Genomic DNA, 72,089 nt, shown 5'->3' with positions numbered 1-72,089 from the left:
TTGGGCTATTAAGACCCTCGATATGGACTACATATTTGTTGGAGGTAAGAGAATCTTGGATCAGTATGAGTTGGAAGAGATTAGGCTGGATGCTTATGAAAATGCCCTAACCTAAAAAGAACGCACCAAGAAGTGGCATGATAGGCGTATTACCATAAGGGGTTTCAATAAGGGAGAGCTAGTACTACTTTTTAATTCTAGATTGAGACTATTTATGGGAATACTTCGCTCCAGATGGTCTGGACCATTTGAGGTGACTAAAGTGATGCAATCTGGCGTAGTGGAGGTTTTGAGTAAATCAACTAAGTTTGTCATAATGATTGGGAAGAGGCTTAAACACTATCATTCCATAGAGGTTATGGGAAAATATGTTAATTTCTCCTTAGAGGTACCCTCTAAGGGTTGAGTTTCAAGAGTCGGGCTAACTAAATGAACGGAAGCATTGCGTGGGAGGAAACCCACAAGGTTTTAGTTTAAGTTTTGAGTTTTGTTTAGGTTTAGTCAATAAGAAGGGATAAATCATTGTTTTACGGGATAAATCATTGTATTAAGTTTTGATGAAGAGAAATTATCAACACCAAATGCATAATCAAAGAAGGAAAATTTTCATAGTTTAAAAGGAATCTCTAGTGACAAGACTTGGTACTCAAGCAATCTTTCAAAGTACAAGCCTTGGACAATCTTCATGAGAATAAGGTACAAGTTACAATTGAGATTTGTATACTACCATAGTACTCGGAACAAACCTACATTTTTCATCACTAAGCATACAAACATGTTTTAAAATGAAAGGTTAAATATATGATACCCCCTACAATGCTAGCGAAACTCGGTTTACCCCTGTAAAAGAATTGGATCCCCCCTTGAACTATTAAAATTTTGTGTATTTTTCCCCCTAAGTACAAAAGTTACTCCCCTAGAATATTTTTTTTTGCTTACCGTCCCAGATTCAGCGTTCAAATTGTACGCTTAGGGGTGGAATAAAAAAACTATTATAGGGGGGGGGGGGAATCCAAAAAAATAAATATTACAGGGGGGTAAAGGAAAACTCTCCTATATTGCAGGGGGTGTCGTATATTTAACCCATTAATTTGATAACATGTGATTACTAGCTGATTTTGGGTTTTTCAAACAGCTGTAACCAGTTACACTCTAAATGTAACCGGTTATAGGAATGCAAAATTCAGTATTTTTGGAAAATGTTACAACTGTAACCGATTAATAAAACCCTTTAATCGGTTACAGCCACAAATGTTTGAAAAATATTTTCTCAACTACAGCTGTAACCGATTACACTAATGTGTTAACCAGTTACCACTGAACCAATGACACTTTTTCATATTCATTATGATTCCAACTATTTCCGAACTTTGTCTATCAATATCATGGGGATGATTCAAGATATTATACTCTTTCCAAAAGGTATAATTCAAGTCTAAATAGATGGGGATTCAAAATTTCAAATTTTACCTCTTCCTAACAATTCAAATACATGTCTTTCTCAAGTTTCAACTATATGCCTTAAGCCAAAAACTTAGTGAAAATTTCCACATAAACTTTTACAGGATCATTAAAGTTTCATTCTCAAGTTCAGAGCACTTAAGTATATATATTGTAAATTGTTTACTTGGAAGAGAAGATCAATTCTCATAATTGATACAAGTACAAAATTTTCTTCATTATTTATTCAAATTCTATTTTGTTCACTAAATGTTAGTGATCATGGTATTAAAGTGAACATGGTGTGCTTTCTCTTATATGTTGTAAAATCAAAAGGTGGTGTACCTTTGTGATTCTGTTAGATAGTTAAGAGAGTCAAGTTGATCGACTGTAGTGTATATGACATAGTAAAACCTCTCATAGGGTGTGAGGGGGCAGGAGTACCCTTGTTTGGAAAGGGGAACCATGTTGTATCTTGGTGTTCTTTATTTGCTACATTTATTTTCAGCACCTTAACTTTATATTAGTTCTAAAAGAATAAGAACATCATCGCTAACAATCATAATTGAGAAAAATTCAATAATACCAGTTAATCTAATTCACCACCCCTCTTAGATTATATTTCATACTTACAGCTGCACTTAATAATTTGTTGAGCTAAAAGTGGAAAATCAAGGCGAGAGAAGTATGACAACCGTCATCCAAATGACAGGTGGGTATTTTTGAGCAAAAAGAAGTCGTGACGGCCGTCTTGAGCACCTAAGAAAGAATCTGGCCCCTGAAAGGCTGACAGTCAGACCGTCATCCCAAATGATAGGCGTCAGCCTAGATGACGACCGTCAAAGCATTAAAGGAGCTTTTTCCTTAGTACAAAGTCGTTCAATAACTTCCCCCCTCAATCAATCAACACCAAAGCACTTTATTGGGAAAAATTAGTTTCTCTCTCTCACCACTCCCAAATCAAAAACCTTGAAAACCAACCTTCCTCTCCACTTTGCACAAATATTCTTCTACGCCTTCTACTCCATTAAAACCTCAAACCTCCATTAAAGCTCACTACCTGATTCCTCCATTTCTCACCCAAACGTAAAACCAAAACGACCATAATCACTCCTGCACTTCCAAAAATGCAAACTCTATATCAAAAATACAACTTCCACTATTTCCCCCAAAAACCCAAACTCGATTTTCATCACCATTTCCACACCCAAAATTGGTTTTCATCATCACCATCCCTCAGAGATTAGTGAAATATGACTACATGAATATAGAGTTCAGAGATGAGGGGCAAAGAAAGCGGTTCGAAAGATTAGCTCAGCAGGAAAACACACCAACGAGGTATTTCAATTATTCCCGCTTTACAATCCAAGGATTATTTGGTTTTGTTCATTTGTTGTTTGATAGGATGGAACGGATTTCCCTAGTTCTTTCGAATATAACGTTATGCAACATTATAATCGGGGTAGGGGAGGCACTACTTTTAGGAGATTCAATAGGGAACTTAAACTTAGCCATCATCATATTGGGGAATTATTTGAATCCCCGACTGACTTTACCATTGCTGAAGAGGTTCCTACAAATAGGTCATGGCATGTTGACTTTTGAAGATTATGGCAACGTCTGACCGTCGATTACACTACTAATATGGAAGGGAAGAAATCTTATCGAATCCAAAACTCGACCATCTAATAGTTTTAGAAAATCCTGGAACACACTATTTTTGGTCGTGGCGATAGCACACGTAACGTGAACTTGAAAGAGCTCAACATCATTAGCTGCACATTTCAGTCCCACCTCGTCCATATTGCAACATTCATGCTCGCCCATATGGATAAATGATCAAAATATAAGAAGGAAGGGTTATTATTGGAGGATATACCACGTCCCTCACTTTGGATTTAGGATTAGGCATCAAGGTAGCCACTCTACACCCCCTGAAGGGTTCTACTTCCCTAGACCTTAATTCGTGTATAGTGCGGAAATTAATAAAAATTAAGGGCCCGAACGAATATTACTTGATGATTAGGAATAATGTCGTAAACCATATTGTACAACCAAATTTGGCATGCATAGATGTATTGAATGAGCGGAACTTGTTATGCCCCCTAGATGCTCATGCGAGTACTAATGCCCATGCTGCCACTAAAGATGGCATTGCGATACTGATGTAGAGATGTATCAAAGAAAGTAACTATCTCCATCCAACTATATATGACATCTCGCCCCATACCCTAATCAACATTGCATACCACCACCCTATCCCCCACATATGCATGCATATTCTTCTCCTATAGGTAACCTCTACGGTTTCATCAACATCATTGAGTATGAACTTAATGTCTTGCGCCAAGAGGTTGTTGCTTTGCCACTCGAGGTGAAAGCTCATAATCATAACCTGCATAATGATATGATTAAGGATATGTGGTTTTTGATGCAGGAGCATCGCATGTACCCAGTGGACAACTCTTAGTAGGATTGATCCCCAGGTTCTACCTTTCCTTTCTCGCACTTTTGTTGTTACATTGCGGATAATGTAAGATTTAAGTATGGGGGAGGATTTTTCCTACTTTTCTTAAGATAGATTTATATTATTTTTAGTTAGATTTACCTCTTTGTAATTAAGATTTCCAACCTTTCTAGTTTAGGATTTTATTCCTGATGTTTAATGTAGTTGTTATCAAGTCCTTGCATGTGTTGTTGAGTCTTTATGCATGTGATTCTTCTTATGTTGAAACTTTTTCCATTTCTTGAACCATCCAATTTTTTTTGAAAAAACTTGTGATTAGTAGCTCTCTAAGAAAGTATATCGGTTTCAAAGGAGGAAAAGCTAAGGTTAAGGACACTTGAGAAATTGTTAACAAAATTGGTATCTTCCCAACACCTAAAGCCTCCCGAATATAGATATCAATTTAAATACATGTTGTTCCATAGTCTCCAAATTTTGAAGCATAAATAAATAAAGTCAATTGCATCTACTAAATTGGGTAATCCTTAGCCCAACAATGACTGAACCTCAAAAATAAAAAAGAAAGCATGTGCATCTTTGATCAAAATTCTAAGTGAAAAAACATGAATAAAAATGCTAACTAGTTTTCCTACCATGCGTCTGATGATTACGTAGATACCTAAGTGTATTAATGTGATTGTGTTGAATGAAAGAGGATGCAATAATTAGATAGTGAGACTAAGATACAACAATATGATTTATATTGGAATGCTAGGAGGGAGACTTTTTCCCGCAAGTGTGGTTTGTGTTTTTACAGTATTCTTGGTGTTAGAATTAGTTATTATGAATTAACTTCTAGCTGATTCGAATTTGGAACCACATATGAGTACTAGCGTTGTTGTTAGTCACAAGTTGTTTTCGTGTTATGTCGTTGCGTTTACCTTTTATGTATGCAAGCTAAGTTGCTTGGGAACAAGAAATGATTCAAGTGTGGAGGAATTTGTTAACAGGCAGTTTTACCGCTTATTCCACTTGATTTTCACATGTTTTTAGTGTCATTTGCATCGCTTTTTCCTTGTTATGTCGATATTATTTGTTGTATTCATGGTGGTTATTCGTTAGACGACATTGCGCTGAAAAAAGAAGAAAAACAATGAAAACACAGAAAAAGTAAAATGTTTAAACTGATATGACGATCCCAGCAGGTCATTTCGCACATCATGGTCCATCAAGCCAAGACTTTCACCTAGGAACTATGAAAAACAAGGAGCACATGTTCAAGTTCCATGAAGGGCACGCCACCAACCAAGATGACGCCCTTCATAGGCCCACAATTCAAAGTTTGTTTGGAGAGGTCATGATGGGCAGGTCGTCAACCGAGCTGACGCCCGTCATGACGTCCTGAAGCTGAAAAATTGTTCACAATCCAAAAAATATATTTTCCCACTTCCAACATTATCTCCACTTCCCCTGCATGAACTTAGAGCTTTTTGAGTGAAGTTTATACTACAAATAGGACATTTGTTCATTATTTTTGGCATCCAGGCTTACATTTAACGCTAAAATCACTTGTAAAAGCATAACTATCTCACATTGAGGTGTTTTTGCAACTTTATTTTCTGCATTATTTTGAGTTTATGTTGCTGCAAGTACAACTTCAAGTAGTTGTTATTTAATTCATGCAAGTTCAATTTGTTGTTGTTTTCTATTTCCATTGTTGTACCAGATAAAAGTCTCCCTTAGGAGCAAATTATTATATGCAATTTCTAGCTTTTTTCTTAATTTCAGATTCTTTTACTTGCTTGATTTTAACATGTATGCCTCATTTTCATGCTTTTTTTAATTGATGACTTTACCATGTCTGAGTAAATTGATTGAGTCCGGAACATGAGGACCACCATACCAACTAAACTCTGTAAATTATGTGCATAATAAATTTATAACTAGAATATTATTTTAGTTCCAAAATTTTTGTTTTTAAAATTAAAATTTACTACGAAAATAGAAATATAGAAACATTGATTTGAGCTCGAAAGAGCAAAAACGGTATTTGACTAAGAAAAAATTAGATATTAAATTTTTGAAATAGTGAAAGAGTTTTATAAAGTAAATAAGAAACTATTGATTTTCAAAAGGGATTTTTAACTTGTAAATTATTTCACACAAAAGAGGGCGTGTATGTGTCCAAAATCCGGTAACGAACCCACAAAAGTGGATGATACCTTTAACTTCTATTTTTTCTTCTAAAAATATTTTCTTGTTACAATAAAGTGTTATTATTTTATAAGAGTAACAATGGTAGATGCAAATCATATTTCGGCCTCTCATTAATAAATTTGAATTAAACCGATATTTTTCAATTTCGCGCAAACAAACAAATTGCGTAGCATTAGATAAACATCGTAGTAACAAAGAACGGTAATTTGTGACTGGTCTCTGTGGGACGGATACAAACTTTTATACTAAAACCTATAAAGTCGTGCACTTGTAGTAAATCAATACTAATAATGTTCCTTATGTATATGCAATTGGTAGTTTGATGTATGTCATGCTATGCACAAGACTAAATATTGCTCACGTTATTGATGTTATTAGTCGGTTTCTCTCCAATTCCGGTAAAGATCATGGGCAAGCAATGAAGTGGATTCTCATATATCTTAGAGGTACTTCCAGAGTGTGTTTATGCTTTGTGTGTGGTTATCATGTGTTAGATGGCTACACAAATGCAGATATGGCTAGTGATATTGATTTCAAAAAAATTATTTTTGCGTACATGCATGACTTTTGTAGAGGGAGTTGTGTATTTGTAGTCAAGGTTGAGTATATTGTAGCAACTGAAACATCTAAAGAACTTTTGTGGATGAAGAAATTCCTATTCAAGAATTCGGGTTGAGTAAGAGAAGTTCATGTTGTTCTGTGATAGTCAAAGTGCAATTCATCTTGGTAAGCACCCAACATTTCATTCGCGATCAAAGCATCGAGGTGCGGTATCATTGGATACGGGATGCATTGGAGACAAAGTTCTTTTCACTTGAGAAGATCCATACGGACGATAATGGTTCAAATATGATAACAAAAAGTTTGTCTATGACAAAGATGATTAGCTACAGAAAGAAGGGGGTCACGGTGGAACGGTTCCTTCTCAGTTAAGTCGAAGGGGGGTTTTGCAGGGTGAAATCACTCTTAAGTTGGGTCCCACTATTTATTTAGGAAAAGAAAAAAATAGTTTTTCTGTGAATGCTTTTATTTGGAGCAAGCCCACTTGACATGTATTTAAAAGAAATTTTTTAATCCCTAACATAACACATCAAATAAGCGATTATATAAGAGTTTTAGAGAATTGTAGAAATAAATAAGAGGAAAAGACACAAATGATAAATTGGTGTAACAAATTTTATCAGTTTTACCTACAAATTCAGAAAATTGTTCCTATTACTTAGTTAGATTTATTTATTTATTTTTGAGTAGTTTTTCATTATGTTATAATTGTTGTGATAGACTTATATTTTATAGAGGAGTTGTTTAAAGTATGATTCTCACCTTTATTGTTTATCGATGAAGATTATTATCCTTTAGTATTACTATGAAGACTTTTATATATCTAATATTTATATAGTGGAAAATTTTAAAGTTTTACTGAAATAGGTTCGTGGTTTTTTTCTCTTATTTTGAAAGAAGTTTTACACATTAAAAATTTAATGATTCTGTTATTTTATCCTTATGTTATTATTACTGTGGTCTGGAATCGGCTACGTAGATTAGACAATCATTTACTTTATACATATGTATAATTTGTAAACAATATCTTAGCAGTTTATTAAAGATCAACTAAATTTCTATAAAATAAATTATACATTTATTTAAGATAAATATTCATCAGCTCTCTAAAACAAACATTGTATCTCAGAAAGATTAGCCTCTAATTTTGGTGCATGCAATAAAAAACCATCCATATCAATGCAAAATCTATAGTACATTGGAGAAAAACTATGCACTAGTACATATTTGTTAGAATAAACGGCAGATGAAAACAATCCAAAGAAAATGCATTCATTATTGCAATTTTGGTCAGCATTGTCATTATTATTATTGATCTGTTTATGTCAGCGTGAGTGGGGGATATGATATTTATTAATTTAGTCAATTTTGTTGTTAAATACTAGTATATGTCTAAACTCATCCAACCTTTTAAAAAAAGAAATTTGATGAGAGGTGCAAACTAACAAATTCTCACACACATACATAGCATAACAACTTTTCTCTCCCACCAATCGACCACCAATTTCTTGGCTCACATGTCACATTAACATTTATATGGTTGTATGTCACTCATACATAATATTTTCAACTTATATTTCCTTTGCCACCACGTTCCTTTGTTGCCTTTCTGTCATTGCCATAATTCATGCCTTCACTTATTTTGGCACATATCCCAATTTCAAATCCTTTTCCCACTCCATATTATTATTATTACTATTATTATTATTACTTCACCTACCTTATCAGACAAATCACAATACCAACTATTGGTAATTGATTAATTTCATTAATAAACAAACCTTTTCTAACCATAATTAGTCAATAGGTTCATGGGGAGTGTTTTCAAAATTATGACTAGCTTTTTCCTTAATTAATGTATGTACATATTGTATACGTAATTTACCAACCTTTCATTCACGAGCACATGGTGGAACTTTTGATATTTAGTTTAAATATCTATAATAAAGTTTTCAAAGTTTAACCATAGGAAAGTGACATTGCTCAATTACTATTAGGACCATATTAGGTGCACTTGTAATAGACACATTTATAAGTATAACCCTATAATTAATTGGATCCAATTGTCTTTCCCATCCAAATTTGTTAGGGACCCAAACCTGTCTAACTTTCATGCATTTGTAGGATATCCTTTTCACTTTTTAGTCATAATACAATGGGTGACAATTGATATCAAACACATCATGTGATCTAAGACAGATGAATGGGAAAAAACAAGTTTGAATTGATCTAATCTTTGTCCCCCATAGTTTGGTTTTAGCCCAGCTTACTACTTGCTTGTATTTTTCAAAAGTTTTAAAATCTAAATCTTCCTAAGGCTCCCTTATGTTACTAAGAAAAACTTGGAACCGTTTTAATGTTGTTTATGGTGCAAAGATGTCTTCTTGTTGTTAATAGTCTATATCTTAGATTGTTATGGATTAACCAACACAAATTGATGGGGTGGTTAATAGTTATCTTTGATCAAAAGACTTGCATCTCATATTCTTTTTGTGAATGTTTATTTATTTATTTATGTGCTATCAAAAATTGATTTTAACTAAAAACCATTTAGCTACTAAACTAGTAGATGAAGGTGAGAAAAAAATGGAGGATTTGAATTGTGTGATTTAATTTTTTTCTCGATATTCTCAATCGCATAGAATATTGTATAATAGAATAATAAAGAAAATAAGGATAGGAGATTATATACACAAAAGTTATATTGGTTCATCTAATTAGTTGTCGCATCGCGAAAAATATGACCTACGAGCATTTGCATGCTCGAAGAATGATTGAACACGGTCGTCATCGAACTTTTTTTATTATAAAGAAGGAAAGGAAAAATTTCGATAAAATCATTAAGAGTAAAAGAAGATGATTGTCGCAACCAAATTCAGATTCAGGAGTCGATTATGCGAGGGAAAAGTATTAACACCTCTCACATCCGTTGTACTTAACGGAAACCATTTAGTTAGATTTGCGATTGAAATTTTAGCTTATGTGATTGTTTTTTATCGAGTCATATAAGATTAATGGGAAAAGAAAGGGGTCGCAAGAAAGTTTTTATTAGGGTGCTTGACGAGCTTGCAGGTCTCACTTCAATGTATCCTCAGGTACAATGAGGAATCAAAGCTACGTAGTTCATCGTGGAAAAATACGTATTTGTTGATTAATTTTTTTGAACGACAGGTTAGATCATGCTTTAGCGGTTAATCGTTGCTTGTGCTCGCGATTGGAGGCTTAAGCGTTTGTTTGCATCGCGGTAGAACGAACTTAAACTGCTTTCTTTTGTGAAATGGTTTTCGATAGCGCGGGGGCGAGAAAATAGTTTGATGTGTTAGAATATTTTGGATGATTGACAAATATTCGAACGGTAGGCTAGTTACGACCATCACACGAATATTTGAGGTTACAATGGACAGATACGTTCAACCCAATCTTTTTAAATCTAATTATTATTGAAATTTGTGCGGCGAATTAAGTCATATTTCTTTTTTGAAAATTGACTTGACGTTGGATCAAATATTTTAATTATTTTTTGAAATGGTAGATTTTAATATAATAAAATTGAATTAAACTAATTAATTATGTTAATTAAAAACATCACAAAAAAAATAATATGAAAAGAAAATAAAATAAAAAGAAGAAAAAGCAAAAAAAAAAACTAAAAAAGAAAATAGAAAAAAAAAACAAGGGGCCAATAGTAAATCAAATTATAAAAGAAAGTCCAAAAAATAAATAAAAGGAAGAGGGTTCCAAAAGCTAGAGCTTGGGGGCGGGAAGAAGTGGGTGAAGGCCCAAAGGCCAAATCAGTCCACCCTGGACTCAAATTAGTTGAGTCAAAAAACAAGCGTTGGATCAACATACTATCTGTTCAAATGAGATCTACAAGGTTGAAAGACACGCTCACAAGGCTTAAAGTGGGGATTCCCCCTTGGAATCACTTGGTTCACTCAGTCACTCCTAGATCAGAGGGTTGTCAAGATGCCACTTTGGATGATTAGGCTAAGAGATGAGGGAGTACCAAAATATGTAATCCTCATACTCAATCTCATTTGTTATTTTTTATCTCTTTCCTCATCTTCTAACTCCCTCTGCTTTCTCTCATTCTCCCTCACCCACCATCCTTAGCCACCAGAACTCCGCCCTAATAACCTGTCAGTTGGGATTTTCAACAAGGGCAAAAATCTAAGTACAATTGGAAGACTTGGAACAAGTTGAGGTCAACTAGATGTTTGTCTACGTGTTGTGGTACAAAAGTTGAAGTTTCAAGAGGAGAAGTACAAATGGGACTTAGTATTTTTCAGGAAAAATGAATATTTCCTCTAACATTTCGATGACATGGTGGCTTGAGTTTTCAACGTCAACAAGGTACTTCGATCAGCCGTTTTTTGGATGAGAAGAAGCGTTTTGTTCAAAGTGAAGAACTATCCCTCAGTCTTATCCTAAGGAACACGTGAAGAACATTCAGAAGCGAGAGGCATGCAAGGATTTACGTGACAAAAGATGAGGAAATTAATGTTAGAAAATAGTTATTGTACACCTTTATAAATAGGAGTTCTAGTGTTAGGATTCGGTGTGTTTATTTGGTTTCACTACAGAAAAAACTCAAAAAGACTCAAAGTATTTAGCGTTAGAGAGAAACGATTTTCACTAAGAAAATGTATCAATCTTGAAACACCATTTTCATTCAAATGTAAAGATTTTTTATTTAATTTTATGTTCTTTGCCAATTTAATTTCATTTCTCTTTTAACTTCATTATCACTTTACACTTACTTTAAAATTTTCTAGCCTTTTTTAACATTGTCGAAATTACCTTTCACACTGTTTCTCTAGAGAATTCTGACCAAGTCGAATTCCTTTACTTTTCTACACAAACTATAAACAAAATCTTTTAGCATTATGTCATAGGATTCTCTAATTGATCCTTTAAGTAACCTTTAATAAGAGACTAATGGTTGTTTACAAAATTTCATACTAAACAAATTGACACGCATGGTGGGACATGTGCTAAACTCTTTGTGGATTATAGATATTCATAATTTTTTATCATAAAATTATTCTGCATACATGAATTATTCTGATTAGTTTGTGAGCGTTTAAGAAGTGGGAAGTCTTACCAAAAATAACGTGCACTCCTATAGATAACACCAACTCACATAGCAATCTCCAAAATGTAGTAGAGCAACCAGTCGGATCGATGATTGCAGAGGCGATTATTTTAACACCTGCTAGAATAACTTCCCCAGTTGTATCGTCAATGCCAGTTGTAGCGATACCATCACATGGAATAACACCCCCACCACATCTAGGGAATATCCTATTTAACCTTGTAGTCACAAGACCTTTGTTTGGGTTCTAAATTCAAATGAATAATAGGGAATACTGTAACACCCTAAATCCCACACATACAATTATCATAGAATTTGCTTAAACATACAACAACCACTTAGAGTGTCACACACATCAAACATATCCCTCTCCATAACACGGGTAAATTTAATTCACATAAACCATATCATCGCACGCTTGCCTTCACTTAGGGTATCATCGCAGCTGTAGTGGTAAATTCAAGATCATCAAGCTATGGATAAGCTAGATATCAAATAACAAGAGTCGCCACCGCGCTTTTATTGTTTTCAAGGGAAAAGGGAAAAATACGAACAAACCCCAAAAGTAAAAAGTTTTTAAGTCAAAACTAATAAAATGTCAGAGATTACAGGTAAGGGGGTTGGTTACACAGAGGGAAGGTGTTAGCACCCTAAGTGTCGTAGGTACTCCTAGGGAGCCCTTTCTTGTGTGCATATGTATTTTGTATAAAGTGATGTTTACAATCAAATAGAATGGGGGGATGAGAAAAGAATTCATTAATTATATTTTTGTGTTTGACAAGACCTTCAGACTTGTGCCTACGTACTAACATTAGAATGGGGGATCAAAACCTCGTAGTTCGTGATAAGAATTTCAAAGTGTATGCATTATTTTTAAAAAAAAATTAAGTTTGAAAGATACAAAGCCCTAAAAAAATGGTTTGAATGAGTTAGTTCTTTTTGACTTTTTTGTTTAAAGTGTAGGTCAAGTATAATTAAGTTTATTTACAAGTTTGGTTAAGAAAAGGAGTTTGAGAATGCAATGGCATAAGGCCAAAGTTTCTAGTTTGCAAAGTGGTCAAAGTTTAGAACAAAACTAGTTCGAGCAAAGAAGAATTTTCAAAAGGAGGGAGAGATTTAAAATTAAAGAAATAGGGAGGAGATAAAGAGACTAATCCTATGCACAAAATTAAAAGTTAAGAGTGGAAAAGGTCTGACCAATGGGTAGCAATCCAGTAGACAAGAATGTCTTGTAGAAACCCCAAATTCCCTTGGACATTAGAATCAAGCCACAAACAAATGCATACAATATTATCTTGAAGAGCAAGGCATCAAATAAAGATAGCCCCATCCAAGCCTTAGCCACTTCATGATCTCTTTCAAATTAGCCCATGTAGCAGATGAATTCCACAAGTCACATGTTCAAAATAACAACTTCATAATGATCATGTTGTAGATGAACTCAAAGGGATCTTCAATGATGTATCAGATGAAATTCCAAATTGCAAGCACTTGGTTACATGAAAGTTGGCATTGGCCAAATCCTTTAGCATAGGGAGGTTGCCTAGATTCTAAGTCCAATTGTCCAAGATCAAGCCAATCGTCCACACAAAAGTTTTTTTAGGGTTTTTGTTATTATTATGTACATTAATGGTCCAAGACCATACAATCAAACAAAATATACACAAGCAAGATATATCACACAATATGGTCCAAATGGACAAAGGGAAAATGACATTTAACATAAACAATTAGAATGATATGAATAATGGCAAATGAATAGAGCTTAAAAATTAAAGTGCATTAAAATAAAGGACTTAAAATTAAATGTTAGTTGTTAATAAGTTAGAAGTTAGTATTGTTTTGCTTTTTTGTTTTAAGTCATTCTTTGGAGATCACTCAACCCACTTATCATAAGCATGGATCCTTGAACCAAGACATCTTCCAAAGGAAGGAAAAAAGGCCAAGTTTCCACACAATACCATGAAAGAGGGGAGACTTACAATCTCACTAACTAGAATGCTATGCCTTTTTGTGTCAAAAATTTAGCCCTATGTTAAGCAATCGTAATTGGACTTATGTAGAAGTCACAACTATTTGAGGTTGGACAATAGAATTTTGGTGTTAATGCATGTTAGAGACATAATATAATGGACTATGCTCATGAAACATACCACACACAAAAAGAATATTCAAAAGAGGTGGCCTAATCTCATCCATACTGTAACACCTCAAATTTGCACCTATCATTGTACATACATTCTCATATTAGGTCATAACATAACATGGTCCACTGCATAGCATTGCATTGTCCCTTTGCCTCAAGTGCAAGATCATAAGAGGAATTAGGTCAAACTGGTCAGGAGATCAGTCAATCAAGCAAGCAAGTACATTTCTCATTGAGCCAAGGCCCTAGGGTTGGTCCAACATGTTCACATGACTTGGGGATCCATTTGAAGTGTTTTGGTCAAGGGTTGGATGTTCAGAAGTCATCAGTCAATGCACAGTCAGTCAGAAACCCTAAAAAGTCAAACTTGGTCAACTGGGCCTGATTTTTATGGTTTTGATGGATGGATTTGGTTTGAGAGAGCTTATTCATGCCCAGATAGGCCTCATATATCATGGCAAACATCATCATTGAAGAATTTGAAGCCAAATCAGAAATTTCCAAAAATAGAAACTGGACCTGTAATTTTAACTGCCAAAAATGGAAACTTCTTGATCCCAAACTTACATCATGATACAAGCTTCAAATGAATTTTTGCCCAACATGAAAGTTGAAGATCTTGTTCTCCCATTTCCAAAAAGTCCAAGAACTCTCAATTCCCATGTATGGTTGGCAAGATATGATCAATTCATTTTCAAAAATTCTTGAACTTCAAAAGGCCATATCTCTCAAACCATTTGGCCAAATTTGGTGAGGTTTTTTCCAACAAGTCATATTTAACCTCCTCTTTCCAAAAATGTGACCTTCATGTACCAAAACCTTATGGATCAAAATGGCATTTTTTCACTTACATGTTTTAATTTCAAGTGTGGTGCAAAAGTGAAATTGTGAAATAAACATTTTTAATCAGAATGACCAATTGGGATTGACTTAAAATGTTATTTGTGACTTGTGGAAGGCCCAAATTTCGTGCACTAACCATCACACCTCACCATTTGGACCAAAGTGCTCATTTTAGCAAAATGCTTCATTAAGTTAAATGGTGCTTAGCTCTCACTAATCCAACCTTAAACAACATACAAATACTCATTTTCTGACCATTGTGCAACCCTAGCTGCCTCTCATTTTACACAGAATTCCATTTCTCTCCAAGAACCTCGTTTCTTCCTTTTTGGAATTTCTGCCAAAAACTCCAAAGAACTCGAGCTATCCATTGTTGCTTCATCATCTAAACAGCATTGTGAGCCCATTCCAACCTCCATTCTCCATCTGTAACAGCTGTGGCTCGACTGTTTTTCCAAAGCATCATCAATGGCAAAGTTTGGTTAAAGCTATTTCAAGTTGTTTCAAGCCAAACCATCTTCACCAACCATCATTTGGAGGGGTATAGAGCATCTGTTTGAGCTTATATCACCAAAACAGCAACTGTTCCATAAATTTATTCATAACCAAGTAAGAATTCGATTTTCTTTTTTCTCTAATCCATGCTATACGCTTTATAGATCTCCTTGCCCTGATCACACTGAGCTTTGAATGATTGAAAATGGTTGATTATTTCTGAAGATATGCTGTTTTTAAGTTTGAAGATGAAATGTATTTTTGCTCGATTCAGGACTTGTAGTGAGTTTTAGTGAAAATTGATGTTGGATTATGTATGTATGTAGCTTGCTGATCATTTTGGTATCCTTAACTTTGATTTCTGGAAAAAAATTTTGTTCATCGAATTGGGGAAGATGAATGTCATGCTACTGTACATAAACCCTAGATTTATTCATGCCTTGCCCAGAAAATGGAGATTCACGTGTTGCATGCCACTGTACAGCCATGACAACCAATCACAATATTTCCTTCGTTGTGCCAAAACGACCGAGTTTTGATAAGTGGCTCACCTATTTACAAGTTTGCCATTCGTGGCACATGACTTATTAGATTATGTTGTATTTTTCATTTTTAATTTCATTTTTGATCACAAACTTTGAAAAATCATAACTCCACCATGCTTGATCCAATTTGAATGGGATTTTTTGCATTCTTTTCATCATGATCTCTACTTAATTGTCATATTTTTTCCAGATTTTTGTGATGAATGGATTTTATTTGGCATATTGGTTTGTAATATGTATCCACATTTTGCACATTCCACCAAATCATTTGTGAAATAGTCATACTTTAACCTTTGACCTTGAAATTTTTTGTGCACAAACTAGACACATCCCTGGTGATTTTGGTATAAAGATCATGAATTTATCTTATCTGGATTTTGAGTTGTGATTTTTTGAAGTAAGGTGTGACAATTTGTGTCACACCATTGATGTGCAACTTGTTGATTTTCTTAGCCATGCCTATTGACCTCAAAATGGATTAAATTTTTGCATGATTGAGCTTGTGTATGTCTAGTTTACATGTGATTTTTTGTGGAATTGTTTATGGCATTTTCCATTTAATTGATATTTTTGTCCCCTGTTTGGTCTTATGTTGACCTTTTGTGACACTTGTGCCCATTTGTTTTGTGAAATGCTCATACTTTATTAGATGGACATGAAATTTTACATGAGATTACTAGACATCTTAAGCTTTGCCATGGTTTTAGTCCCATTCATTTATCATATGCCATCTCTGATTTATGAATTTTTCAAGTTGATGCATGATTGGTTGACTTCTTTGAGCATGTTCAAAATTGCTTTGACTTTCTGATTTTCATAGACTGCCTTCCACTAGTCCAAATGAGATGAAATTTGACATTCTTACCATGCTGTGGGTTGTGATTGACCATGATTTATTTGGTGATTTTTGGAAATGTTTGAGTTTGCTTTTAATTCAAGTCTTGCTGTTGACTCCTATGAACTTCTGTTTGCTATACTTTGACCTAATTTGTTCATGAAATGATGATGATGTTTGATATGAATGTGAACCCAATTGGGATTGTTTCTTGATTGTTTGAACATGATTTTGGATGCTTGCCACTTGCTGTTTGAACTTTTTCATTCCCTTTTGACCCTAGGCTTGCCCTAGTGGTCCTATTACTCACAGTTGAGTTCATTTTTTCAGGTTGATCAACAAATGACCAATGAGACCAATTCTTTTTGATTGAACTTGCTTGAATACCATGACTAACATGTTTTGTTTTGTAGGTTGCTTGGCTCACATGCCTTGAGCTTTGTGCCCTGCACATTCACTTGCTTATGATTAACTGTTGATGTCTGTTTCCTTTTGCTTTGTTTTGAAGTTGTATACTAATGTCTGCCTGACTATTTCAGGTACTTTTAGTTGCTCAGTTCCTTTGTGAACTTTTGCTTTGCTTTGCTTATTAAGCAATTTGCATTGAGGTATATTTCTGATCTTCATGTAGTCTGGAAGACCTGGCCTGTTACTTGGCCAGGCAACTGTCTGAAGTCCTCCTTAAGAGGCAATGCTTGTGTATGTTTAATTTTGTCCTTGTACATAGTCAAAGACCTCCTAAGTGAAGAGGAAATTGGCAGAACTCAAGGGATAAGCAATCTATCCCCTGCTATTCTGTGTGTCATCTTCTTTGCTCACACCACTGTGTTGATGCATTGCAGATACAAACCCAAGATCTTGTACAATTGTACAGTTGAGTCAATATCAAATGTGTAGAAGGGTTCCTACCTTCTGAACCCACACATTCTTGTCTTAAGCTCTCCCAGGCCAGGGATAAGAGCTGTGAAGTCTTATCTTCACTCACCTTTCATCTTCTTCACCTTAGCCCCTCAATGGCAAGGTTAAGAGCTAACACTACCCAGTTCCAGTGGTTTGTTTGTTGAGGTTGATATGACCCCTCGACTAAAACCTAGCCTTGATGTTTGAGCCCCTTGTTGGTGTGTTTATTTCATGCTGTATGTGCTTGTGTGGTGTGATTGTATCCCCTAGGTTTGCTAGACTCCGCGTAGTCTCGTTTGCATGTCAATTAAGGTAGCACGGTTCCTTCGTATAGGACTTCCTTTCTTGCTTGAGCTTTCCTAAAACACAAACAAACATTATCCCCTCTTAAGGATACGTTAACTCCTTCTACTACAGGTGAGTAAGTCTCCAAAGGTCGAGCATCAGGTAGATTGCGCAGTGACGTTGTCCACTTAAAAAACACAAACCAACGGGAATAGTTTAGCCGAACTACGGCAACTCTGATTCTCATGTCCAGATGAGATACGTAGGCACGAGATGCGATGTCTTATCGAGTTTGACTAACAACTAACACTAATTCTCTTCTCTCGCCCTCGTTGCGATTGAGACCTCCCCTTTCTTTTGCCCTAGTTGCAATCGAGACCCTTCTTCTTCCTGTGCAAGTTAGCTAGAAACCTTAACTTAGGGACGACTTTGCATGAAAACATCTAGGCTCGAGTCGTAGTCTCCCTAGTGTTGTGTCTCCCTCTGTTATCTGGTTAGGCTAGTCCTTTTTCCCTCCGTAGGGGAACTACGTCGCCCTGATTCTCATACCAGATGAGATACGTAGGCAGGAGATGAGCAGATCTCTCCGGGCGCCCTTTTTTTCTTTTTTTTTTTTGTGTGTGTTTGGCAACTATTAGGCTCGAGCTCTAGTCTCCCTATTAGTTTGACCTTTCAACCTTTTGTGTTCCTTTCGACGTCTCAGCGTCTCTTTTTGTTTGCGTGGCAACTATTAGGCTCGAGCTCTAGTCTCCCTATTAGTTCGCGTGTTCATCCTTTGTCCCTGCGTAGGGGAACTACGTCGCCCTGATCCTCATACCAGATGAGGTACGTAGGCAGGAGATGAGCTGATCTCTCCGGGCGCCCTTTTTGTTTTGTTTGTGTGAGTTTGTTTCTCCTTTTCTGGTTGGAGTCCGACGTAAGTCCAACGATTGGCAGTTGGTTTCCTGTGTGTGTTTGTTGGTTCGGATGCTGATGTAAGTCCAGTGATTGGCATTCAGGCTCCACGTTTGCCTTTGCCTGTGTTTGTTTGAGTGTGTGTCAGCCGAGCTACGAATGCTCTGATTCTCCTTCGTCCAAGGAGATACGTATGCATAGGATGCGACATCCTAGCGAGCATGTGTCGTTTCCCCAGTCCGAACTACTTTGACTCTGATGTCTATGCCTGATAGACTAAGTAGGCCCAGGATGCGATATCCTGCCGAGTCAGTTTCAGTCAGTTTCTTTTGTCTCTTTTCAGCCAGTGTGTGTGAGTTTGAGCAGTGTTTAGCAACCATTTTCCTTCCTATTGTGCGTGGATCCCGTCGAGTACGACGGATGCGTAGGGGTGCTAATACCTTCCCTTCGCATAACCGACTCCCGAACCCATTCTCTTTGGTCGCGAGACCATGTTCTTTCCTAGGTTTACTTCGAGAGTTTCCTTTCCCTCTTTTGGGATAAATAACGCACGGTGGCGGCTCTGTTGTTTCTTCTTTTCCCGCCGGTTTTTCGCGTAATGCGACAGCTGGCGACTCTGCTGGGGAATAAGAGAAGTTGACCTCTTGCTGGTCCATCTTCCCTGAGCGAGTCTCTCCTAGCGCTCTCTAGGTTAGGGCTGTGGTTGCTTTGTGCTGTTATTTATTGCATTCATTTGTATATATTTGCATTTACTGTTTGCATTTCTTGTTTGCATTAATGTTTGCATTCATATTCATCTGTTCATCTGGCTGTGTTTCTCTGTTTGGGGTGGGAGTTACTCGAGGTAAAAGGCCCAATACCCAGGCTATGAGTGAAATCTAGGAAACCTAGGAATAGAGTGATTCATGGGAAGCAGGTGGTATTGCGCCACTTAGCGGAACATTGATATCAACTAGCCTTAGGATTTAGAGACATCATATACCAAATGAAATGAATGCATAAAGAAGGGGAATTAGATGAAGTGGGAGGGGGATGGATCATAACTCAAATTTGTCAAAGGAGGACTTTTACCAAATTAATATCATTCATTCATTTTGGAAGATGGAATGTACATTCCATCAATCCCCTAAATCTAATGATATTAACCTAGCAAAGTCAAATCAACCTTGACCAATGCCCAACAACACAAGTCAAACTTACATAAATAATCACAAGAGGTCAACACAATTATTTGACATTTATTCAATTTAAAAATACTAAAAATAATGCATTAAATTAAATATGGTTTGTCAAATTCCTAAAACCTCATCAAAACACCAAAGAAATGACCATGAGATTTATCATAGGTCAAACAAGGTCAAAGGACCTTGGAGAAAAAATTTCAGAATTTTCAAAGACTTAAAAGTATTAATCAATTAAAAATAATCACAAAATCAATTAAATCATGAAAAATGTTAATAATGATCCAAAAAATAATTTTAATTTAGAATATGAAAGAGGAATTTATTTAAATTTTTTTGGTGAAACTCTGATATTTTTTGGATCAATATTAAAATTAATATGAATTAATGAAAATCAAATGAATTAAAACAAAAATAAGAAAATCAAAAAAACGTGAGCCACTTGATCTCCCTCATTAATTGAGGTGGCAGATCAAGTGGATCAGCGCGCGCGTTCCATGGTGGAACCTAGTCAGCGCGCCACACGCATGGTAATCAAAACCAAAGCCTAAGATTAAAACATTTCAAATGGATCCTGTGGTCTGGAGGCGTGCCAACACACGTCCGGAGCCAGAGCTCCGGTCTTCTTCTCCGGTGGACCTCACCGGACTGGTCCACCCTCAACCATCACCAAAATAAAAAAGGAGGACATGATCTGAAAGAAAAAATGGCATAGAGCACGAATCTGACCTCAATTTCAACTAACTCCAAATATATAAAAAGATATGAGGAGTTGAATTTTGAGGTGTGACAACTGAGTTGCTTCGATTTGACCTCAAAGCAACTCAATCTTCTTGCCTACATTGGTGGGACTTCAGACAACCAAAGATCCAAGAGAATTTATAAGAATTGAGTGAGAATCGAAGAGATGAAGTTTTCTGAAATTTACCTTCAATGTTGTGCATAAATGGATCTTGCTTGCTTCAACCTTGATCTGATCACACTTGAGAAGCTTGCAGGAGAGGTTTGGTAATGGTACAAAACTTTGGATCCTGGAGTTTCTGAATCTCCAAAAAGTGAGATTCAAACTCAATTTTAAAGTTGAAAATTCTCAGATTTTCCTTTGAATGGTGAGGGTTTCAATTAGGGGGCAAAGCTGAAGTGTAAGGGGTGTTTGAATTGAGGTCCAAGGGCCTGTATTTATAGCAATTGGGACTGATATTTGCACACTTGAAAAATTGCTAAATTTGGACATTTCATGCACAAGCTTGCATGGGCGTGTACAGGCCCATTAAGCAATCCAATTTGATCCATGTACAATCATTCTGAAGTTCAAATGAGGCTTGGATGTCAAGGCAATGTGAAATGTGATTTTTGGCATTTGATTTCTTCCAATCATGCAGACCTGTTAAAGCCATGTGTAGCCATAGCAAATCTCATCCAAAATGAATGAACTTTGGTTCTTTGGAAATATTAGATCAAGGGGAACACTTTGGTGTTGGACACTTTTTCATTTGGAAATTGGATCATGGTGAATTTTGAGGTGGAAGTTTGGAAATTTCAACATGTTGAAATTTTTTCTAAGTGTCAAGCCATATATCTCAATATTCCACCTTGCTTAACTTTTTATGTGAGCTCCAAATGAGAACAGTGTCTTCATAAAAGTTGTATCTCTTTCAAATACCTTAAAAATGGTCACCAATTTCATGTCATTTGGATTTAGAATGATAGAGTTATGCATTTTTGAAGTTGAGGAAAATCACTTTTTCAATGGTATAGGTAAAAAATGACCTATAATGTATCCTCATATCACATGCTCATAAATGTTGATTTAGCTCTCATTCCAACCATCAAAGTTTAATTATACATCTTGAATTTGATTGTGAAACTTGTAAAGATTTCATCTAATAAAAATTGAGCAAGTTATGGCCTTGGGAAGTTGACTTTCAAATTATGGTTTAGACAAAATGACCTATAATGTTTCAACATAGAAAATGATTTCCAGGCAAAACTAGCTCTAGGTATCAACATGAAAGTTGTTTGGAATTTCATTTAGAGTAACGTTTCTCTTGGAATCATTTTCATATAGTGCAAATTGTAGGAGATAGGGTCTAGGGAGACCCAATTTTGATTAGATGAATTCATCTGGCCAACCACCATCAACCAACTTGTTAACCTTTAATTCTCTTGACTTTTTAGGCTCATGGTAGGTCATATATGCATAAGATGATGAATTTTGAAGTGTCCCTTGAGAAATTTGATCAATTGGTGAGATAGCTTATTAGAGAAGTTACTTATTGGAGAAGTTAGTTAGACATATATTTGGTATTTTGGTTAGTAAAATGATAACGTACAAGTATGATACAATCACATGGTGCTTGGTAATCTCTCCCAAAACAAACCCAATGAAAAAGGGGTAAGGATAATGCCAAGGTGTGATCCTAATGCTGATGCATATGATGAAATTTCATGAGGGATCTTAGGGTCAAAATTGGGGTCTTACAGCTGCCCCTATTTAAGGACATTCTAACAGAGGAGGTGAAGGTTAAAATATTCATATCGACTCAGTAGAATGGGCTTAAATAACAACATAGAAACAAATTTTGGTCCCTAAGAGACCTCATGATGCATATGATATGAATGTAAAAGCAAATTCTCTGTGGGGAAATGTTGCCACAAAGGAAAATAAATCAGGGAGACCGAAGATCTGAAGGAGTATAACGCATTTCGTAAGGAAAACTCACTGGGGAGACAGAGACTCTAGGGGGATAAAAGGTTACGCGTAGGCCAGGCTACGACTTAAAAACTGCTGGAAGACTAGAGGAATTCCATACAAAATGGAAAGACTCAGTCAGGGAAACAAAAAATCTGCAGGGGATTACAAGTAGGTCAGGATAACACTGAAGTACTTGAATCAACGCAGGGAAAATCGAATTCACTAAGGAAATGCACACTCAACTCAACTGGGGAAGAAATAAACTTCAACGTAGGAGGAGCAGAACTCTATTATCCACTACCTGTCACTGGGTAAGGATATAATGAAAGTCTGACAGAGAGGACACCCTTCATCGGTTTGGATGAACATATCAAGGATGGCTCGCTGGGAACCACCAGGAGGGAATATTCATTACCAGTTACTGGGTAAGAACAACCTTGCTGGGGGAAAACTGCAGAAATAGGATTTACAACTACCAGTTACTGGGCAGAAAACCAAGGATGAGAATATCAGTCACCGGTTAAGATGAACATATCAAGGATAGACTCAAAGGAAAGAAAATTTGTCATCGGTTAAGATGAGCATATCAAGGATAATCTTGCCTGGGAATTGTTAAGGAGGATACCTGTCACTGGTTAAGATGAACATATCAAGGATAAACCAACTGAATAAAAGGTAGGAATTACATCTATCAAATACTGGATAGAAGACCATCAAAGAGAAAATCCGCCACCGGTTAGGATGAACATATCAAGGATAGACTCTGTTGAGGGGAAGAGTATAATTTACAACTACCAATCACTGGGTAGAAGACCGCAAAGAGGAGGAAATCCATCATCGGTTAGGATGAACATATCAAGGATTAACCCTCTAGGGAACAAAATAGGGATTACAACTACCTTTTTACTGGGTAAAGTACCAAGGATGAGAATATCCGTCATCAGTTAGGACGAACACATCAAGGATAGACCCAAGGAAGGGAAGAAAATATCTGTCATCGGTTAGGATGAACATATCTAGGATACACTTCCTAGGGAAACGTGAAAACGCATCCGTTGGAGAGAAAAAGTTGCTCTTGCCGGGTATTGGGGAAAAGTCAAAAACATGAGGAGAATATTACCAGTTACTGGGTAATAGGCTCTCAGAGGACCAAAAGCATCTATCTAGGTAAGATCTAGAAAGAAAAGGTCAATCAAGACTCAACCCAATGAGGATATAACTCAAGGGGAGTAATTCCATCCAGATAATCAACTGGGGAGAAAACTGAAACAATGATCATCCACGAGGAAATAACTCAGTGGGGAAAGGAGAAAGGTTAAAAACTTTCTACTTAAGGGGCCGACACTTCTACCATTGAGAGGACAAACACCGCACTTGTATGAGGATAAAGTACCGCCAAAACAAAGAATAAGAATCTCAGATAATGAATCAACAAATATGATTATGCAAAAATATGTAATCATGAAACTATATAAGTGTATATGTATATGTATATGTATGATGATTATGCTGACAAAACGATCGCAAAGGATACAAAGGTGTCACAAAAATTTGAATCATCGGTACAATCCTCGGTCAATCCACATCAAAGGGATACAACTGCCAGAGAACTGGGAGATCAATATCCCAAAGGCTCAACATTATCAGGGGAAGGAGGAGATCTGCTGAGGAAAGGAAATTGTATCGAATCTGCATGGAATTTTAGGTCAACACCATATCAAATGGGAGACAACCCTACAGAGGATAAACATAAATAGCTGCTCAGAAACCAGGAGGAAACTCTGACTGGGAGTGAGCCAGATGGCTATTATCAGAGAAACCAACGCAATCCACTGGGGAAAACGATCTTACTCTACTGAAGACGAAAATAGAAAATCCACCCTGCTGAGGAACACACAAACTCTGCCGGGGACTGAATCAACCAACTCAGCTGGGAAAAGTACAGAAGCTCCGCTGGGGATCAAATACTCCGTGGGGGAACTGGATCAACAAACTCGACTTAGGATACCCGAAGGGTTATCTACTTGGGGAACCTATAGAGCTTCACACAGAATTGTTGTTTTTCGAAATGCTGTTGATATTGCCTCTGACAAATTATTGCTTTTATATGTCTAGGAAAAATGATTTTGATTAAAAAATTTAATTTCAAAAATGATCATAATAAAATTTAAAACTATTTGGATGAAATAAATAAGAGTAGAAATAATTGGATAAAAGCTTAACTTTATTTAATAGAATGGTAGTCTGTAAATGACAAGACTCCATAAATCTTTACAAAGTTGAAAATGGTAATTTACATGGAAAAGGGTTACATTGAATACATTTGACTGCTAATCCTTCTACCAACTCTTGATATCCGTTGTGCTTTTGACGACCACTGGGGATAATGAATCACCATCAACCCTTGTGCTCAACAAAGTCTTTCCAATACTGGACAATCAGTAGCATGCAGTTACTTGCCATAATCCCTAATTTTTGCATAAGTTGCCCCAGGATAGGGTACTCAACTTATCGGATATTTTTTCTGTTTTATGTCTCTAATTTTTGCCTGGATCGCCCTTTCGGGGTTTCAATCCACCGAGATGCTCCTTTTTGCCTAAGCCGCCCTTTCGGGTTTTCAACTTAGCGAGCTGTTCTTTTTTCTTTTTAGGCAAAGTATTTCTTGACTGCATCTGCGTTCATAGGATGAGTGAACTCTTCACCATCCATAGTTGTAAGAATCAAAGCACCGCCTGAAAAGGCTCTCTTAACAACATATGAGCCTTCATAATTAGGAGTCCACTTGCCCCTAGAGTCTGGTTTAAACGATAAAATCTTCTTGAGCACAAGGTCACCTTCTCCGAACACCCGAGGTCTGGCCTTCTTATCAAAAGCTTTCTTCATTCTTTGCTGATATAACTGACCATGGCACATGGCAGTTAATCTCTTCTCTTCTATCAAATTCAACTGATCAAACCTGGTTTGACACCATTCAACCTCAGTCAACTTGGCTTCCACGAGCACATGCAATGATGGAATCTCAACCTCTACGGGGAGCACTGCTTCCATACCATATACAAGAGAGAAAGGGGTTGCCCTTATTACTACCATCTTCTGAATAATCTTCTTGATGTTCTTGTTCGCAGCTTCAACAACCCCATTCATCCTGGGGCTGTAGGGATAAGAATTATGATGTGCGATCTTGAAGTCTTTGCAAAGAGCTCCCATCATATTGTTATTCAAATTAGATCCATTATCAGTAATGATCTTACTTGGCACACCATAATGGCATATGATCTGATTCTTGATAAACCTTACAACAACTTGCTTGGTTACATTTGCATATGATGCCGCTTAAACCCATTTTGTGAAGTAGTCAATTGCCACTAAAATGAAATGATGTCCATTCGAAGCTTTGGGCTCAATCATCCCAATCATATCGATTCGCCACATGGAGAAGGGCCATGGGGAAGAAATAACATTCAACAATGTCGGAGGAACATGAATCTTATCAGCATATATTTGACACTTGTGGCATTTCTTCACAAACTTGCAACAGTCAGATTCCATTGTTAGCCAATAGTAACTTGCTCGTAACATCTTTTTCGCCATTGCATGTCCATTGGAATGAGTACCAAAGGAACCTTCATGTACTTCAGTCATCAACAAGTCTGCTTCGTGTCTATCCACGCATCTGAGCAGAACCATGTCGAAGTTTCTCTTGTACAGTACATTACCATTTATGTAGAAATTGTAGGCTAACCTTCTCAAAGTCTTTTTATCTTTCAAAGATGCCCCAGACAGGTAAATCTGACTTTGAAGGAAACACTTGATGTCGTAATACCACGATTTCTCGTCTTTGACTTCCTCAACAGCAAACATATGAGCTGGTCTATCAAGACGCATCACGGTCAAATTGGGAACCTCATTCCAATACTTCACTATGATCATTGATGCCAACGTTGCAAGAGCGTCTGCCATCCGGTTTTCATCTGGAGGGATATGATGAAACTCAACCTTTGTAAAGAAAGTTGAAATCCTCCTCGCATAATCTCTATACGGTATCAAACCGGGTTGATTCCTCTCCCATTCACCTTTGATCTCCAAAGACATCTAAGTGCTTGATTTTGAGATCATCTAAGTGCTTGATTCTGAGATCAAGGGCCTCTTTGAGCCCTATAATGCAAGCTTCATACTCTGCCATATTGTTTGTACACTTGAAAGTCAATCTAGCTGTAAATGGAAAGTGCGTGCCTTGAGGAGTAATGAACACTGCCCCAATGCCATTTCCATATTGATTAACAGCTCCATCAAATACCATGCCCCAACGGCAACCAGGTTCTGGCCCTTCTTCAAGCGATGGTTCGTCATAATCTTTCATTTTCAAGTACAAGATCTCTTCATTAGGAAAATCATACTACACTGACTGGTAATCTTCAATTGGTTGGTGAGCCAAATGGTCAGCCAAGATACTACCTTTGATTGCTTTCTGAGATCGGTATTCAATATCATACTCTGATAACAACATCTGCCAAGTGGCAATTCTCCCAGTTAAAGCAGGCTTCTCAAATATATACTTGATTGGATCCATTTTGGATATCAACCAAGTGGTATGATTCAACGTATACTAACGCAGATGCTTAGCAGCCCAAGCCAATGCGCAACAAGTTTTCTCTAACATAGAATACCGAGTCTCACAGTCGGTGAACTTCTTACTGAGGTAGTAAATCGTGAATTCTTTCTTCCCAGTCTCATCTTGCTGACCAAGAACACAACCCATACTATCCTCAAGCACAGTCAAATACATGATCAACAGTCTTCCTTCCATAGGCAGAGACAAAATCGGAGGTTCAAGTAGATACTCTTTGATACTGTCAAAAGCTTTCTGGCAGTCTTCGGTCCAATCACAAGACTGATCTTTCCGAAGAAGCTTGATATAGGTGCACATGTGGCAGTCATGTGTGAAATGAATCTTGAGATATAATTCAAGCGGCCAAGAAAACCTCTGACTTGCTTCTCAGTTTTAGGTGCAGGCATCTCTTGTTTTGCTTTGACCTTGGCAGGATCAACTTCAATACCCCTCTCACTGACGATGAAGCCCAACAACTTACTAGAGCGAACACCAAAAGTACATTTATTGGGATTCAGGCGGAGTTTATACTTCCTCAAACAATGGAATAGTTTCAACAAATGCTCAACATGTTCCTCCTCATCAATTGATTTAGCAATCATGTCATCGACATGAACTTCAATCTCTTTATGCATCATATCATGAAAAAGAGTAGTCATTCCTCTCTGATAAGTTGCACCAGCATTCTTCCAACCGAATGGCATCACTCTATCACAGAATGTTCCTTAGGGTGTAATGAATGTGGTCTTCTCCATATCTTCGGGTGCCATCTTGATCTGATTATATCCGGAAAATCCGTCCATAAACGAAAAGGCTTTGAAGTTAGTAGTATTGTCTACCAACATATCAATGTCTGGCAGAGGGAAATCATCTTTCGGACTGGCTTTATTCAAATCTCTATAGTCGAAACACATGTAGACTTTTCCATCTTTCTTCGGCACAGGCACAATATTGGCCACCCATTGCGGATACTCAGTGGTCACAAGGAAACCGATATCAATCTGCTTCTGCACTTCCTCTTTAATCTTCACTGCCATAATAGGATGCGTTTTGTTCAGCTTTTGCTTGACTGGCGGGTATTCTGGCTTCAACGACAATCTATGCTCCACAATCTCAGAATCCAAACAAGGCATGTCTTGATAGGACCAGGCAAACACATTTGAATACTCTTGAAGAAGATCAATCAACCCCTTCTTAACATCTGGACACAGTCGAGACCCAATCTTGACTTCCTTCAGATCGTCCTCGGAACCCAAGTTGACTAGCTCAATCTGCTCTTCGAACGACTGAATGGTATTCTCATCATGCTCAAGAAGATGAGATAATTCATCACTCACTTCTTCGTCACTTTCCTCCTCGGCCTCAAACACAGGGAATTCAAAATTTGGAGAAGGAGAAGGATCAATGTATTCAATGGGGTTAGGAACCAACCTGCATAATGATTTGATATTTTGATTTTAGAGAAGCGAATTTGTGAGCAAATATTATGCAGATGGAGAATTATATTTTTTATTTTTGTTTTTTTTGTGATTACCATTTTCAGAATAAAGCAAAAAGTAAAAACAAAACATTATGGATGTGGATGAATAGAATTAATTTTATTAATGATCAATTTCAAAATGCCCAAACAATGTTCACTTCTCCCTTAGGCATAGGAGAAGGATTTTTCAAAACATAAGGCTTGGAACGGAGTTCCAACCTCATCCTCAGCTTCAACATAAGAGAAAGATGAAAAGTGGCTAACCAAAAATGCCTTCTCCCCACCAACAATGACAAGCTTGCCATTCTTAACAAGTTTGAGCTTCTGATGCAATATGAAGGTAACAGCTCCCGCCTCATGGATCCATGGCCTTCCCAACAGACAACTATAGGCCGGGGTGGATATCCATTACTTGAAAAGTAATCTGGAAGTCACTCAGACCTATCTTCACTGGAAGGTCCACTTCACCAATAACTGTTTTGCGTGAACTGTCAAAAGCTTTGACGATCACACCACTATATCTCATGGGCGCTCCTTAGTATGATAGCTTTAACAGAGTTGACTTTGGCAGCACATTCAATGAAGACCCGGTGTCAACAAGCACATTGGACAAAGCATCATCTTTTCAATTCATAGAGATATGCAAAGCCAAGTTATGATTTCTACCCTCCTCAGGGAGTTCTTCATCACAGAAACCGAGATTGTTGCAAGAAGTGATGTTAGCCACAATATGATCGAATTGATCCACCATAACATCATGTTCCACAAAGGCTTTCTCCAATACTCTTTGTAATTCTTCTCTGTGCACTTAAAAATTCATAAGCAGAGACAACACTGAAATTTTGGAGGGGGTTTGAAGCAACTGCTCCACCATATTGAACTCACTTTTCCTTATCAGACGAAGTACCTCATCATCATCATTAGCCTTCAAATTGCTGGATTCACCAGACTTATACTTTGAAGTACTAACCGGATCTACAGCAGGCACTTCCACTTCCTTACTGACAACTGAATCTTCTTTGTCTTTTGGGAACACCGGCCCAAACACACGACCACTTCGGGTCACCTTGGTAACATCAACAATGCTCACTACAGAGCTGGTCGTAGGCAACGGGACCTCTTGCCCATCCTTCAACATTGTTGCATTGTACTGATATAGAACAACTTTATTGGATGAATACGGGACTGGACCCTCTAACCGTATAACCAACGGCGATACCGATCTGTTGTTGACGCTATTACTGTTACTACTTTCGTATTGAATCACCACTCTCTCGGGATTCTTGAAAATGGGCACTATTACATTCACATCATCATCTACATGACGGGATTGAACAATTTGGATCCTGCCTTCATCCATCAACCGCTGGATGTCCCTTTTCCCAATCTCACAACCTTTTGAATTAACACTGCAGATAACACAACCGTCATGGTCATGCTCACAATCACTCACCATAAAAATTTCCTTGTGTATCATTACCAAGGACCTCCTAATGAAACAAACATCAAACACCTTAAACTCTCCAGGACAACCGTCCACCATATTAACAGAAGAATTCCCATGAGCGGGTGGTGGATTTGCTTTCACGTTTGGCGCACGGTCCTCAAAGGACATCATTCCACTCTTTATCAGCTTCTGAACCTCATGCTTGAGCGGATAGCAATTCTCTATGTCATGTCCGGGTGCTCCTTGGTGAAAAGCACAACGGAGTTCATGCTTGTACCACCATGGAAGTGGTTCTGGAATTTGTGGCGGGTTTTTTGGTTGGAGTAGGTTCCTGAGAACCAAAGATGGGTATAGTTCGGCCTAATTCATAGGAATCGGGTCAAAAGAGACCTTCTTCCTATAGCGGGAAATTCATGATCGTCAACCTATTGATAAGCTAGAGATCAAATAACAAGAGTCGCCACCACACTTTTATTGTTTCCAAGGGAAAAGGGAAAAAGTACGAACAAAACCCAAAAAGTAAGAAGTTTTTAAATCAAAACTAATAAAATGTCAGAGATCACAGGTAAGGGGGTTGGTTACACAGAGGGAAGGTGTTAGAACCCAAAGTGTCATAGGGAGCCCTTTTTGTGTGCATATGTATTTTTTACAAAGTGATGTTTACAAACAAATAGAATGGGGGGATGAGAAAAGAATTCATTAATTATATTTTTGTGTTTGACAAGACCTTCGGTCTTGTGCCTACGTACCAACATAAAAATAAGGGATCAAAACCTCGTAGTTCGTGATAGAAATTTCAAAATGGATGCATTGATTTTAACAAAATTTTAAGTTTGAGAGGCACAAAGGCCTAAAACTGGTTTGAATTAATTAGTTCTTTTTGGCTTTTTGAAAATTTAAGTCAAGTATAGTTAAGTCTATTTACAAGTTTGATTTAAGAAAAGAAGTTTGAAAATGCAATGGCATAAGGCCAAAGTTTCTATCTTTTTGCAAAGGTGGTCAATGTTTAGAACAAAAGTAGTTCACACAAAGATGATTTTTGAAAATTGGAGGGAGAGATTTTGAAATTAAAGAAATGGGGAGAAGATGAAGACACTATCCTATGCACAAAATTAAAATTTTAGAGTTGAAAAGATCTGACCAAGTGGGTAGCAATCCAATAGACAAGAATGTCAATAGAAACCCATAATTCCCTTGGACTTTTAGAATCAAGCAACACACAAATGCACAATTATATTATCTTGAAGAGCAAGACATCAAATAAAGATGGCTACATCCAAGCTTATCCCTTCCATGATCTTCTTCAAAATAGCCCATGTAGCAGATGAATTCCATAAGTCAAAGGTTCAAAATAACATATTGGCAATGATCATGTTGTAGATGATCCTATTCCAAGGGCTTTGCAACCATTACTCACATTACTCATTTGGATTCACCATTTGGGAGATTTGAAATTCTTTTCATTTAGGTGCATTTTAACATTTTATGGTGAAACTTGAATTGCAAGCATGCTTCAGCCCATTGTGCATGTCCAAATCCTTTCCATGTGAACTCAGCTAGCTTCTTCATTCATCGTTGGGCCTTCCACATGCTTGCACAGGCCCATGTAATTCAAATTTCATTTTCCATGCACATGAGCAAAGCATGATCAGCTGATGCATTCAGTTATAGATAGAGGCGCCATGAGCTTCATTCATCAACCTTTTGGAGATCCCAAATGCTACAGAAGTGAAACCATAGCCATTACCAAAGGAATTGATCACTTTTCTTCAATTTTTCGAGCTTGAAATTCAGCATCATTAGCTGAGTTTTAAAGCCAAATTCCTTAGCCTTTCACATCCATTACATTCACAGATCAAGAAGGAGCAAGGATCTTGGAGGATTCGTGGCCAGAAGTGCATCAATTCAAAGGTTTATTCTCAAACTTTTTGGATCTAAATCTCTTAATTCAATGTAGCATTCTTGTGTTTCTGTGGTTTTCTGAAGTCCTCACACTTGAGGTAAGCCATTGGTGCTTTTAATTCATCATTTCATGAACAATCAGCATGAACACCATGATTTTCTCCTTCGCATTTCTCTCAATATAGGAAGAGTGAGGGAGATCCATTGGTATAGTGATGATCTCCATCACACGAGCTTCATTTCCATGTCCTTGTTTTCCATTTTCATTAAAATTTATTTCTCTGCAACTGGTGGCCGGAAGTTGTTGTTTCACCGGAGAAGATGGTGGTTTCCACCACCACCACCACGTGTGTCACTTGTAGCCATTGGATCACCTTGCCACGATCTAATCTCACACGTTCATTTTAAATACTTCATTTAATGCTTTGTGTGGCGCATTTGACATGGATGTATCGTGCGCCATCAAATCTGAACCGTGCTAGATGCCACGTCAATTAATGAATGCGCATCTAATGGCTGTGGTTTTTTCACTTATTTTTATTTTCCATTTATTTTCTGTTAATTCCTTTTATTTTCAAAAATTCATTCAAAATTCATTTGAAGTCAGAAAAATATGAGACCAATTCCAAAAATTTTCTTGAAAAATCTAGTTTCATATTATGATTTTTAATTATTTTCGTGACTTAATTTGATATTTTTTATGAATTACTTGTTTTTTATTGGTTTTAATTCATTTTAAAATACTTTTTACTTTTAAAAAATCCAAAAAAAAATTTCATAGCATTTATGGGTCATGATTAGTCAATGAAAAACAGTCTCAACAATTTCTTGATTGTTTTGAGATTGTTTGAGATTTTAATTCATATTATGCAATTTTTAATTGTTTTTAATTGTTTTTAATTACTTTCTGATTTCAAAAAATTGTGAGAAAATTAGTCAAAGTTTGTTTGACTATGTTGAACCTATGAGAATTTAAGTGGACTCATTGGAGTTGTTTTCAATTGAATTTGAGGTCCCTTTTGTTTTGTTTATTTTTTATTTGTATTTTCTTTTAATTCAAAAAATACCAAAAAAAATACCATTGACTCTTTGACTTGTTATCTTCATTTCTCTTATGTTTAGTGTTGTTTGAGATTGATTTGAATCAACTTTGATCAATTGGATTTGATTGTTGTCTTCTTTTCCTCTCCCTTTCATCTTCTTCCCTTTCTTTCCATCAATGGCAAATGAGTTAAAGTCTTGAAGTTGATCTTGACAAATGAGAAGTTTAATCTTCTTTGATCCAAACCAAACTCAACTTGATCCATGATCAAGTGAGTTGTTTTGTGTCCAAGATAGGTTGCTTCTTGGTCAAGCAAATAACTAAAAGTCAATATAAGGCCTTTCCCCTTTTGTTTAGCATGGCAAGTTTATGGAGCTTGGATTACTAGCCATGATCTCTAACTTGTGTTCTTTTCCTATATTTTTATTGACCGGCCTCAGATAGGTGTGACTACTACATTAGTCCACTTACGATTGCTTAACATAGCGCTACATTGTCTTATGACAAGCTAACATAACCTTACTAACTACTAACTTTAATTTGAGCATTTAATTTCTTATCATTTACTTTTAATGTCATTTATTTCTTGCTCATTATTCATATTGATTTTTACTTTGCTCACTTGAGCACAAATTTTATGTTTGTCATTTTTCTTTTGCTCATTTGAGCCCATTAGTGTGTATATATATTGCTATTTTGTGTTGCTTTGTGTTTGTTTTGTGTGGACCAAATGCAAAAGGATAAAGGACTTAGAATTAGGACTTACCCATGCTTAAAGGCGTTCAAGAGCAACTAGGCCTCATGCCTTTAGAATGCAAAATTTGTTGAAGAGCAACTAGGCCTCATGCCTTTAGAATGCTAAAATTCAAAGTTGACTTCAAAAGGACTTCTCCTCCAAACTCATTCTTTGTCCATTCCATTTATTGTGTTGTGAACTTTTTGATGTTTGCTTTTGTGTGATAGGGATCCCAACTTGAGATTGTGAAAAGAGGACCATTGTCATGAGTAGCCAAGTTAAGAGCCAAGCCAAATGGAGATCCTAGGAGCTTGAATTCAAATTGTTTGATTGCTTGTTTGAATGCTAAGTCCAAAGGAAAGGAGCATCTTGAGTCATCTCTATGACTCCAAGAAAAGGAACTCCAAGGGTTTTATCTTTCCCCTCTTATCTTTGTATGCCTTAGGAATAGCCCTTCTCTTCTTCTCTCTGCTCTAACCAAGCCCAAAACCATTTTCAAAACTTTGACTTTGTTTCAAATTAGAAACCTAGGCCTTAAGACTTTAACTTTTCAAAACTATTTCATAAATACTCATTGTGAATAAACTTTAATCCAACTTTGACTTCATTTTGTAAATAAGTCTAACTTGTGAATACAACCCATTTCAAGTTGTTTTGTGGTTCCAATGACCACTTGTTAAAAACTTTTCAAAAACACTAGTCATAGGTTTGAGTTATCATAGTGGTTGATGTAAACCTCACCTCATCCTTAGTGTTGGATTATAAGCCTTCCATGCTTATTATAGGGTTAACCCCTCACTAGCATGTTGAAGCCTTCCTCACATGGTGGATTGTTGGTTTAGGTTGAGTTTTCTACCTTTGATAACAAAAGACCTTAAGGCTTTTGATCAAATCAATTCACCAATCTTTGAGATTTTTACCCCGAACTACGAGGTTTTGATCCTCCTTTGTGATGGTACGTAGGCAATGGGTTCATCCATTCAAACAACAAAGTTTGTAAATATAATCTATTCTCTTCTCATCCCTTCAATCTTTTGCACAAATCTTTTCATAAATACCAACCTACAACACATATTTGCAAAAAGGGTTCCCTTAGAGTACTAAGGATGTTTTGGGTGCATAAAATCTTCCCATTTCATAACCAACCCCCTTACCTAGATCTCTGACATTTTTATTAGTTTTTGATTTGAAAAACTTCTTACTTGGCTTTTGTTCGCTTTCTAGCCTTTCCTTTGGACAAATAAAAGTGCGGTGGCGACTCGAATTGTATGGTGACTTTTGGTTTAGAAAATAAACCTAAAGGTAACGAAAACCCTGCTACAGAAAAGTGGCGACTCTGCTGGGGACTTATCACCTCTCTAGTGGGTTTAGCCTACTTTTTGCATGTATGTGTTGTATGTCTATATTTATTTGTGGCATATTTTTGTGCAAATTTGGGATGAATGTATTGTTTGTAATGTATGAATTGATTGATATATTAATTGCTTATATGCTTGGTGGTTTCTTGTGAGATGAGTTCTATACCCGAACTCGAGTGCACTTATGATAGGAGAATGACATAACCTTGTTGACTTGTGTGGAGTTATTCCTTAACAAGTTAACTTGCAAGCCCATTCACTTGGTAGAGGTTTTTATTGGAATCACTTATGTCACACGAGTAGTCGTGGTTAGGCATTACTCTTTCCAATATAGACCTTAGAAGCCAAGGACCTTAGATACCTAGCCCATCTTGGCCTATTTTAGGACGTAGTGCGAAGGTCGTTCAAGTGTAAGACTTGAGGCGATTGTTACGCGATACTACACTCATAAGAGTCCCTTTTGAGATTATTTTTGGAGGACGAGTAGTCGTTTTATCCGATAATATCCGAAAGATGAGATGATGACTATGAGAACCTTTTTAGAACATGATCGTCAGGTTTAACCATAGTACATTCCTGTTGGGTGGTTCTTAACCGAGACTCCATGCTCGTGACTTACAACAAACCCGTGATTCGCGGTTGATTTGTTCTTGTATATCCTCAATATCAATGGAACTTGGGTGTTGATAAGGTGTAAACCATAATCCACCAAAATGGATGATTGATATTGACGATGACTTGAGCCATCCCGTGACCTTTGTGTGGTGTGACTTGCTTGATCCTTGAGTGTGTTTGTTGAATCCATGCATCCATGCATTCATTCGCATTCATGTCATCAACAATAAAGATTTTTACAAGGAACTTAAGAGATCTATTTGCAAATTTACAGACATGGATAAGCAAAGAAGGAATACGAAGAAGGACAGTTTCAGACAACCCAACCTGAAAGAGTTAAAGAGTTTGGCATCTTATGTATCGGAGCCCTTGGAATTCAAAGCTCTCCATGGGAAGCTTCTGTCTATTCTTTCTACCAAGGTGGATGAAGGTCTGATGAGTGTGTTGGTGCAGTTCTACGATCCTCTGTATCGGTGCTTCACTTTTCCGGATTTCCAGCTTTTGCCTACATTAGAGGAGTATGCTTATCATGTGGGTATACCTATTCTTGACCAGTTGTCGTTCAGTGGTTTGGAGAAGATTCCGTCTTCTCAAGAGATTGCTGACATGCTTCATATGGAGGTATATGACATTGTTGCCAATATGACTACCAAAGGTGGAATTCAAGGTCTCCCGTCTGATTTTCTGATAGCCAAAGCTACCTTTTTTGGGAAGGCCATGAGTAAGGAAGCTTTTAAAGCCATATTTGTACTCCTCATCTATGGGCTAGTGTTATTTCCCAACATCGACAACTTCGTGGATGTGAACGCTATTAGGATTTTCTCTTCTCTTAATCCCATTCCGACTTTGTTGGGTGACACTTATTTCTCTTTGCATATGAGGAATGCAAAGGGTGGGGGTTCCATTGTATGTTGTTTTCCTCTGTTGTACAAGTGGTTTACTTCGCACTTGCCTCAGACGCTTGCCTTCAAGGAGAACAAGGGATGTCTACGGTGGTCCACGAGACTTATGTCTCTCACTAATGATGATATCTCTTGGTATAATCGTGTTTATGATGGCGTTCAAATTATTGACTCTTGTGGTGAGTTGTCCAATGTAGCTTTTCTTGGTACATGTGGTGGAATTAACTACAACCCCGCTTTGGCCCGCCGTCAGCTTGGGTTCCCCTTAAAGGATAAACCTAACAACATTTCGTTGGAAGGCTTATTCTTTCAAGAGGGTAAAGATCCCCAAAACTTGAAGGATAGGATGGTCCGCGCCTGTCGCAAGGTTCATAGGAAAGGGAGGAATGAGCTTGGTCTGAAGAATTGTGTTGCTTTGGAACCTTACACCTCTTAGGTAAGGAAGAGAGCTCTCGAGTACCACATGCCGTACGAGTATCCGAGACCTACCCCTATGATTATGGTTGGGCCTTCAACCATCCCTAATCAAGGAGTAGAGGAGTTGAGAGACGAAGACCGCTCGCGTGCTTGGGTTCTTAAGCGTGAGGAGCTTCTTCAGCAGCTCAAGGATAAGGATGCAATGAAAGAGTTTCTAGAGCATCAGGTTATTGATGAGCCTGATGATGTGGTTACTTCTCTCCTACCTCACTCATCTAGGTTTTGGAAGAAGAGATATGATCAGCTCGCCAAGGAGAAGGCCGACATGGAAGAAGCTTATGAGAGAGAGGTGAAGAGGCTTTGTGCAACATATCTTCCGATCTCGAAGGCTTTGGACGATTGTTTCTAGGGCTCCATAGGATGTTTATTCTCCTTTTCTCTTGTATTGTATTTGGTTACCAAGACTGTACTACTTCTTTGGTGGAAAAAGTTTCCAAATATTATATTGCTATGAGTATTCCATATATGTCTTAAAAAGTTCAATATTTTCAAAACATTTGCAAATAGATCTTTATAAAGTTCCTCCGATAAAAAACAAATCATATGCACAAGCATTGCATGCATCATATGCATAAGCAGGTTTTGGTTCCGAGCTCCTGGTACAGTGGTCTAACTCTTTGCTCTTCATTTATTTTGAAGACAAGCTGACGCACTGGTACGACACCCGAGCAAATCATCAGAAGATCATGGAACACCTTGAACAAGAGAACCGGGATCTGAAATAAGAGATTTCCAGGCTGACTGCAATGATGGAGTCAGTTCTTGCTGCGTAGAGTCAAGCTTCTCCAACTCCTGCAACTCCTCCCGCGAGGACAATCATTTTCGAAGTGGTTACCTCGATAGTGCCTGCTTCTACCGCTCACTTCGCTCCTAGTATGCCTGCTGGATTCCCTCGGGGAATGCCACCTAATTTTGTGCCAGAAGGTTTCGCTTCCACTCTTGTTTCTATGTCGGCATCTAGCCCGGTCCTGTCTGTGCCACCTCCTGTTGTGCATACTTTGCCGCGTGTTGATGACACCATCTATCATTCTGAGCCATCTGAGGGCCCGGACATATATGAAAAGATGTACGAAATGAAGAATCAATTCCTTGAGCTGCGCAAGGAACTGAAGACGCTGAGAGGCAAAGATCTGTTTGGCAAGAGTGCTGTTGAATTGGGCTTGGTGCCCAACGTGATAATCCCAGTCAAATTCAAAGTGCCTGAGTTTGAGAAGTACAAGGGAAACACGTGTCCACTCAGCCATCTTGTGATGTATGCCCGCAAGATGTCGACCCAGACAGATAATGATCAACTACTGATTCACTATTTTAAGGATAGCCTGACAGGTGCTGCGCTCCGTTGGTATATGGGGCTAGAGAGTGCAAGCATCCGCACTTTCAATGATTTAGGAGAGGCTTTCGTGAAACAGTACAAATAAAATGTGGATATGACTCCGAACAGCGATCACCTGAGGGCAATGTCCCAGAAGGACAAAGAGACCTTTATGGAATACGCCTAGAGGTGGAGAGAATTGGCAGCTCAGATAGTGCCACCCTTGGAGGAGAAGGAGATGACAAAGATCCTTCTGAAGACTTTGAGCTCTTTCTACTATGAGCACATGATTGCTAGTGCTCCCTCGGACTTTACCAAAATGGTAAATATGGGGATGAGGCTAGAAGAGAGTGTCCGGATAGGACGACTGTCCCGTGATGACAATCTGGCAAAGAAATATGGAGGATTTGCCAGGAAGAAAGAAAGGGAGACTCATGTTGTTTCTTCCCATATTAAGAGAAGACCCTCTATGAGGAGGAAAGAAGTCTGAGTAGTTGTCAACCAACACTAGGTGGCTCATATAGCACCTGCTTTCAGAGAAGCTCAACAACCACAACAACAATCTTGTCAACAACAACAGGCTTACCAGCCTCGCAACAATAACAACAACAACACCAACAACTACGAGAGGAAAAGGGTGAGTTTTGACCCGATTCCTATGACCTATGTTGAACTTTATCTTTTCTTAATTGATAGGAAGTTGATAACTCCACGAGATTCTCCTGTTGTGCCAGCCAATCCTCAATGGTGGTACAAGCCTGAACTTCACTGTGTGTATCATTCCGGTGTGCCCGGACATGATGTGGAGAACTATTTTCCTTTGAATACCAAGGTGCAAGACCTTGTGAGGAGTGGGATACTATTCTTCGAGGATGTAGGCCCAAATGTGAAGAAGAACCCATTGCCCGAGCATGGGAAGGCAGCTGTCAATATGGTTCAGGGGTGCCCTGGCAAATACAAAGTCCTTTATGTGAATGACATAAGGCAATCGTTGGTAGAGATGCATAAGTTGTTGTGTGAACACAGTCATTATGAGCATTATCATGATAGGTGCCAGGTGTGCACTGTCAATGAAAGAGGATGCCGCAAGGTGAGAAGGGACATCCAAGAGATGCTAGACCAAGGAATGATCGAGATACTTCAGAATCGTAATGAAGATGAAGTTGATGTTATCACTCCAGTGTTCAAGATTCCTGATCCTGTTGTCATTAAGTATGATGGCAACAAGAAGAAGGTGTCTCCAACTCTTGTGATCAAGCCAGCGGGCCCTGTCCCGTATGTATCAGATTGAGAGGTCCCGTACCGTTATAATGTTGTTATGCTAGAAAATGGGAAGGAGGTGTCGTTTCCCTTAACCTCTATCATAAGCATTTCCGATGTTAGTGGAGTGACCCGTAGTGGTCGTGTTTTCTCGGCTTAGCCGAAATCCCATGAAGACCTCGTGAAGAAGGATGTTGTCAGTTCTGCTGGTCCCGTGGGGACTTCTTCTTCAAATCATTTTGTTCCTGTTGTGAAGGGTGTTGACCCTGTTGCTGTCAAATCTATTAAAGCTCCTATCCTGGTTGGCCAGTCTGGCATTTTGAGAGAGGATGGTGATGAGATGATGAGGCTCATCAGGAGGAGTGAGTACAATGTTGTGGAGCAGTTGCTTCAAACTCCATCAAATATATCTGTTTTATCTTTGCTGATGAATTCAGAACCACACCGTGAAGCGTTGCAAAGGGTGTTGGACGTGGCATACGTGAATCACGATGTCACGATTGAGCAGTTTGATAGCATTGTTGCAAATATAACTGCCTGCAACAATTTGAGCTTCTGTGACGATGATATTCCCGAGGAGGGAAAAGACCATAATTTGGATTTACATATCTCTATGAATTGTAAAGACAATTCCCTGTCCAATGTGTTGGTGGACACAGGGTCACCACTCAATGTATTTCCAAAGTCCACTCTCGCCAAACTTTCATATCAAGGACCTCCCATGAGGCAAAGTGGAGTGGTAGTGAAATCTTTTGATGGATCGTGTAAGACTGTGATCGGCGAATTAGACCTCCTGATCAAGATTGGACCTAGTGATTTCCAGATCACTTTCCAAGTTATGGACATACATCCTTCATACAGTTGTTTGCTTGGTAGACCATGGATTCACGAGGCAGGTGCCGTGACATCCACCCTACATCAAAAGTTGAAGTTCGTTAAGAACAAAAAGTTGGTAGTGATATGGGGAGAGAAGGCTCTCTTGGTCAGCCATTTATCTTCCTTTTCCTACATTGATCCTGAGGATGAGGTTGGAACTCCGTTCCAAGCCTTATCTATTGTTGAGCCTTCTAGGAAAGGACTTTCTTCATTTGTCTCCTATAATGACGCGAAGTTGGCCATCGAGCATGGCACACCTAATGGTTCTGGGAAAATGATAAAGATGGAAGATAATAAGTCCCGGGCTGGTATAGGGTATTATTCTGGTGTTTCTAATGATCTTGGGCTGTTCCAGAGTGGAGGTTTCATCCACATTGTTGAAGATCAAGAAGCTGTTGCCATCATTGAAGAAGATGAAGATGAAGACCTTGACAACTTTGTCATACCTGGAGAAATCTGCAATAATTGGGTCGTTTTTGATGTTCCAGCACTTATCCATAAGTCAAATAATGTGTTCATTTTGTTTAAAAACCCTTCTCCCATGGCAAAAGGAGAAGTGAAGACATTGTTGGCATAATTGATTAGTACAATGATATTCATTCAATAATCGCATGTTAAATGTTTATTTTCTCAAATTATTTTTTCCTTGTTGCTTTTTGCATGAAATTGGTGATCACTATAAAACCCTAAAAAAGAGAATAAAATCAATCTTTTCATCTGCATAATGATTTGCCTTGTTTGAATTCTGAAATCTCTTTTATACTCAAAATTATTATGCAGGTTGACCAAATCCATTGAACATAATGATCCAACACCATCTCCCAACTTTGAGATCCCTGTATTGGAGGCAGAAGAAGATGATGCTGAAGAGATTCCTGATGAGATTACCCGTCTGCTTGAGCACAAGGAGAAGATCATTCAGCCGCATCTTGAGAATCTAGAAACAGTCAACTTGGGGTCTGAAGACTGCATTCGTGAAGTGAAGATTGGGGCACTCCTTGAAGAGTCTGTCAAGAAGGGGTTGATTGAGTTGCTACGAGAATATGTCGACGTCTTTGCCTAGTCGTATGAAGACATGCCTGGTCTAGATACTGATATCGTGCAACATTTCTTGTTGTTGAAGCCTGAGTGTGTGCCTGTGAAGCAAAAGCTCAGGAGAACTCATCCTGATATGGTAGTAAAGATTAAAGAAGAAGTTCAGAAGCAAATTGATGTGGGGTTTCTAGTGACTTCTACATATCCTTAATGGGTGCCAATATTGTGCATGTACCTAAGAAAGACGGAAAAGTCCGAATGTGCGTGGATTACCGTGACTTGAATAAAGCTAGTCCAAAAGATGATTTTCCTCTACCACACATTGATATGTTGGTAGATAATACAGCTAAATTCAATGTTTTTTCATTTATGTACGGATTTTTCGGTTATAATAAGATTAAAATGGCACCCGAGGATATGGAGAAGACAATATTCATCACACCTTGGGTAACATTCTGTTATCGAGTGATGCCCTTCGGCCTGAAGAACGCCGGAGCCACGTATCAACGTGCTATGACTACCTTGTTTCATGACATGATGCACAAGGAGATTGAGGTGTATGTCGACGATATGATTGCAAACTCGAAAACGGAAGTTGAACATGTAGAACACTTGTTGAAGCTTTTCCAGCGTTTGAGGAAGTACAAATTCCGCTTGAATCCAAACAAGTGTACATTTGGAGTCCGTTCTAGAAAGTTATTGGGCTTTATTGTCAGCGAGAGAGGTATTGAAGTTGATCCTGCCAAGGTCAAACCAATACAAGAGATGCCTGCGCCTAAAACTGAGAAGCAAGTCCAAGGTTTTCTTGGCCGCTTGAATTACATTTCGAGATTTATATCCCACATGACTGCCACATGTGCGCCTATAATCAAGCTCCTTCAGAAAGATCAGCGTCATGATTGGACCGAGGATTGGCAAAAGGCCTTTGACAGTATCAAAGAGTAGCTGTCCGAGCCTCCGATTTTGTCTCCGCCTGTTGAAGGGAGACCGTTGGTTATGTACTTGACAGTGCTTGATGATTCCCTGGGTTGTGTCCTTGGTCAGCAAGATGAATAAGGAAAGAAAGAATGTGCAATATACTACTTGAGTAAGAAGTTCACTAACTGTGAGTCTCGGTACTCAATGCTTGAGAAGACATGTTGTGCTTTGGCTTGGGCTACTAAGCGTTTACGCCAGGATATGTTGAATCATACAACTTGGTTGATATCCAAAATGGATCCAATCAAGTATATCTTTGAGAAGCCTGCTTTAACTGGGAGAATTTCTCGTTGGCAGATGTTGTTATCTGAGTATGATATTGAGTATCGAGCTCAAAAAGCTATTAAAGGTAGTATCTTGGCTGACCATTTGGCGCATCAACCAATTGAAGATTATGAGTCTGTGAAATACGACTTCCCTGATGAGGAGATTCTATATTTGAAAATGAAAGATTGTAATGAGCCTACGCTTGTTGAAGGGCCAAAGCCTGGTTCCCGATGGGGTATGGTGTTCGATGGTGCTGTCAATCAGTATGGAAATGGTATTGGGGCAGTGATTATTACTCCTTAAGGCACACATTTTCCTTCTACAGCAAGGCTAACTTTCAAATGCACGAATAATATGTCGGAGTATGAGGCCTGTATTATGGGTTTGGAAGAATGTATTGATCTTAGGATCAAACATCTTGATATTTATGGCGATTTGGCCCTTGTTGTTAATCAGATTAAGGGTGAATGGGAGACGAATCAGCCTGGCCTCATCCCATATAGAGATTATGCGAGGAGGATTTCAACTTTCTTTACTAAAGTTGACTTCCATCATATTCCTCGAGATGAGAATCGAATGGCGGATGCTCTCGCTACGCTTGCTTCGATGATTGCTGTCAATTATTAGAATGAAGTCCCAAAGATTACCATGATGCGCTTAGATAGACCACTCACGTGTTTGCAATTAAGGAGGTGAAAGATGATAAGCCATGGTATTATGATATCAAGTGTTTTCTTCAAAGTCAGACTTACCTGCCTGGGGCATCTGTTAAAGATAAGAAGACTTTGAGGAGATTATCTGGCAGTTTCTACCTTAATGGTGATGTGCTTTACAAGAGGAATTTTGACATGGTTCTGCTCAGATGCGTGGATAGACACGAAGCAGACCTGTTGGTGACTGAAGTCCATGAAGGTTCATTTGGTACTCATTCCAATGGACATGCCATGAAAAAGATGTGTTTGAGAGCAGGCTACTATTGGCTGACAATGGAGTCTGACTGCTGCAAGTATGTGAAGAGATGCCACAAGTGCCAGATTTATGCGGATAAGATTCATGTTCCCCTGACACTTCTGAATGTTATTTCCTCACCATGGCCTTTCTCCATGTGGGGAATTGACATGATTGACATGATTGAACCTAAGGCGTCGAACGGTCACCGTTTTATTCTCGTAGCCATTGATTACTTCACCAAGTGGGTTGAAGCGGCATCGTATACGAATGTGACCAGGCAGGTGGTTGTGAAGTTAATTAAGAATCAACTCATATGCCGATATGGTGTGCCAGACAAGATCATTACTGATAATGGATCTAACTTGAACAATAAGATGATGAAAGAGTTGTGTAGCGAGTTCAAGATTGCACATCATAATTCTTCTCCCTATAGACCCAAGATGAATGGGGCTGTTGACGCTGCTAACAAGAACATCAAGAAGATTATTCAGAAGATGGTTGTTACGTACAAAGATTGGCATAAGATGTTGCCATTTGCTTTGCATGGCTATCGTACATCTGTCCACACTTCAACAGGGGCAACCCCTTTCTCTCTTGTATATGGCATGGAGGTTGTGCTCCCCATAGAGGTCGAGATCCCATCAATGAGAGTCTTGATGGAAGCCAAGTTGACTGAGGCTGAATGGGTTTGGAGTCGTTATGTCCAGTTGAATTTGATTGAAGAGAAGAGGTTAACCGCCATGTGCCATGGTCAGTTGTATCAACAAAGGATGAAGAAATCCTTTGATAAGAAGGTCAAGCCTCGTGTGTTCCGAGAAGGGGACCTCGTGCTCAAGAAAGTCTTATCTTTCATGCCCTATTCCAGGGGCAAGTGGACTCCAAACTATGAAGGTCCATACGTTGTTAAGAGAGCCTTTTCAGGCGGTGCTTTGTTGCTCACAACTATGGATGGGGAAGATTTCACTCATCCTGTGAATTCAGATGCAGTCAAGAAATACTTCGCCTAAAAATAAAAACATAATAGCTCGCTAAGTTGAAAACCCGAAAGGGAGACTTAGGCAAAAATGAGCGTCTCGGTGGATTGAAAACTCGAAAGGGCGGTCCAAGAAAAAGTTAGAGACATAAAAAAAATGATGAATATATATCCTGCTAGATTGAGTACCTCACCCTGGGGAAATCTAGGCAAAAATTAGGGATTTGGCAAGTAACTGCATCCTAACAAGACTTTGTTCTACAACTGTTATCTGTTAAGGGTTCTCGCTCAGTCATCATCAACTGAAGTTTCGAATACAATGGATTCAGAGTTGGTGGAGAAAAGGTCATTATGTTCAATGTAGCCTTTTTTTCCATGTATATCACCAATTTCAAATTTGTAAAGATCCAGGGAGTCTCTCCATTTGCGGACTACCATTCTCTTAAATAAATTTGAGCCTTTATCCAATTCTTTGTACTCTTATTTGTTTCTGTTTAACAAATGTTTGCATGTTTTAATTGATGAATATCATTGTTTTAAACAAATAAAGTTTTCATAAATAAACTGTTTTAAACAAAATGAACATTCACAATGACTGAAAGGATAAGTGGAATGTCCTCAATGCTTTCCCAAGGATAGTATGATTACCAAAAGGGTAAGACATTTGTTCATATTCTGGCATTCTTGCTCCTTATATCCTCTTCATCATAATTCAAGTTGTCTCCCCATCAAGCAAAGAAAGAATAGTACATCATCACCTTCCCAGAGAGTTTGGCGCTAGAATTTGTGTTTTATCAATTATATGGTTGTCATCCCTTGGGTGGACTGGCCTAAAATCCCTTAAAGATTGATAAACGTTGATATGCTTTAAGTGGAGAGTATTCCTTATCTCATTATCCTGACTGTTTACTCATGAGGAAGATTGTCTTTCCCCAGCCTGAGTAAGAATCTCCAGGAGAATAAGCATGTGATAATTGTTTCCCTAGTGAAGTCGCTAGTTGATGGATGGCTTATTTCCCTTTTCATTTCATTTTGAAAAGAAGTATCCCCGGTATGTCGCTTGTGGATGAAGGATTCATTTCCAATTTCTCCAACCAGGGTAGTTTCCTCCAGAGCATTTACAGCGTGTCCCCAGTAAGGTTTCCAGATCAGAGCTTGATGTTTGTATCTCCTCCGAGTCTGAAGATTTCTTCTAGCATTGAGAGCTGGTGGTGAAGATGTTTATTTCCTTCTCCAGTGGAGAAAAATGCTATTTTTTCCCTTTGCATAGTTTCCTCTCTGGCAGATAGAAGGGAGTGTTTTGATTGGTGTACATCTGGTTGGTGGTTGTTCCCCATGCAGTTTCACATCATTCCTTAGTAAGCTTCCCCAGTAGAGTTTCTTCTCCGGCAGATCTTATTATTCTTTAACCACCTGTCCCTGAGAGAGTTGATGGAAACTCCCCAACTGATGTTCTATGTCTTCCTTATGTCAGGATTGTTTGCTCTTGGAAGACTTCTCCTGTTCTAGAGATGATCCCCATCAGAGTGGAGTTCTCTGCTTGATTATTTTTCTTTCGCTGCTTCTGAATACATTTTCTTTGTATCACCAGCAAGTGTAGCTTTGGGATAGGGTTTGATATCCCCGATGATTTATTTTCATCCTTCTCAGGTTATTCCCAAATTGAGTTATCCAGTAGGCTTTGCCTTTCTTATCGAGACGTTTGCCGAGTGTCTGTTCGTGATTCTTGTACTTGTTTGTGTTAGATATGTTTGTTTGTCAGCATTAATCATACGCAAATCATGCATATACATGCATAATTATAGCATTCAGATATTCATGATTGCATTCTTTGTCATATATCTTTGCTTGTTATCTCCTGCTACTGGTGAAATGTTCTTCCCCTAAGCAGATGTTTGTGTCTGATCTCTCCATATAGAGTCATCCCCATAGGCAGAAAGTGTTCATTTTTCCTTCTTTCTTCCCCACTGAGATGTGTCCTTGTGGATGATTATTGTTTCAGTTTCCTCCCCAGTTGTGTATTGGGATGGAATTACTCCCCTGAGTTATATCCTCATTGGGTTGAGTCTTGTTTGATTATGCCTTTCTAGTTTGTTCCTAGATTGATTTCCTGTCTTGTTATCCCTTGCAGTTCCCTGCGGTTCAGTTGTTCAATTGCTCAGTAACCAATAATTGTTCACCCTTTCCCCAGCGGAATTTGTGGCCTTCTACCCAGTAACCGGTAGTTGTAAGTCCTATTTCTGTGGTTTTCTACCCAGTAACCGGTAGATGTAATCCCGTCTTTGTTGGTTATCTTTACCCAGTAACCGATATTGATATTCCTTCGTTTTGAGTATACCACCCAGTAACCGGTGATATATCTCTTGCATAATTTCTTTTGTCAGGCAATTTCTCCCCGGCGAGCCATCTTTCATTTACCATTGTTTGGTGATGAATGATTCTCTTTCTGACTGGTCATCATTTTATACTCAGTAACCGGTATCTAGATGTCCTTTCTTTTCGATCGATTTATCCTTTATTAACCCAGTAACCGGTTGTGGATAGTCTTCCATGCGAGTATGTTAACTACGTTTTATCCATATAACGGTAGTAGTTAATATATCTCATGCACTCTTCAGTCGAAGTCTTTTCTTCCCCAGTCGAGTAAGATTTGTATTTCCTTGTGGAATCGAATGTACATCCTGTAAGTCGAGTTTGCTTTTTTTCAGCCCTCCTTTCGGATGATGAGTGTCTTGGATATTGTTCCCAATTCACGCCTGGTTGGTCACCTATTATATACCCAGTAACCGGTATCCCTGGTGTTCCTTCCTTCTGCTCCCTATTATGACTTTTTGTCCCCCGTGGAGTCAGATTTTCCTGAGTTTGGATATGCCTTTTTGGTCCTCCTCAGATGTTTCGGATGATTGATATCTTTCACCCTTATACCGGTCTTAGATATTCTTTCTCCCTGAGCGTTTTGTTCCCTCACCGAATAATCGGTGTTTTGATGACATGTCTCTCTTTGAGTTTATTACCCAGTAACCGATAATATCTCGTTGTTTCTTTCTCATCTGAGTCCTGTGTGAACATCCTCGTTTGAGTCCGGATTTTTATCCGATGTATCCTTTGTGGATAGTTTTATTGTATTGGCGTATTCCCCAATACATGCATCTTTGCGCCAACTCGAGTCTTTCCATCGATTTATTTTCGTGGAATCCCATCGTGTCTCCCAACAAGTTTTCAAGTCGTGACCTGCTCACACATTTTTACCTTATTTCTCCCTAGAGTCTATGTTTCCCTAGTGAGTGTGTTACTCCTATGGATTTTCAGTTTCTCCCGATTTCTTTTCCTTTGTGGAAATTATTCACCATGAAGATTTTATTTTTGCATGCATACATTTGCATCATGAGGTCTCTTAGGGACCAAAATTCGTCTCTTTGTTATTATTTAAGCTCATTCTATCTCGTCGAGACGAAGATTTTAACCTTCATATCTCCGGCTAGAACGACCTTAAATAGGGACATCTGTAAGACCCTAATTTTGACCCTAAGATCCCTCATGGCATCATGTTATTGCACAAGTGCATTACCTCAAGGATCATAGCATGTTTGGCTCCTAAACCTTAGGGTTGGGACTTTTTTGAGTGTCTGGAGGCTACCAAGCATGCTTGTATTGTATGTTATTGCTTTTCTTATTTGATTACTAACCAAAAGCACAAAAATATGTCACTAACTCTTTTTGTTTTGAAGCTCAAGTGACCATGTGCTCCACAATGCTCCTAGGAGGCTCCTAAGCCCAATGAAATGGCTAGATGAAGATGAGAAAAAGCATGACAATGGTCCACAAAGTTCCTAATCATCATATATGTCTCCCAAGTATCTCAATTTTCCAATTTGATCAAGATAACCCAAAGGGCTTGAAGATTGTTTCCCAAGGAAACCCTAATTTCACTATGCTTTGACTGTGCCTTGCCCATGAAGCAATCTCAACCTATGATAAAAATCAAGGGAATTTATTGAATTCATCATTTTATGCATATATGAGCCTATTTAAGGATCCTCAATCATTTATTCATCAGGATTGGAAGTTTGGCCTTGAAAAGTTGACCAGTCAAGTCATCTGACTAAACTGAGCACCATTGAGATATAACTTTTGATGTGTTTGTCAAATGAAGATGACCTAAAGAGAAAATATGTTCTTAAGAACCATATGAACAACTTTATTGTTCATCAAAAATCCATTTGGAACTTGGAAGGTCATCATTCATTTCAAAACATTATAGGTCATTTTGACTGAAACCCTAATTTTGAGTCAACTCACCAAAGACATAACTTCCTTAATTTTTATGATTTTAAGGTTAGACCAAATGAATTGGAAAGCTTGAGATGTATACTTCAAATATTATGTTGGACAAAAATATCATAATCCTAAAATAAATACATGTGATAATGCAAAACATTATAGGTCATCTTGGACCTAATTCATTGAATTTGAAAAAGTACCCAACTTCAAATGCCCATAACTTTGTCATAGAAAATCCAAATGATGCAAAATTTGAGTCTAGATTGACTATCTTGAAACGGTATACAACTTTGATGTTGGATATGTTTTCATTTCAAGCTTGCATCATGAGGACATAGGGGTTTGATTAAGCTTGCTTTTGGTGAAATTTTTCAAAGCGATTTGAATATGTTTCGTACTTGGATTTTCACAGCCAGTTTTGATCAATTTTCACATTCCAAATGATTTTTTTCCCAACATAACTTTTGTTCCTTATTCCAAGGGCTTTCCAACCATTACTCATTTGGATTCACCATTTGGGAGATTTGAAATTCTTTTCATTTTGGTGCATTTTAACATTTTATGGTGAAACTTGAATTGCAAGCATGCTTCAATCCATTGTGCATGTCCAAATCCTTTCCTTGTGAACTCAGCTAGCTTCTTCATTCATCATTAGGCCTTCCACACGCTTGCACAGGCCCATGGAATTCAAATTTCATTTGCCATGCACATGAGCAAAGCATGATCAGTTGATGCATTCAGTTATAAATAGAGGCGCCATGAGCTTCATTCACCAACCTTTTGGAGATCCCAAGTGCTGCAGAAGTGAAACCATATCCATTACCAAAGGAATTGATCACTTTTCTTCAATTTTCTGAGCTTGAAATTCAGCATCATTAGCTGAGTTTTAAGGCCAAATTCCTTAGCCTTTCACTTCCATTACATTCACAAATCAAGAAGGAGCAAGGATCTTGGAGGATTCGTGGCCAGAAGTGCATCAATTTAAAGGTTTATTCTCAAACTTTTTGGATCTAAATCTCTTAATTCAATGTAGCATTCTTGTGTTTCTATGGTTTTCTGATGTTCTCACACTTGAGGCAAGCCATTGGTGCTTTCAATTCATCATTTCATGAACAATCAGCATGAACACCATGATTTTCTCCTTCACATTTCTCTCAATATAGGAAGAGTGTGGGAGATTCATTGGTATAGTGATGATCTCCATCACACGAGCTTCATTTCCATGTCCTTGTTTTCCATTTTCATTAAAATTTATTTCTCTGCAATTGGTGGCCGGAACTTGTTGTTTCACCGGAGAAGATGGTGGTTTCCACCACCACCACCACGTGTGTCACTTGTAGCCATTGGATCACCTTGACACGATCTAATCTCACACGTTCATTTTAAATACTTCATTTAATGCTTTATGTGGCGCGTTTGACTTGGATGTATCGTGCGCCATCAGATCTGAACCGTGCCAGACGCCACGTCAATTAATGAATGCGCATCTGATGGCTGTGGTTTTTTCACTTATTTTCATTTTCCATTTATTTTCTGTTAATTCCTTTTATTTTCAAAAATTCATTAAAAATTCATTTGAAGTCAGAAAAATATGAGACCAATTCCAAATTTTTTTCTTGAAAAATCTAGTTTCATATTATGATTTTTAATTATGTTTGTGACTTCATTTGATATTTTTTTATGAATTACTTGTTTATTATCAGTTTTAATTCATTTTAAAATACTTTTTGACTTTAAAAAATCCAAAAAATATTTTCATAGCATTTATGGATCATGATAAGTCAATGAAAAAAACTCCCAACAATTTCTTAATTATTTTGAGATTGTTTGAGATTTTAATTCATATTATACTATTTTTAATTGTTTTTAATTACTTTCTGATTTAAAAAAATTATGAGAAAATTAGTCAAAGTTTGTTTGACTATGTTGAACCTATGAGAATTTACTGGGACTCATTGGTGTTGTTTTGAATTGAAATTGAGGTCCCTTTTTTTTTGTTTATTTTTTATTTGTATTTTCTTTTAATTCAAAAAATACCAAAAAAATACCATTGAATCTATGACTTGTTATCTTCATTTCTCTTGTGTTTGGTGTTGTTTGAGATTGATTTGAATCAACTTTGATCAATTGGATTTGATTGTTGTCTTCTTTGTCTCTCCCTTTCATCTTCATCCCTTTCTTTCCATCAATGGCCAATGAGTTAAAGTCATGAAGTTGGTCTTGACAAATGAGAAGTTTAACCTTCTTTGATCCAAACCAAACTCAACTTGATCCATGATCAAGTGAGTTGTTTTGTGTCCAAGATAGGTTGCTTCTTGGTCAAACAAATAACTAAAAGTCAATACAAGGCCCTTCCCCTTTTGTTTGGCATGGCAAGCTTATGGAGCTTGGCTTACTAGCCATGATCTCTAACTTGTGTTCTTTGTCTATATTTTTATTGACCGGCCTCAGATAGGTGTGACTACTACATTAGTCCACTTACGATTGCTTAACATAGCGCTACATTGTCTTATAACAAGCTAACATAACCTTACTAACTACTAACTTTAATTTGAGCATTTAATTTCTTGCCATTTACTTTTAATGTCATTTATTTATTGCTCATTATTCATATTGATTTTCACTTTGCTCACTTGAGCACTTATTTTATGTTTATGTCATTTTTCTTTTGCTCATTTGAGCCCATTAGTGTGTATATATATTGCTATTTTGTGTTGCTTTGTGTTTGTTTTGTGTGGACCAAATACAAAAGGAGAAAGGACTTAGAATTAGGACTTACCCATGCTTAAAGGAGTTCAAGAGCAATTAGGCCTCATGCCTTTAGAATGTAAAATTTGTTAAAGAGCAACTAGGCGTCATGCCTTTAGAATGCTAGAATTCAAAGTTGACTTCAAAAGGACTTATCCTCCAAACTCATTCTTTGTCCATTCCCTTTATTGTGTTGTGAACTTTTTGATGTTTGCTTTTGTGTGATAGGGATCCCAACTTGAGATTGTGAAAAGAGGACCATTGTCATGAGTAGCCAAGTTAAGGGCCAAGCCAAATGGAGATCCTAGGAGCCTGAATTACAATTGTTTGATTGCTTATATGTGTGCTAAGTCCAAAGGAAAGGAGCATCTTGAGTCATCTCTATGACTCCAAGAAAAGGAACTCTGAGGGTTTTATCTTTCCCCTCTTATATCTATATGTCTTAGGAATAACCCTTCTCTTCTTCTCCCCATTCTAACCAAGCCCAAAACCATTTTCAAAACTTTGACTTTGTTTCAAATTAGAAACCTAGGCCTTAAGCCTTTGACTTTTCAAAACTATTTTCATAAATACTCATTGTGAATAAACTTTAATCCAACTTTGACTTCATTTTGTAAATAAGTCTAACTTTTGAATACAACTCATTTCAAGTTGTTGTGTGGTTCCAATGACCACTTGTTAAAAACTTTTCAAAAACACTAGTCATAGGTTTGAGTTATCATATTGGTTGATGTAAACCTCACCTCATCCTTAGTGTTGGATTATAAGCCTTCCATGCTTATTATAGTGTTAACCCCTCACTAGCATGTTGAAGCCTTCCTCACATGGTGGATTGTTGGTTTAGGTTGACTTTTATCCCTTTGATAACAAAAGACCTTAAGGCTTTTGATCAAATCAATTAACCAATCTTTGAGATTTTTACCCCGAACTACGAGGTTTGGATCCTCCTTTGTGATGGTACGTAGGGAATGGGTTCATCCATTCAAACAACAAAGTTTGTAAATATAATCTATTCTCTTTTCATCTTTCCAATCTTTTGCACAAATCTTTTCACAAGTACCAACCTACAACACATATTTGCAAAAAGGGTTCCCTTAGATTACTAAGGATGTTTTGGGTGCGTAAAACCTTCCCATTTCATAACCAACCCCCTTACCTAGATCTCTGACACTTGTATTAGTTTTTGATTTGAAAAACTTCTTACTTGGCTTTTGTTTGCTTTTTAGCCTTTCCTTTGGACAAATAAAAGTGTGGTGGCGACTCAAATTGTATGGTGACTTTTGGTTTAGACAATAAACCTAAAGGTAACGAAAACCCCGTTACAGAGACATCATAGACCAAATGAAATGATGCATAAAGAAGGGGAATTAGATGAAGAGGGAGGGGAATGGATCATAACTAAAATTGGTCAAAGGAGGACTTTTACCATATTAATATCATTCGTTAATTTTGGGAGATGGAATGTAGATTTCATCAATCCTCTAAATGCAATGATATTAACCTAGCAAAGTCAAATCAACCTTGAACAAGGCCCAACAACACAAGTCAAACTTACATAAACCATCATAAGAGGTCAACACAATTATTTGGCATTTATTCAATTTAAAAATACTAAAAATAATGCATTAAATTAAATATTGTTTGTCAAATTCCAAAAACCTCATCAAAACACACAAGAAATGGCCATGAGATTTATCATAGGTCAAACAACGTCAAATGACCTTGGAGAAAAAATTGCAGAATTTTCAAAGACTTAAAAGTATTTTTAAATAATTAAAAATAATCACAAAATCAATTAAATCATGAAAAATATTAATAATGATCCAAAAAATAATTTTAATTCAAAATATGAAAGAGGAATTTATGTAAAAAAAATTGGTGAAACTCTCATATTGTTTGGATCAATATTAAAATTAATATGAATTAATGAAAGTCAAATGAATTAAAAAAAATCAAAAAATCAAAAAAACGTGAGCCACTTGATCTCCCTCATTAAATGAGGTGGCATATCAAGTAGATCAGCGTGCACGTTCCATGGTGGAACCTAGTCAGCACGCCACACGCGTGGTAATCAAAACCAACGCCTAAGAATAAAACATTTCAAATGGATCATGTGGTCTGGAGGCGTGCCAACACATCCCTGGAGCCAGAGCTCCGGTCTTCTTCTCCGGTGGATCTCACCGGACTGGTCCACTCTCAACCATCACCAAAATAAAAAAGGAGGACATGATCTGAAAGAAAAAATAGGGTAGAGCACGAATCAGACCTCAAATTCAACTAACTCCAAATATATAAAAAGATATGAGGAGTTGAATTTTGAGGTGTGACAATTAAGTTGCTTCAGTTTGACCTCAAAGCAACTCAATCTTCTTGCCTACATTGATAGGACTTTAGACAACCAAATATCCAAGAGAATTGATGAGAATTGAGTGAGAATCGAAGAGATGAAGTTTTTTGAATTTTACCTTCAATGTTGTGCAGAAATGGATCTTGTTTTCTTCAACCTTGATCTGATCACACTTGAGAAGCTTGCAGGAGAGGTTTGACAATGGTACAAAGCTTTGGATCCTAAAGTTTCTGAATCTCCAAACAGTGAGAGTCAAACTCAATTTTCAAATTGAAAATTCTCAGGTTTTCCTTTGAATGGTGAGGGTTTCAATTGGGGGGCAAAGCTGGCGCGTAAGGGGTGTTTGAATTGAGCTCCAAGGGCCCGTATTTATAGCAATTGGGACTGATATTTGCACACTTAAAAAATTGTTAAATTTGGACATTTCATGCATAAGCTTGCATGGGTTTGTACAGGCCCAAGAAGCAATCCAATTTGATCCATGTACAGTCATTCTGAAGTTCAAATGAGGCTTGGATGTCAAGGCAATGTGAAATGTGATTTTTGGCATTTGATTTCTTCCAATCATGCAGACCTGTTAAAGCCATGCGCAACCCTAGCAAACCTCATCCAAAATGTATGAACTTGGGTTCTTTGGAAATCTTAGATCAAGGGGAACAACTTTGATGTTGGACACTTTTTCATTTGGAACTTGTATCATGGTGAATTTTGAGGTGGAAGTTTGGAAATTTCAACATGTTGAAAATTTATCTAAGTGTCAAGCCATATATCTCAATATTCCACCTTGCTTAACTTTTTATGTGAGATTCAAATGAGAAAGGTGTCTTCATAAAAGTTGTATCTCTTTCAAATACCTTCAAAATTATGACCAATTTCATGTCATTTGGATTTAGAATGATAGAGTTATACATTTTTGAAGTTGAGGAAAATCACTTGTTCAATGGTATAGGTAAAAAATGACCTATAATGTATCCTCATATCACATGCTCATAAAAGTTGATTTAGCTCTCAACCCAAACATCAAAGTTGAATGAGACATCTTGAATTGGATTGTGAAACTTGTAAATCTTTCATCTTATAAAATTTGAGCAAGTTATGGCCTTGGGAAGTTGACTTTCAAATTAGGGTTTAGGCAAAATGACCAATAATGTTCCAACATAGAAAATGATTTCAAAGCAAAACTAGCTCTAGGTATCAACATGAACGTTGTTTGGAATGTCATTTTCATATGGTGAAAATTGTAGGAGATAGGGTATAGGGAGACCCAGTTTTGATCAAATGAATTCATCTGGCCAACCACCATCAACCAACTTGTTAACCTTCAATTCTCTTGACTTTTTAGGCTCATGGTAGGTCATATATGCATAAGATGATTAATTTTGAAGTGTCCCTTGAGAAATTTGATCAATTGGTGAGATAGCTTGTTGGAGAAGTTACTTAAGATACCCAGTCAAACTAGGGTTTCCAAGGCAAATCAATTCCAAACTCTTGAAGAATGCTTGATCAATATAATATGTAAAGATAATTTGAACTCATATATGATGCTTAGAGACATTGTGGATCAATCCTTGGTTGTGCTTTTAGCCATGAGGGTCTGAAACCCTAGGTGTGAACTTGATAAACTTTGATGATCATGCCCTACCTACAAAAGAGTTAGACATATTTTTTGTATTTTGGTTAGTAATATGATAATATACAAGTATGATACAATCACATGGTTCTTGGTAATCCCTCCCAAAACAAACCCAATGAAAAAGGGGTAAGGAGAATGCCAAGGTATGATCCCAATGCTGATGCATATGATGAGATTGCATGAGGGATCTTAGGGTCAAAATGGGGTCTTACAGCCGCAGAATCATCATTAAACAATTATTAAAAGTATAACATCTCATGACATTTAGTCTCAAACTTTAAATTTCATAACATAAATAAAATGAGTTGTATCAATCAACTTGAATGAATCAGTCAGAATCTCCAAAACCAAAACAATATTTTTACTTCAACATAAGCAATGTAATAAGTAAAACAAGCATTCCCAACCCGATATTAAATAATAAGAGCAAGACACTACTAATCAAAATGATAAACTAAGGAAACACTCAAAGAGTCAGCTTCCACTTACTTTAGCGAGATATACTCCAGAGTATCTGCATGATGCCCATGTAAAGGCAACATTCAAACAGAAGGGGTGAGAAATCACAATTAATATAACATGCATATACTGCAAAGTAGAATATTAAACATGTAGCATATTCTACACAATCTCTATCATAGTATATCAATTACATTCCCACAGCCAACTCATCAAATCAATCATAACTCAACAAATATATCTCATCAAATGCATACATGACTCGTTATGCAATACAACCTGTCTATGCAACTCTATACATATGCATGTGCTTCCAACTCAACATTTGGTTCTCTTTAGAACCGGGTCCCCCCTTCTGAACCCCTAAGACCCCTCTTCTGAGCTCTAAGTCCCCTCTCTGAGCTTGGGACAAGCGACTAGTCTCCTCTTCTGAACTAGTGAACATGCCTCTTGACGTAAATCAACTTGAATGTGTTAACATGTTTACAAAATTCAATGCGTTAAGATCCCTCTTCCGATCCTAACATACATGCATTGATAAACTCGCATAATCCACTCTTCTAGATTATCACAATAACTCGCACAATACTCAACATAGCAACACAACTCTAGCACATATAATAATTCAACTCAATAAAATTATCAATTCACATATATGTAACTCACCTTTAACTCAACGATACACAACAACATACTTATAAAATCAACAAGTATTCAAGAGAAAACATAGTAATCTAGCACACCATCATTAACTCGTATATACATAATCATCACTCATAAACTTAATAAAATTAATTAAAAATTATTTTTAATAATTTAAGTCACGCCAAACAGCCCCTAACACTACCCAACAATAAGCAATAATTCCAAAAACTCAATAGAATAAAAAATACATTGTTATAAGTTCAAAATATCTCAAGAGTATTTTTATTAATTTATTCTATACTCTTAACTCGTAAAAAGTTAAAACAATATGATTATAATTCAACAAAGTTCCCAAAGAACTCTAAACAACCCTACAACAATTCCTACAACTCTAAAACAACTCTAAAGTACTAAAAAAATGCTCTATAGACAACTCTTGCATATAAGGATAACTCTTATGTACTCAATCGGCAACTCTAATAATTCTATTGACGACTCTAAAATATTAGTATTAACTACTCAATAACTATATTTTAACTTTTTTGCCTTAACAACCTTAAACATATTAAAATATTATTTAAAAGGTAACCTTATAATGTTAACAATCCTTCAAGTTCAACTTAAGTGTATGCTATATTTTGATCTCAAACTCTAAATAACTCAAAATCAAATTTGACAATTCTATAACAATTCTAACTAAATAAAATAGGACTCTTAAACTCTTTAAAAAGGTAACGAAAGGTCGTCACACTTAAAATTGCTCAACATGGCACAAAAAATTAAAGTCTTCTGATAAAATTATGAAAAAATTCAGTAGAAAAGATATCTAAACCCTCTTTTAAACTTACTGAACTGTACCTCCAACAGAGTTACGAAACTCCAGTTCTATTCGTTTCAGTTCGTCCCTATCGCAATAATTTATGCATAAACTCTAAAACAAGATGTTTGATTTCAAAATAGCACGAAATCATGAAACTCTCCATTTTGAAATATCATTAAACTCTCTTTCTAACACAACTGGGGGCATCCCAAAAGGACTTACGAAACTCAATTTATTCGTGAAACATGATGACTAATACATGACAGAAACTGAATTTGCCTTTGGTATAAAAGCCATAAAATTGCTACTGTTGTAGTGCCTCTAGACTTAATTTCTCTACTTCAAAAGAAGGATTATCGTGTTATCTTTCTAACGCTCAAACCATGCCTCAATCCGAGTCCCAAAACTCAAGTTATACCTGAAATAAGACGGTCAATCCTCCATGATGTCTACCTACGATTTTCCATGCTTTCCTTCCTATTGAACATATTTTAAAACTCACATATTTTGCCTATTTGAGTTCTAACCTCCCTCAAAAACACACATATCAAACTCCAAATAGGTATATACCATAATTTAATTATTATTAGGAAAATGCGCCCCAAAGGGCACAAACACGAATCATCACACAATTACAAGGTAAAGCAGAAAACCCCAAAAATAAATAGTTATTCTTAACCTTATACAAGGTATTCAAGAACATGACATCAACATATTTATCACATTAACCTTGCCTTAGTAAAGTCATTAACATATGTATCGAATCAAAATACAAGAATGCATAGAGATCAATCAATACAACACAAAAAAATCATACAACAACAACAACACAAAAAAATAAAATTTACACAATTCCTATTGGAGGTTAAGGACTCATCTACTCTATCCCTCATGCATAAGTCCTTCTTATTAAAATTTATTATCCCCCCTTACCTTAGATTTCTCTTACAATTTCTTACAAGCTTCTCCGATGGGTTCTCTTCTTAGCCATCTCCCTTCTCTTGCATCTTTTCACCTTTTCTCTACGTAGTGTGAAACTCCTCTTCTAATTCTCTTTTTACTCTGGAAACCTAATATCTTAATTAGTGTGTTCCTACTTTACGCTTAATTTTCTCTCTAATCTCCATCTTACCCCCAATATCTCTACAACTTCTATTTCCTTTTTATTCTATTTATTTTATTTCAATAATATAACCAAATTATTATTTTTAATTAATAAAATAATTTTAATTATTCTCTCATTTTCTAATTACTCTCCACACCATATCATAAGGCCATACGCCCTAACTCTCACCCATATTTATTTAATTAACCACATATAGTAATTAAATAAATACAAAAAATTATAATTAAATTAAGATAAAATAATTTAATAAAAATAGGGTGTTACGAATACATTTATGGCATGCCAACGTCGATGATGGTTGGCCTTCACACTAATATGTCAATATTTAATGAAAATTCAATGGCCACTAGGCCATCTTATAATCAACATAATGCCTCGGCTTCGACCATCAACAATATGGTTCGACTAGGATATGGGTTATATCCCTCATGTAACACCATCTTTAAATAAGACCTCTATGAAATCCATGAGGCATCATATGGATGAAAGTAACTTAGAATTGGTTAATACTTTTACCCAAAAAATGGGAATCATATTTAATCCTTTGATTATGAATACAAACTAAAGTTGTGAGTTGTTAGCCAATAAAACATGTCGAATATCTGACTTTTTTGGCATGCCTCAAGTTCAGGCTCGACCAACCCCTTAGATATGAATGTTAGATAGGTTAAATTGCCGGAAAATGGGATGGCCCAAGTAAATTTAGACCCAAACCATGGTTTTCGACTTCCAGAACCCATCCCAAATAGGAAAGAAGAAGAATACATAGGTCAACATAATCTTAGAGATTTGATGGCCCTAACCATGGTTTTCGACCACCAAGTTGCTGGCCACACGTCCTCCACACTCTATTCAAACACGGAGTCAATTGGAGAGACTGTTCTCTGAACATTTTTACATGCGTTAGTCGAAGATAAGTCTAAAGGAGTTGGCTAGTGTTAGGCGAAAAGTTTATGAGTCAACGATGATTATCTGGATAGGTTCAGACTTCTGAAAGCAAGATGCTTTACATAAGATCATGAACACAAGTTAGTCAAAATGACTACAGATGGCCTGGATTTTTCCCTTTGGAAGAAACTGGATACTCAATACCTTAGGGATATAACACAATTGGCAAATAGGATTTTCGAGATCAAATACTTGCAAGATGAAAAATCCCGAATGAATAAGTATTATAAAAATAAAAGGTTGTCTATGTAGGGGAAGATGAATACATCTCAGACCTAGGCGACGAATATCCAAAGAAAGTGAGGTCAATGTGGATGAACATAAGCTAGGACCTTCTTACGTATGTGAATTATTGAAGTCGTCGAATGGGTAGAATCACGTCGAACCTAACAAGAATGAAAAATTCGTCATAAAAACATATACTTTTGATATAACAAAGTTTGACAAAAAAAATTATTTACTAGTCACCGATGGGAAGATTATACTGCCTCCGAGCCTAAAAACTCCTCCATTAGAATAAAGGAAAAAGAGAGGTTTTTGTAAGTACCATAATTTTATGGGTCATAAAACTTCTCAATGTGTGCTTTTAAGGGATTTGGTGCAAAAGGATTTGAAAAAGGGAAGATTGAAATTTGGCGAGAAGCCAAAGGCATCTGTGCAGGTAAATGCTGATCCACTACAAACTAAGGATGCTCATTATGCTAAACCCGTCGAAATCTTAATGGTGGAAGCTACCGATGGCCTAGACATTGAGGTCGAGAAAATTTCTGCAGTTGTTGATGCAAAAATGCAACTGGTGTACCCTTAAGTTGAAGAAGGGTTTATCGACTTCCTCGAGTGCTACATGTTGAGTGACTCCAAGATGATGTTATGCCCATGGTGTAGTGTTGTCTTTGACAAAGAGGTAGCCAAGAAACTTGAAGACACCAGGATGCAAAATCCCAAAAGAAACAAAGGAGGAAACCGAATTGCTAGGTTCACTTTCAATAAAATGGGAGTTCCTCGGAGAAATGAATAATATAAGAGGAAAATCTGGCAGCCTCATCCGAGAACTTATCGTCCCCCAACAAATGTAACTAAGGGAAAGTGGGTCAAGCCTCTAAATTAGAGGGGGGAAATTAGTCGAAGCGGAAAGTGATCTACCCTAAGATAAGGTTGCCAGACTAGAAGAATCATAAGGTATCGAAGGGTCAGTCACCAAAGAAAGAAGAAGGCGGAAAGAGAAGCATTTGCAACCAAGCGTGAAGCCCTTATGGTGAAATGTGATATGGTTGTGTCGAAAAATCAGGAGAAAGCCTACACAAGAGAATTGAGTGATGAAGACACGAAAATAGCCAACCAAAGACTATCCATGAGGGTAGCACATCTAGGAAAAGATGGTTCCAGGGCAAGGGAGAAGATGCCTGAATATACCCCTTAACTAGAGGAGGAAGTCCATGAATACTCCTCTTAAGTAAAGGAGGAGGTCCTTGAATACACTCCTCAAACTGAGGACAAAACTCTAAAATATACTCCTCAATCAGATCATAAGATAGTTGAACACAACTTACACACAACATTTGAAGATGACTTTCAAATTAACTATGGAATAGTTTTTGTGATACCTACAGAGTAAGAAAGAGTGTCAAAGGTATCGGAGACAGAGGATGATTACATACAAGATAAGGATGCAAATCAAAAGCCTTTATGTTATTATGTTATGAACAATTGCATTGTTGAGGAGCAACATGCAATTTTTTAGAGGCCAGACTCTTGGATGATGTATCATCTAAAACCTTTTTCATAAGAGAGAAGGTGGATAATATGGACGTCAACAAAGTTTTCGTTAACGGGGGAGCAGTTGTCAATTTGATGTTGCATTCAATATTTAAAAAGATGGGGGGACAGACTTTGATCTTCGACCTCACAATATGGTTTTGTCGAATTATGAAGGCCAAGCCATTCACATCTTAGGGGTGATTCAGGTCAAACTCTCAGTTGACTCTACCACTAGGCCAACATTATTCATGGTGATTACGTCCAATGCCAATTTTAACTTGTTACTTGGGCGTGAGTGGATCCATGGCATAAGTGCAGTCCCTTCGACTCTGCACTAGAGGGTTGCCATTTGGCATGAAGATTGCATAGTAGAAAATATTGAGGCCGGCCAAAGCTATTACATTGCTGAAGTCAGTAAGGTTGGCAAGAAAAACTATGACAGAAACTTGGCAAAGATTCTTCCATGTTATACAGTAGAAGAGGTTTATACTCCTCACAAATATGCTACATATATGCTGAATCTTCATCCTATTCACGGGTTCATCTGGGATAAATAATATGTAAAAAATGAATTTGTCGAAGGAAGTATGCCATCCACAAGGTGGACCTTGGTCGATGAAAATGACTATTGAGTCAGACTCATTGACTTGTATTTCTTCTTACATGGCTGAAAATAGATTAAACTTGGCCCTTGAGGCTGAAGCAATGTAAAATGTGGCTCTTGAAGGAAATGTCGAAAACTATGATAAATTTGGAGATGAACTTTATGGCCAAACAAAAACTTCAGAAAGCTAGAGGCTAGATTGTATATATGACAACGAGAATTTTGGGTTTGAAAAAGACTCACTTGATTCTACTAAAAAGATGCAGGCCCAAGACCCCTTGGAGGAAGTATATATGGGCAATAGAGCAGTGAAAAAAAAAACCTACATTAGTACAAAAGTCAAACCAAGCATGAAGAAAAAGGTGGTTGAATTGCTTAAAGAATTCAAAAAAAAAATTCACTTGGGACTATAACGAGATGCTAGGGTTGAGTCAAAACATGGTGGAGTTAAAGCTAACAATTCAACCTAGAAAGAAGCTGGTGAATTAACTACAAAGAAGGTTTACACCAAAAATCATGTTGAAGGTCAAAGAGGATATCAAATGGTTGTTTAGGAGTAAGTTCATTAGAATGGACATGTATGTCAAATTCATAGCTAATATTGTACGTGTTATAAATAAAAATGGAACTCTTCGAGTTTGTATAGATTTTAGAGATCTGAATAATGATACTCCTAAACGTGTGTTCCATGTGTTCCCTCAGTCAGCGCACCACACACATGGTAAAAGCAACCAAAAGCTCAGATTAAAAGAGGGAAGAGAGATCCAAGGGTTAGGGCATTGTGTCGCAACTAGTGCGAAAAAAACAATCGGCGAGGAAAAAAGAAAACAAAAGATTCTCCACCGTTCGTTATTTATCCCAAAGGAGGGAAAGGAAACGATCGAAGAAAACCTGAAGAAAAAGGAAAAGACAAGGTCTCGCAACCAAATCTTGGGTTCGGGAGTCGATTATGCGAAGGGAAGGTATTAGCACCCCTACGCATCCGTAGTACTCTACGGGATCCACTCTTATTGTTCTAGTCTAAAGGGTGTGTGTATATCTAATGTACTATATGCTAAAAGGAGGTTAAAAGAAAATGAAAATGACTCGCAAGGATGTCGCATCCACTTCCTACGTATCTCATCTGAATATGAGAATCAGAGTCTTCGTAGCTCGGCTACCTATGGGTTAAAGAGAAGTGTGCTCGATAAGACATCGCGTCTTATGCCTACGTATCTCATCTAGAATGAGATTCAGAGCAAAACGTAGTTCAGCTAACTACGGGAATAAGGGTCTCGATTGCAACTAGGGCAAGATAAAGGGAAGGTCTCGATCGCAACGAGGGCGAGAGAAAAGAATCGCAGCAAGGGCGAAAGCAAACAAGGATTAGTTGTTAGTCGTCAGTCAAAAAACTCGGCAAGACATCGCATCTCGTGCCTACATATCTCATCTGAACATGAGAATCAGAGTTGTCATAGTTCGACTAACTAGGGGTTAAGGGTTGCCATCTGAACATGGACTTAAAAAAGAGGACACCAGCTGTGTCAAAGGAGAGTGGGCAACGTGTTCAACGTCCTAGCAGCAGGTGTCGCAGCTCACTGAATCGAGTCTTAGGCAGTTACCTCTTTGCAATAGAACAGACTGACATGCCACAAGATCGGAGACGCACAGATGGTCTAAAAGTGGGGAAGCTCTGCCCTAGAGTTTTCATGCAATGTGGACCTATGTGTTAGGATTTTTAAATGGGAATATCTACCTAATGTTAGCATGCAAAGAATAAAGGAATTCTACCTATGTTATCATACAAAGGGTTCTACCTAATGGGTGCTACCTAAACGGAACAAGAGTCGACGGATGGAGCAAGGAGAGGAGCAAAGGATAAGGGTAGATGGTGATGCCTGAGGCAATCGACTTACAGGTAGATGGCGATGCATGAAGCAATCGACGTACAAGAGGATGGATGAATACGTGCTGGTTCTGTTAAGTTTTGAAAATGATTACTCGACGTTGGATCGAGCTTTTGATCTTGTTTTGAAATGATTATCGAATGTTAGTTTTAATTCTTATATTAACAGATGAATAAAGAATGAAAGAATAAATATTATACACTTCATGGGAGAGGGAAACATTTGTTATGAATGGGGATTGTTCATGGCGATCAAACAATAAGAATATATGCCTCATACATCATACAAGTAGGCCACAGTTATCAAACAATAGATAAGTAAGCAAGTATAATCAAATCCAAGAATCAAAGAATGAAATAATGGAGCACCAAACAATGCATCGGAGTATAAACATGTTAAACAATCAAGCAATAGAAAGCATGGATGAAAGAAACAAGTATAAAAGATGACAGATGGATCAGACAGATGAAAATATGCACACAAAGGGGTCACTGAATAATTTAATCAGGAAATGTTGCAAGGATCAAATAAAATCAAGGTAAAAGGCCTCTAATACATGGCATATGAGATGAACAAGGGAGGATCAAAAGATCTCTTCAATTGCCATAAGCAATCCCTAAGTCAAACATCGATCATAAAGAAGTCAACTGAAAATTCAAGTCAACTTAAAAAATCTCAAATAAATAGCAAATTAATCAAGAAAATCATTAAACATTAAACTATATAAGGTGGGGTCAAGACATCATCATCCCCCGAAAAGATTTTAAAAATAATGAAAATTGGTGCATAAATTAATTGAAACAAAACAAAGGTCAAACCAAAAGTCAACCAACAAGACTAGGTTAGAAATAACTCAAGAATAAATAGTAAATTAATCAAAAAATTATGAAAAATTAAAATAAATAAGATGGGGCCAGGACATCATCCTCCCCCAAATAGATTTTAAAAATAATGAAAATTGGCACATAAATTAATTAAAATAAAACAGAAGTCAAATTAAAAGTCAACCAACCAAACTAGGTCAAAAATAAATCGAAAATAAATTGAAAATGTGAAATAAAATTCCAAGAAAAGGTCAGGTTGACCATGAGATAGTGGTCAACCTTCATCACAAAAATCAAAAGCTAAAAAAAATTTTAAGTCATGAAAATAAAATCAATAGTAAAATGTATGCTAAAATGGACCACTTGGAATAAATAATTAAAATAAAATAATAATATTAAATAAATACAAAAATAAAAATTAAATAAAATTAAATAAGACATTAAGATAAGTGAAAAATATTATTGGGTAATTTTATGGACAAAGAAAATATTTTAAATAATTAAAAGCAAAACAGAAAAATAGATGTGAATTAAAAAAGAAAATAAAAGTGGACATGTGTTAGTGTTAATGGGACTGGAAATGGAGGGTGTGAAGAGCAAAACACAGGGCCCAAGATCCAAAACAAATAATTCAGCATGTGACACCACTAAATAACATTTTATTTTAAAAAACATGTCAACATGATATCAATAGGTCAAGGTCACTTAAGTGACTACAAGACAAAAAAACTTGGATAACCCAGATTAAAACAAAAATGAATGATCCAAGGGTCCATGCAACGCCACGTCATCGTCTTCTTCATGAAGACAAAACCCTAATGCCATGCAACACAAAAATGCAGCACATGCAGTGGATTTTTCAAAACTTCCACTCAAGATTGCAAGTGCTATAGTGCACCAAATGCCACGAAATAAAAACCAAAATTTAAGTATGAAATGTGTATATCATCATGGTGACTTGTTTTAGTAAATATAATGGCTTAATCATGGAGAAAAGTTGACCACAAGAGGTCAACATGGCCACGGGCAAAGGTAAAAATTCAGCAACACAAATCAATAGCATTAACACAAGCATATGATTGGCATGGTAAGCAAGCATAGAAAACATGATGATGATAAGCATAGTAATTAATTCATGGCCATGGAAAAAAAGTGATAGAGTTACGAAGTGATAGATGTGCCTCACTTCAAGAGCTGCTATGTGACCTCTTTGCCTTGCCTTGGTACGAATTTCCAATGCTTTTTAGGTTTAGGGTTTGTAGCTTTTAAATAGTGGTGGATCAAGTGTTTCCATGGGCTTTTAAATAAATGATATCCATGAGAATAAAAGTGTGAAGTGAGGTGTATTAGGGCATGTGAAATATTGTTATTTTTGTCCAAATTTAAGTGAGTAAATATCCAAAGCATGGCCACATGAGGAAAAAACGTGTGCTGATTTTATGCATGGCTTGGCAAGTAAGAAAACAATCCAAGATGGTGACTTTATTGCCATGTAACTTGATGCTCAAGTCACCAATTGGAGAAATAATGCAAACAGTAGCAAGATATCATGGAGCTTAGCAACTTTCATGTTGATCACAAGTTGAAATGATGAATGGAGGAATGTGAAAAATGGCCCTCAAGTTCAGGTTTCGTCATGCAAAAGCTGTTGGGCCAGTTTGGCCTAAATGCTACCTAGAAAATCAACTCATGATGCCAACTTTAGGTGAATGCATCTCTCAAACCATGGATCCAAATGAGATGATTCCAAAAGGATGTGAAAGAGGACATGGCAAGGTACAATTGTTGTGAGGAAAGTATTTTCAAATGATGCCTTGAAGTGCAAGTAAATTGGCCAAGAAGTCTTGACAAATCTTGAAGATTTTGGACTTAGAAATTTTTCTAAGTGTCCTAAAAAAATGTCTCACTTTGACTAAGCATAACTTTCTCAATTTTAATCCTAATAGAATAAACTTTATATCTCTAGAAATCTTGGAACAAGAGGAACAACTTTCATGTTGGAGAAATTTTCAAATGGAGCTTTTATCCTGATGGAAAATGGGCTTAAAGTGAGTGCAACAATCATGAAAACTTGCCCTAAATGGAAAGTCAACCATTTCCAAATTAAGTAACTTTTCCAATTCCTGATTAAATGATGAATCCATGATCCAACCTTTATCAAATTTCACATGTAGGCTCCTCTAGGCATGAATTTTGAGATTCCACTCTCAAAAAGTCAGGAGTTGACTTTTCTGGCCCCACAATTGACTTTTCCAAAACTGTCTAATTCCCGATTCTAGTGATCAATTGAAGCACCTCTGGCTCAAATAAAGAGCTGATTTTTTGTATGTATACCCTTGTGGACATATGAAGGGCCATGGAAAAGAGTTTCACCCAAAGAATCAGAAATAAACTGATTTTATACCAAACCCTAGTTTTAGGGCAAAATTGGTCAGGAACTGATTGCATGGATTGCCAATGGATCTTTCTGAGATAATTGTGAATCTTCCTAGGCCAAGATGCCTCTTCAAACATGACATGGATGAGCCCCGCTACTTCCAACCAAAAAATTGCCTATTGCAAATAGCCATGAAACCCTAATTTCTTGATTAAATCCAGATGAACACTCTGATAGCTCTGAATCTTTCACTGATGAACTGAGGACTATAATAAGACACCTGGATCCCCCTGAGACACTTGAGACTTGTATACTTAGAGAATTAAGTCCAATTCTCAATCTTGCTTTGTGTGGGCTCCTTCTGTTAAGGAGTGATTAATCAAAACCTGATTTCCATGTCACTAATGCAGTATGCAATGAGTATGACCTAGTATGATGCCAATGAAGTGTAAAACATAATCCCAAGCTTCCAAGAAAAAATGAAGGGTAATTTTTGGGGTATTACACATTTCCACACCATCACCGGAGCCCTAGCTCGGATGGTCTTCTCCGGTGAGGGTCATTGGACTGTTAAGAACAAACTTGCCCAGAAATTGATGGATCTAATATCCTTTAAAAGGAAAAATTGAAAGGATCATAAATATGGCCTCTGTTTGTTCCATCTCTCACTATATAATTAGAAAAGTGAAGATCAAACCAGAGGTGTTCAACATGAGTTGCTTTGAATCAAGCCCAAAACAACTCAGTCATGTTCCCTATATTGGTAGGGCTTCAACCATCACAAAATTCAGCTTAGATCTAGAGTATCGATGGAGAATCGAAGAGATGAAGTTTTGTGAAATTCACCTTCTCTGAGTTGCTTCTGAGCTTTGTTCTTGATGTAATTCTTTGTGCTTTCTCTTCCCCTTGCTTGCACAAACTCAATGAAGTGGAAAAGGGAATGAACCTTTAGAGTTTTTATTCAGAAACTTGAGTTGAACAAAAGCTCGATTTCTCAAGAAATATTCAAATAATTCTATGGTGTGAGGTTATGGAAATGGCTAGTAGAGCTTGGGAAGTCTCCTCCTTATTTCTGAGTAAATGGTGTCTGATTTATAGGCCAAGCAATTGATAAGTGCACCTTTCCAATTTTGACTGAAAAATGAGCAATTCTTGGTGCATGGATGCATGGGTGATAGTTCATGCCCAATTAATGATTAGAATCCACTCTAAGTATTTCAAGGAGGTTGCTAAAATCATCACACAAGGCCATGCAAAGTTGTACATTGTTTGGAGCTCATAACTCGCCAAAATAAGTCATGGAAGAACCTCGGGCGTAAGTCCCTTATTTCTCATCCAAATGATGTGATCTTGGATTTTTTGTAAATATTTCATCATAAGGAACAACTTTTATGTTGTTACTTTTTAAATTTGAAGCTTGGAAAGTGGAGAAAACTGGCCTTGAAGGTGGAAGTATCAAACATACTTAGAAAATTTTCGAAGTTATAAGCCAAATGACCTCTCTTTCCACCTTGAATAAATTTTAATGTGAGCTTCAAATGAACTTAGCTCTTTCTACAAGGTTGTATATATTTCAATTCCCTTAAATTTCAACACAAATTTGGCACTGTTTGGAGTTTTGATGATGGAGTTATGAATTTTAGAAGTTGAGGAAATCTGCTTGTTCAATGATGAGGACTAAAATGGACCTATAATGTTTCCTCATGGTACATGACTTTTAAGGTAGAATTTGATCTTTATTAAATAATAAAAGTTGAATAAGACATATATAAATTAATCATGAAACTTATATCACCTTCATATTATAAAAAATGACGAAGTTAAGGCTCTTGGAAGTTAACCTTCGATCTAGGGCACAAACAAAATGACCTATAATCTTTCACCATAAACAATGACTTTCCAAGCAAAATTAACTCTTGAGGCCAACATTAAAGATGTTTGTAATGTGATAAATAGTAAATTTTATCTTGGAATAATTTTCATATGACAAAAATTGCAGGATATAGGGTCTAAGAAACCCTAGATTTAACTAGATGACTTTTCTGGTCAACTTCCACGAATGAACTTGCATACTTGAAGTTCCTTTGCTCTTATGGGCTCATGGACAATCATATATTCTTATGATGATGTAAAATGAAGTATCCCTTTATGTATTTGACCAACTATTGAAGAAACTTGCTAAGGAAGACACACAAGATACCTAAATGATATAGGGATTCGTTGACAAACAAGCTTCAAACACTTGATGAAGTCTTGATCAAAATGAAAAATAAATAAAATGGGGATCCATATATGATGTTTAGAACCAATATGGACCTTTACTTTCTTGATGTCATGCATTGAGGGTCTCAAACCCTAGTTGTGGGCTTGGTGGGGCACATATGGAAACATACACTACCTACAAAAGAAACAAAGCTATGCATGACATATTTTTGTATTTTGGTTAGTAAACAAAGAAAATAAAGTATGATATAATCATATACGATTGGTGATCTCTCCCAATACAAACCCAATGAATGATAGGCGAGGAGAATACTAAGGTGTGATCCCAATGCCAATGCAAAGCTATGAGATGGCATGAGGGATCTCAGGGGTCAAAATTGGGGTCTTACAGTTGCCCCTATTTAAGGTCATTCTATCCAGTGATGTGAAGGTTAAAATATTCGTATAATCGCGGTAAAATGAACTTAAATATTTATAAAAAGAAACAAATTTTGGTCTCTAAGAGACCTCATGATGCATACGATATGAATGCAAAATATAATCCTCGTGGGGGATATATTGCCACAAAAGGAAAAGAATCCGGAAGAAATTGAAAGTCCACAGGAGCACAATGCATTCCATAAGGAAAACTTACAGAGGGGACAAAGACTCTGGGGATAATAAGCTATGCGTAGGCCAGTCTACGACTTAAAAACTGCTGGAGACACGAGGGGATTTCCATGAAAATAAATCAATGGAAAGACTCGAACTAGAGAATAATCTGCATGTATCGAGATACCACCAACACAGCTGGAAACTATCCACTAGGGATAGGCGCAAATCATAACGATGCTGAAATACCCATATGTTCAAAAGAAAGTTCGATTTGACAAGGATATATGAATCCAGACTCAATTGGGAAAGTCAAACTTCAACACAGGAGTAAAAGAGATATGTTATATACTACCTGTTACCGGGTAGCTTAAAACGGAAGATAATACATTCGACCAGAGGAACATCCATTACCAGTTACTGGGCAACATATCAAGGATGACTGTTGAGGAAAAGGAGGAAGAATCACCAACTATCAGTTACTGGGCATCTTATCAAAGGTAATGTACCACATGAAAGAGTTATATTACTAGTTACTGGGAAATATACTCAAAAGGGAGGAATATCCATTACCGGGTACTGGGTAAGGATATCCTACTAGGGAAATGAAAAAGTAGAATTTATAACTACCAATTACTGGGTAGAATACCAAAGAGAACAAAAGTAGGATTTACAACTACCAATTACTAGGTAGAACACCAAAGAGAAAAAAAAGCGGAATTTACAACTACCAGTTACTAGGTAGAAGACCAAAGGGAGAATATTTGTTACCAGTTACTAGGTAACATATCAAGGATAAACTACCGGTTAGTACACAACCATGAACTCAAGGAAGGTTAGGGATATCACAATCCAAATTCAATGTCCAACTCTGGTTGAGGAAAGACGTAGGGAACGTGCTACCGACCAAAAACTGTTGAAGACTCAGAGCTCAGAGGAAATGAAGAATATATATATCAGTAGCAGTCACGGGGATTAAAATAAATCCAAATTCAATACTCGACTCTCAGGAGATAAGGAATAACTGTTAGGGGATACACAATGATTGACAAAGATCTTGCTTATAGCTCAAACTCTATGGGAGAGGCAAAAATACAGCTTAGGAATTCGCATGAGACGAAAGCAATGCTGAGGATATCAACCAACATGCTGAGGATAAGAGAGATTTGTTGAGGATCCCCATCTCAAGCCAATGGATATATATACTTCATAGAAACAAGTCAACACTGCGGGGGGTTTTTAGGTCAATACCAAGTGAAATGGGAGACAAACCTACAGGGGATGGCTACATCAATACTGCTCAGAATCAAATACTATCTGAGTCGGGAGATCTTTCACCAGAAGAGGAAACTCCACGGGGAATCCATATCACAATAGGAGCAAAACTCTGTGTGGGGAACGATGAGAAGACAAATTCCAACTGGATATTTCATCAATCAAGATCAACGTTGTGGGGATTAAAATCCGTCAGGAGAAATTATGCATGGGGATTATCTCTAACAAAGAAATAAACACCGCATGAGGATGAAAAATGCAAACATATTCCTCAAAAGGAAAAAAATCAGTCATAAGACTCTTCTTGGGGGATTGAGAAATAAACCAATTCCAAGATACAAAATATCAACCAGACTTGCAGGAACTCACTAAGGGAGAAACAATGCCACGACTATGTAACAACCAAATAAAGGTGTGTTGGGGATCTGAAAACCAAATAAAGGTTTTACTGGAGATCTAAGGTTCAATCATAAAATATGCAAACCGAGGATGAAAATCTACAAAGGCTCTTGGTTGGAGAAAAATGATTAACTAGGCAACGGGTTCATCCGTTCGAACACAAAATCTACAAAATCTACATAGGCAACGGGTTCATCCGTTCGAGCACAAAAACAATAAAAATTGTATATTCTTTTCTCATCATCCCATTCATGTTTGCACAATAAATATTTCATAACAAATAACAATTTTATACAACAAGTGTGAAAAGGGCTCCCTAGGAGTACCTAGGACGTAGTGGGTGCCTA

Source organism: Lathyrus oleraceus, chromosome 4, assembly GCF_024323335.1.
Source record: "Lathyrus oleraceus cultivar Zhongwan6 chromosome 4, CAAS_Psat_ZW6_1.0, whole genome shotgun sequence".
In the NCBI taxonomy this organism is placed as follows: Eukaryota; Viridiplantae; Streptophyta; class Magnoliopsida; order Fabales; family Fabaceae; genus Lathyrus; species Lathyrus oleraceus.
The sequence above is the reverse complement of the archived record's forward strand: the minus strand, read 5'-3'. Positions refer to the sequence as shown.